This window comes from Lonchura striata, chromosome 6 (assembly GCF_046129695.1).
Source record: "Lonchura striata isolate bLonStr1 chromosome 6, bLonStr1.mat, whole genome shotgun sequence".
Classification (NCBI taxonomy): Eukaryota; Metazoa; Chordata; class Aves; order Passeriformes; family Estrildidae; genus Lonchura; species Lonchura striata.
This window is the reverse complement of record NC_134608.1, coordinates 13,932,719-14,004,807: the sequence shown is the minus strand read 5'-3', so window position 1 is coordinate 14,004,807 and position 72,089 is coordinate 13,932,719. Positions and strand designations below refer to the sequence as shown.

At 37.2% G+C, this 72,089-nt stretch overlaps 1 protein-coding gene across 1 annotated transcript; it reads left to right on the top strand.

Annotated features, from left to right (window-relative positions):
- Positions 1–14,316: 14,316 nt before the first annotated feature.
- On the top strand, positions 14,317–47,693 carry VRK1 (VRK serine/threonine kinase 1). The gene is made up of 13 exons (XM_021549638.3): positions 14,317–14,402; positions 19,589–19,747; positions 21,199–21,254; positions 25,404–25,473; positions 25,854–25,941; positions 27,355–27,463; positions 27,604–27,696; positions 28,705–28,837; positions 30,002–30,122; positions 30,994–31,052; positions 31,895–32,073; positions 35,883–35,976; positions 46,010–47,693. Exons 2-13 carry the CDS (start codon positions 19,594–19,596, stop codon positions 46,090–46,092), a joined length of 1,239 nt encoding a protein of 412 aa, XP_021405313.1. The 5' UTR covers positions 14,317–14,402; positions 19,589–19,593; the 3' UTR covers positions 46,093–47,693.
- The last annotated feature ends 24,396 nt before the right edge of the window (positions 47,694–72,089 follow it).

Below are 72,089 nucleotides of genomic sequence, written 5' to 3'. Positions count from 1 at the left end.
TGGAAATTTTGCAATTCTTTGTATGAGTATGTACTTGACAGTAAGCATTACTGAAAAGATTCTCCTTTTGCTCAGGTGTTACTGCTTTCAGACGAGGTCAGGAATATGTGTGAGAATTTAAAATAATAATAATAAAACACATTCTTAGCCTTTAGAAATTGTCTTCTGCAGAGGCACAGGAGGGCTACCCAGCTGCACAGGCACAGCCTTCAGGGCTGTTTGATCCAGCAGCCTCAACACAGCTCCACCTGCCCTTGCAGTAGGAGGGTGCCTCAGCCCCACTCTCAGATGCTGCAGCCCCAGGGAGCAGTTGCCTGCCCTTGGATCTCCTCCATGCAGCCACTCCTCCCATTGCTGGCACAGCTATCTGCTCTTTGACAGGAGCTCAACAACCCTGTGTAAAATTGTCCTTTCCCATGCTGGAGGGAACATGGACCCCCTGATGTTTCACTTTAGATTGACACAGTCCACAGTTAACATCACCCCAGGATACTGTATGCTACTTCAGTGTAGTTCACTGCAGTACTCAGGGTAATGGTAGGATTACACTGAAATGGGAACAGTGCAGTTATGAAACTTGGACACTGGATCAGTCCTTTTACATTAAGGTATCTATGAATACCTTATATGCTGAATATACAGAATAAGGTGAATTAACATGAAGAGGCAAACTCTGTAAACGGACTCATTCTACGTGCAGCCCACACAAAGAGGTAAATAGGGAGCCTCAAAAAGGGAAAGATGCTGTAGAGGATGAAGGAAGACTGTCCAGTGAGTGGAGCACTATTGCAAAAGGAACAGACACTACTGACTTGAGCTCTGGTCTTAAGGAAACATGGAAGCACCCCGGGCCTTTCATTCCCCATGTATAAATGGAGATGATTTTATCAGTCATCTAATGAAATGGTTCCTGAGTATAATTGAAATAGGGGAGATATGTGTCTAAGATAGATGCATGGACAGATGGTTTACAGTGTCATCCTGCCCACCTGCTGCAGAACACAGCTAAGCCTACTACTACTGTGTTATTTGTGAAGCACAGGAACTGCTGGTCCAAAAACCCCAGTGAAAAATGCAATGACAGCAGTAATGAAGGCAGCTCTCACAGTTGCACAACAGTTTATATTTCCAACTAGCTAACAATTACTTAAAAAAAATGTAGTTATGTTATTTTTTGGCAGATAAAAACTTGAAATCCTGATGTGATCTATACTACTGGTCTCTTCCAAACACTGATTGTCTCAGTAAGAAAGCAGACATCAAGACTCTACATTTTGACATGGAGTACACCTGCTCCATCATCTGGACATTGAACAGACTTGCTTACTTTAGAAAGGGAAACATTGACTAGTGCTCAGTTTGTTTCCAGAATAGAACACTTTTCATTCTTTATGTCATCCTAACATAGCTACAGCCAGATTCTGCAATGATCTATTTGACAGTTGGGAGTCCCATGAAGTCTACAATAGTTCTTACTGACTTACATGTCATAAATTTTACCAGAATGATAGAAGACTCACATTCCTTTTGTGATCAATGAAGCATTTCCTTATTAACCAGGGACAGCAGTCCTACCCTTTCTGAAGTTAGTGAGAAAACATATTGCTTCTTATATATTTTTATAAGGCCTTATTACTGCTTCCAGTGCATCAGTAATGAGTTAAATATTGGTATTAAAATTGTTTACTTTTGTTGGATGATTTGTTGGTTGCTAGAACCTGGAATGTCATTTCTGGCTATTCATTTGTTATTTTTTCTCCTCAAAATTTAGGAAGAGGAATGTTGTTACAGCCTTGAATTTATCACTAAAATCTGATGCACATTGGTGCAATGGAAAGAGGCTGGTTTCATTTAGGCATTCAGAAATTGATATCTAATTAAATTTTGAAATGAAATGTTAAAACTAGTGGGTGACAGACTGTCTGTAGGCGTGTCCCCTGAGGTGCTCCCTATTTTATTTGTTAATGATCTTTCTTCATTGCCCACACTAAGCCAAGCTCTACCAACTACTGTTATAGCACCATTATTTAGCGTTAAAAAAAAAAAATCACACTATATTTAATTAGTTGCTCATTTAAGCCCTCAATGGTTGGTTCTGTCTTGTGTACAGATACTTATCTCTGTCTATTTCAAATACTAAAGTATTGTTTTTCAATCACAAGATTCTGGCATTGACAAAAGTGAGGTGATGTGGGGTAAATTAATGAACTCAAACTAGTATGACAAGAATTTGCAGGTGACCAAAGACTGAGATCTAATTTTAACTATTCTGCTAGGAAAAGCATACATGTGTAAAGAAGTGACTGGAGGGAAGATATGCAGCCTCAACCTGGAATTTTAAACTTTTCCTTTATGGAATGTTTCGTTGCTTCTTTCTTTTTTCCCTATCTCCCTTCTTTATTAAATCAATGTCGAGAGACTACTTCTGTCTGACTTTAAATGAATAGAAATGCTCATTACCTTTATGTCTTTGCAGTTATCACTAAACAGAGATTTTATATTCTTTTGGGGTTTTTTTTTGTGTTTGTTTGCTTGTTGTTGTTTTTTTTTTTGGGGGGGGGAGGAAGGTGTTGCTTTGTTTTGTTCTGGGGTTTTTTTTTGTTTGTTTGTTTTTTGGGGTTTTTTTGTAATCACCGATACATCTCTGATATAGAGAAAGGCACTAGAGAAATGCATTAACAAGTACATGCAGTAGTCTTTTCAGCCTGTGCCACTGGATGGCTCAATGTGTCACAAAAGAAATCTCTGTTAGCAGTATAAGTTAAATTCAGTTATTCAGTTTGTGAAGAAACTACTTCTCAAGGAGGATCTGAATATATTTTGCTAAAGGTATGAAGATTAGAGCAGCCATGATGGTCATGTTATTGCAAACTGTAAAGTTTCCTTTATCTACAATTCTGTAATGCCATTTTCAAAACCTCTTGTAAAAGATGGATACAAATTCTTCTCTGTGGAAAGCAAAAATGGCCTTGGGAATCTGAGTTTGATTTTGATACTGAGGAATCAAGAAGAGTAGGTAAACACTAACTTGGTGGCTCAAATTTTGCCTATTCATGGACTTGGTAAGAAATGTTGTTATGGCTGCCCCTTACCACTGTCTTAAACAGGAACCAAGTTAGGTATATTTTGGAGCATGTGTCTGTGTGTGACATTAAATCATAGAGACACACTTCACAATAGTTCCCTGCTTAGACAAACTCAAAGAGTTTGGTGCTTTTCAGTCTGCAGTACTGACTTTAAAATAGGTAGATAGGGCTATTTTTGTTATTTGCACCCTGTTTTTCTCTAGGAAAAGTACTGAAACAACCAAACCCTTTGCAGCTGCTTGCATAAGTTGGCAATAGTTTTTTTTTTACCAGTCTTGATACAGGTCAATAACTCAAATCCAGCCCAAGATTAGAAAGTAAAACTAAACATGTTTCAGGTCCCTGAATTGTCAAGTCCTGTGTCTTTTGGTTAGTAATGATGTCAGGAAAAAGAAACCAACTCACCCTTTCCTGTCTTCTTCCATGGATCTTGAAAAACATGATGCAACTTGTTAATAATGCAAGTCTTTATTTAAGATATAGTTTGCTGTACTAGCCTGAAATTTCAGCTGCTCTTTGAATGATGATGTATTAAATTGTCTGCATTACAAATACACTTTTGGAACTGCTCTGTCTTTTGTGATAACTGTGTTGGATTCTGAGTCATAAAGGTTATAAAACAGATACAATAGACTATATTCTGCCACAGAGGTGGTGTAGTTCAGCTTGACTGAGTCACTGCTCTGAAGAGAGACAGCACTGATTTTTATGCAGGGTATTGCAAGTCAAGCCTGAAGTGCATTGGCAGAGCTGCATTGTAGCAGGCAAAAAGCTGCTCCTTAACACTCAATTTTACTTATACAACTCACATTTTTCCAGATACTCATCAAATAGCATTCTAAACTACATTTAGATGCAAGTCATCCAGGATCATTTCAAGCAGTGAAAAGGGAACAAGTAAAATTCTGAACCATTATAAATGGTCAACTTGGCAGGTGCCAAGAGTAGCATGTGTGACCACACTAAACAAACTTGGCTGGGAAACTTGAAGTTGGCAAGTATCATCTACCTGCTGCCTTGTCTGCTTCACTTTCCCTCTTTCCTCAGCTGGAAAAATCTTACTTACTAGAACAGTGGAGATCTTTGCAAGAGACATTTTCTTTTTCCTCCTCCTACCCCTGCTAATCCTTTGCTTTACAATCTCTGCTGATTTGAAAAGGTTTTCCAGCTGGCCATGTCTTCTCTTCAGTAACTCCAGTTTTGTTCTCTTTGCCCTCTTCTGTCTGGACTCTCTGCCCTCTTTGTGCTTTGTCTATTTCCCAACAACTTTTGTGGCCAGAACACCAGGTGCAATTCTCTTCTCCTTGCCACCAGACCAAACCCCTCAGCTGCCCACTCCTACCTGCTGTCATCTCTGTCATTCATCTGTTAAATCCCCAGGCTTCTTTTATTCCTAGGCAAATGTCCCTTCTGGTTCTTTCTTGGAACATCTCCTGTGGGTTTTCTGAATATTTCTGTGTGTATATTTCTTGTGATAGTTTTGATTTTTTTGTGTTATTTCCTCTGTTAGTAGGGCACAAGACTATTTCAATGCTATATTTTGTTTATTAGTACCCTGAAAGATTTTGCAGCTCATTATTGATGTGAAACATAAATTTACAATGCATCAAAGGTGAATAAAACACTATTAGATCACACCTCAAATGGTTCATGTTCAATCCAGGATCATATTGCCCTGGTAAAAATGACCACATAAGGGCAGATAGGTTGCTTTGCATTATGCTATCTTGTTAATTTGAAAAAAAAATAACCCTTCATCTAAAAATGGTGTTTTACAAGAAACTTTTCCAATGCTTTATAATAATCTGCATTCCTTACCTTATCCTTAGCTTTCCATTGGGGGAAAAAATAAACTAACAACATTGAGGCTGTGAGTTAAATATGTAATTCTATGAAGAAAATTATCCATATGTCCTTTCAGTCTTTTATGCTTTCCATCTTTTGAATGTTTAGTAACTAAAGATTATTATACATATTAAATTAAAATCTTAATCAGTAATAAAATTTCAAATATTTCTACCCAGTGTATTATACCTGTATTGTGAATTAATTGTTCACAACTGGCTTGCTCTAAAGACCAGGTACAAATGTTCTTCAGAATATTCCTAGGAAACTACACACCTACATATGCATACCTCTTCCTTTCATTCCCCTTTCTGATTCTAGGATGATATAATAGGTATTTTTTATTTCCAGCAGATGCTCTGACAATTCAGAGATGTGAAAAACAACATTTGCAAGAAAAGGTTATGTATCCTATCTGACCAGTTGCATACAGAAATGGCAAACTTCCATGCATATTATTTCCCCTTTCAATTTTCTCATATGAGAAAATTTTGTTGCATCGCATTCTGAACATTCACAAACATAGCCTTTATCTCTTTCATATGACCCAAAAATTGGTCACAAAACAATTACATTTTGAGCTTAATCTAAACAACAGAACAAATATATCAGTGCTGAAGTTGCATATTTAACTGGTTATATAGGACTATATTGATTCTGGTTATATAGGTTATATTGTTTGGGGCTTTTTAGAATTTCTGGAACAGTTGTGTTTGTTTCTTGATGCCCGGGGTGTAAATGCTGAGTGCCATACCATGAGGTCTTGATTAAGAGTGAGAGGCAATGTGGCATCTATGTTGAATAGGTACTCCATGATAGCTCCTACAGGAAGGGAGCTTTTCATCCCCAGACAAGCGCTTGAATAACATTCTACACTAGCAGAAGAGAGAGACACCATGTGCACTTTGGGATAATTTAGCTCTGTCTACATGCAGGGTCAAGCAAACAGCACCAATGATTTCATGTCTGAGCCAGGCAGAACAGTCCCTCTGCTAGGAGGCTGTCTCACACAGAAACAATATAAAACCAAGTAAATAGCAAGCACTCAGGAAACATTTTCAACTTTAAATAAATAACTTAATAGAAAGGGTAAAACACCTCATCAGGCAATCTACTCCTTTCAAAAGTAGTTGTGCCCTCTCAAGTTTTTACAACTAGAATTGCAGGCAAAGCAGGCTCTATTTTGGGGCTCTGCAGATAAATTATGTATTAAAAATATGCTCCTACTTTAATGATCATTCTCAAAAGGCTCTTTGAAAATGAAGGAAAAGCAAAGTTTACTTTGGTCAAGGAGATGGGACACAATTCTAAGAAATATTCAAGTATAGGTTATATAAAATTCATGAAGCTGGAATATTTACTCTTTTACCCATCAATCTTGACCCAGCTAAGTTACTTTCATCAGGAGAGATGGAATGTATTATACTTATAGCCTTTCTAGCAGACAATATAGTATTGACTGTATTGCAGCCAGTGTAGCCACTGTGGTGATGAGATACTGTAGTTTTCACAAGCTTTCATTAAGTTTGCTGTGAAATGCCATGTTCTCATATTAGTCATCCTCTCTGCTTTATGTCTTAGAAGATGTATTTCAAACTGTTTTTGAAGTACATTATTATTCAGCTGTTCACCAAAATAGACCAATATACATTATAATATATTTACAAGGTGGCAGTCTTACAATTCAACAATTTAAAACTTACATTCTATCTGACATACCTACAAAATTGTTTAAAATGGCTGTGCTTACTTTTTGGAGCAAATAGTTCTAAATGAAAAGGTAGATGGCTTAAATTTGATTATTAGCAAGTAAAAGAACATTGGTAGAAATATTGCAGTCAGTATGTTGATATTCCAGGGAGAATGAAAAATGTTTAGTGGATGATTTAGAATACTGTCAATACACAGTGTCATAAAAACTGCTGAACTTGCTTTTTTATTTATATCATTGATGTAGGTTTCATACCATTTAAATATCTTCAAAGCCACATCATTACTGAAAAATTAGCTGCTTCAACAATAGATGGTAAACACTTTCTTCCTAGTATGCTTCAACCAAATACGAGCTACAGGCAGCTGGGGAGGGACAAAGCTTAGCATCTCCTGTCAAAAAGCATCCCATCTTCAGGGAATGTGGAACTCGCCACCTCCACCATGAGATAGGCAAGGTCATCTTGTATATGTGTAGATGGAGTCAGGTTCAAGCATGTGAAGGGAAAGGAGATGGAGGAATAGAAGGAAAAGCCAGAAATTTAACCTATTGTCTGAGTAACAAATCATAAAAAAGAGAGCCCATCAGATTCTACACAATTTTTCTCTGCCCTGGTAATTTCACTGTGGCAGAGGACAAAACTGATTATCATGTTTTCCTAGTTGCTACTACTATATTAATTAATTCAATGCTTTCAGCAGATGTCTGCATGAAAATACGGCAACTCAACTTGAAAAAACAGATCTTAAAAACAGAGGTCTTAGGAGGTGAGATAATACTCAAGTAAAACAGTAGTTCTCTGAATAACAGGGCCAGTGCCTGCGATATGGAAAATAAGCAAATGAGACCCTGAGGACAGAAAGAAGATGGAGAGAAGGAGCAGAGTTACAGTGTGTCTCCTGAAGTCGAGGTTGGAAAAGTGCTGAGATTGTGTGTGAAGCTACATGTGTGTTTCTGCAGCTTCTTGAAGCCTTGCATAACTCTTCAGTGAAAAATGTGTTTGCAATTCTCCCCACCTACCATTGGAAAGTAAGCAATTAATTTATTATCAGACAAGAAGCTTCCTAAGTTATCTATGCACATTTGCATCAAGCTATTCTAATGGAATACCTCTCTACAAATATCCAAACAAGTGACCTTTAAAGAAAAGAGCACTGGTCACACAGAAGACCCTTGCACTAACAGTCCTGCACACTGAAAAGGCAGCCCTGTCTGTGGGACTGCAAACATCCACCATCCTCTCCTGCCTCTGTGCAGCCAGAGGATGCTCTCCTGTCTCCCTTCCATTCATCCTGAGCCTGTGCTGCTGCCAGCACGTGTGACAACCATTGCCAATTGTGACAGTTGTTTTTGTGAAAGGGGACATCTGTCTACATAAAATGATGCTGGGGTCTGCAAACTCATTCACAGAGGACATGAAATAGTCATCAGATGGTAAAAATTACCTTCTTGGTTAAAACACAAACTGCTATCCCAAAAGTGAGAGAGACTCTCTCTGACCAACACTCACCTGAGCCAAGCTGAAGTTTGTAACATATGTGTTCAGGGGAACCGTTGTAATTGTTGACAGATGGATCTCCATCTAAAGAGCCTTCCACCTCTACTTACATCTCTCATGTTTTGAAATACAAACAATAAAAGTTACCTTCTCCACTATACATCAAAAAACAGGAACATGAAATTCTAGAAAAAGGTATCAATATATATTCTAGATGTCTTATCAATGAGCTTTTTACAAATGCCAATGAAACAGCCCATTGGCTTTGTGGCTCTTCATAGATGGGGTTGTCTCAGACGAATATCAACATCAGCCCAAGTCTCTCCTTGGCATCCCCTTTCTCCTCTGATTGTTTCTCTAAATCTTTTGCTGTAAGCCTAAAAGCAAAAAAGTTCACTGTACAATTGGTTCCAATTAAGAAAATTAAAGCTATATATTTGTGAGCAAAAATAAAAATGACACAGACAACATTTAAACATTTAAAGCACAAGAATAGTGAATGGGCAGGCAGTTATATTGATTCTTGACAATCTACATTATGTGACACATTTCCAGGGTAAATGCATTAGCAGTTCAATGTTTCTTTAATTTTTGCACAGAAGCATCATTTTTTTTGTCAGATCACATTTTGTAACACAATATCAATCTTGCTATACCCATGGTCTAGACGGGCTGTAGGGATTCTGCTGTAATTATGTCAAAAAATGAAATATTCCAAAATCTGACTGACAGCTTGATTACAGTAATGCATGTGACTAAATTCAGGGTGTGCTGGTGTAACGAAAGAGGGAATTGTCAGTGGTAATCAACTGTATTTTTGTTAAATTTTGTGGAGCATTTCTTGCTCTTAGGTTGGAGTACATTGAAACCAATGAGACACCTAGTGGTAGCAGTTTTTTAGAGTTTCGTAGTGCCATTAGAGATTGGGGAAAACCAGTTCTTATGCAAATAATGTATTTTGTTACACGTCATGTAAATATGTTGTAGATTAGCATGGTCATGAACACCAACACTATGCAGTACAGTGGCATAACAGGAAGGATTCCATTCTACTCTCAAGTACAGAATAGCAGTTCTGTAAGTACTTTTTCTTCTCCAGACAGATATTTCTGTATAAAAAAAAGCTTGCCAGAAGACAGGCAAGTACGAATTATAATGATTTGCAGCGTTTTGTTTTTAATTTTCATTGTATTACTTCTCATTCCAAGGAAACAGTCAATGACTTCTGCTCCTTTTACTTCCTCAAAGAAAGTTTGTATGAGACAATTAATTCACCAAAAAAACTATTCATATGAATATGGATTAACTTTTGATATTAAAAAAGGATGAAATGTGCTAATTTTCATTAGCTTTTTGTTTTTTTTTTTTTTTTTTCTCTGAACAATGGACTCCTCAGGCAAAAACTGCTGTCTCTAATCTTACAAAAGATTTCAGGTGTTTTAGCATGTAGTTTATAAGTAAAAATATTAACTAAATGATAAATTTTTAGTGCTCCATCTCATGAAACTGATGGATAAATGCAGATATTATTACCTAGATTTGAATAATTCAAGGTGCCACACAGTATAATTGACTCAAAACTGTGTTCCTTCATGGGTCTGCTGATATCTGCTAACCTGAATATTTTGCCTGCACGTCTCTTCCACAAGTTTTCCTGTCCTTTCAAAAGTCTCCCTTACAACTGCAAAATCCATTCCAGGCCAATATTCTTCCCTTGACCCAGATTTTATTCCCTTTTAACAGTCTGTAACCACTGACTTGTCAGAAACCAGGTTATCTATATTTGTTCTATTTTGGGGAGTGAGGAGACAGGATAGAACAACTAACAAGGCTTTTGAATTTATTTGGTATTTACTGACTGTAATATCTTTGAACAAATGCTATGTTTTCCTCTGTATCTGGGTAGCATTCAGTAAACTTTCCTTCTTGGCAAGGTGTAGTTGGTAAAAATATACAAATAAGATGAAATATAATAAAGTGAAAGATGAAAAAATATATAAAGCTGGCATACTCATTTATTTTCTATGAAAATAATTGAAGAGATTGCTAAAGTAAAAAGTACATAGTGATTCTTTCTTTTTCCCAACACACAAATATATTTTCAAAAAGTGTGCAGAAATATGCTACTTTTTCTATTTTTAAGCAAAAGAGTTAATACTGCATTGTTTAAAAATCCGCTGTAGAAAACATATGACAGCTTGGTGACCTTGGAAGTGATAGTGATGTCTTTAAGCAGCGGGAAATATGGAGCTGTAGATAGGGAGTACAAGGCACAGAGCTCTCCCTGTTTGAATAAAAAGAGGGTTTTAAAAAATATAACCTCATTCTTTTGTGCATTTTTCTAGAGTCAAATCACCTTAAGAAATCACTATTTGATCAGGAAGTCCACAGCTAAGTATAAGCTCACCTGATTCAAGAGATTTATATCCTCTGAGCTACAAAGAATAGCAAATAATAAGTTTATAGAATTCTGGTTTCTTATTTAAATAGCATATAGTGACAACACTACTATTTAGCAGAGAAGTGTTTGGAGGTATGCTAATGACCACAAGAAAATTTCAAACCTCCATAATGTGCTTTAATCACCAGCTGGAGATCAAAAGCCACCATGTGATTTTATACAGCATGGGCAGCTTCCAGAACTGCCTTACATGGAAAGAGATCAATGGTAAAATTGGTAGATACAGCAAAGCTTTGCAATAAAAGCGTTTTATGTATCTTGTTCAAAGTATTTAAGTGCCTTTTAGATCACTGATTGAACCATAGACATTATAAAGTGGAACCTTTTAATACCAAAATAAATTTGCAGAGTAAAATTCCATTACAGGAAAAAGCATTGCACTGCAACAGGACAGATAATAATTCTTTCACATGTAATGGAATATAAGAAATGTTTGATGATAAACAGAAGTTCTTTGCATCGTTACAGCTGGATCCTATGCACTGCTGTTTGTGTGCATGTGAGTGAATCTACTGTGTAGGATATACAGTGCCCCCAGATAAAATGCATTTCTACCTATAAATATAACTTTAACTGGGATGGGGGGAGACACTTCACAGTCAAGACAATTCAGTCATTTAAGTCAAGAAAAACTGCCTATGCATATGAGTTTGGACCTTGACCAAAGAAAACATAGAATGCTTTAGAAACTCATAGAAGTCCTTTAATTTGGATTAATTTAATGCACTTCAAACAAGCTCTCATCTTAGAAGCTTCAACTTATTTAAAATTATTTCCTTTAACAGCTTCAAATCATGTGTCTGTTAGCATCACAAAACTACCAGGAAAAAAGTGAAACTTCCAATGGATCTCTCTGTGTAGCTTTTCTTTCACAGTGTTTTCATCAATTCTTCTAATACTTCATCCCCTTTCTATTGAATTATTGGGTACTCTGTAGAGATTGGATGTCTTCTACCCCATATTCCATTCCTCTCTTTAACAAATTAACTATTCTGGGAATGAAAACAGATGATATTTTAAAAGAGCTGCAAGATATAAAAATATTTTTCCTGCCTCAGCATCTTAATTTTGAATTTTAAATGTTTTGAAAAGTACAATTAATGATGTCCTTTTAATTCATAATATAGAATTAAGAGTCAAGCAAACCAGGTCTTACTTTGAGATTTGTTCCTAATTTTTTATACTTCAAGCTAAACAAACTTTACTCAGCACCTCTGTGTCTGATTCTTAATTTGTAATACGGGGTAAATATTTATTTTGCTGAAGTGATTCTTTATTACATTCTTTAGGAAATTGACCTTAACAAAGGCCAATATTTTACCTCCCTTTGGTGAGGAAAACTTAGATGATGTCCTTATCTCATGGGGAACTTTTTAGACAGATATGCATTAACTTCACTGAGTAAATAAATACTGATTCATCAAATTGATTAAGTATTCAAAATAACAGTTTCTTATTCACTGCATTCTGAAGGAATTAAAAAACATAAATTTATATTCCTTCCCAAAAATACAAAAATTAGCTTAAACTTGTAAAGACACCTGGAAAGATTGGCAAAACCAGTTTTGTTCCTATCTACCTTTTAACAGCACTTGGACATAACTGGACGTTGTACTGGTCTCCTAAAATACACACAAGCTCAGAGGTTACTGGGTAAATCAGTTTAAATTCTTTCGAAATGTATATTAATGGATAAACAAGACAACTCTGGAGTGCCACACTGATATTCTTAGAGAATAGTGATTACTCTTTTAAAGCTTAATAAAAGCCCATTAGATGAAAAAAGCCACAGCCTTAATTGAATTTATACAACCACTTTCCTGTGAGGAAAATAGCATGAAATGTGAATGGGAGGACAAAAAGTAAGTTTGCAGTGAATACATTTTTCCCTTAGTGTCAGTATATTCCCACTGCAGGATGATAATGGGGATATGATGGGAAGTATAATTCCTTGTACACCAGAGCAGGTGGTGTGCAGTGGGTGCATGGCAACAAAAGATACTGAATCAAAAACTTGCTCCTTGGAAAGTGATCATACCACTGCTCTTTTTCAGACTATTTATGGACTCTGACCATAAGTTTTTTAGCAAAATCTTCTGTGGTCCAGTAACTCGTGAGTTCTGCAATTTGAAGAAAATACTGAGATGATTTTTTGCTACAGTAACCTTAAGCTCTACTTCCATGTGTGGTCCTCAGCCCCCAGTTAGGACAGCTGAGTGTAGTGCATGTGTACCCTTTTATCAAGTATCCGTGGTGGCACAGTCTCTCCATTCATTTTGGAACTGTTTACTAATTTGTTTTTGTGGTTTTAATGCTTTGTGCATGTCATTGTATGGCATGGTGTTTTAGCAATGTATATGCATTTTTCTTCTCATTTTGCAAAGCAGAAAAATAAAGAAGATTGCAGAAAGAGAACATATATTGGAATTATAAGACATTTAATTCTATAATTTTTCAGAGAACGGAAATGTGAAGAACATAATTTACTTTAGACCTTGAGTACTACATTCTATTAAACTAAAATGTGATTAATATGTAAAAGTGGAATATTTTTATTAAATTTATCATTTAATTTTCCTCTAGCAGCATCTTAAAATGGTTTCATGATCCCAGTAATTCAATACCAGAGTGGATGGTACTGCAAGTGAAATGCTACCATGGGTGGTAGTGTTCTTCACTTAGTTCAAACAAACTTTTGGTCTTTCCTATAACAGGAGTACCCTAGAACATACAGAACAGCTCAGATTCTTGAACATCTCTAGTAGCACTTAGTATTTCAAAAATACAAATCTAGTATTCTTAATGTAACCCAGGTGGTCAAGGAAATCTATTGTCATGATGAACATACCACAGAATGACAGTTCTTTGTTTGAGGCTGTTTAGTACCTCTAAAACTGCAGCATGTGAGGATGGTGGCCATGAAATCATAATGCCCTTTTAATGGTTTGAAACACCCAGTAAATCAACAAAACAAATGCATTGTCCTTTTATTTTCTTGCCTCATCCCCTAAATTCCCTGGTTTGCCAGGGAATAGGAAATCTTTTGTCTTCTGCTCCCCTCTCTGACTTCACAGCTCGGCAGAATCAGGGGTGGATGCGCGGACATTTGTACCTGACTATGAGAGGAGGAGGAATCACCGTCCCTGGCGGAGGTTAAGGAAAGGTTGGACTTAGTGCCCTGGTCTAGTTCACCTGCTGGTGTTCGATCATAGGCTGGATTCGACGATCTTTCCTAACCTAACTGATCCTGTGGTATCAGCTTGAGAAAGGCCTTCCCAAACTTACCACAGCGTAGAAACCAAGGTTTCCTGTAACTCTCAAAACTGTTTCACTGAAAAGAGCTGTGAAGCACCAGAACAGGCTGCCCAAGGCAGTGGTGGAGTCACCACCCCTGGAAATGTTCCACACGCATGGATGTGGATTTCAGGCACGGTTTTGCAGTGAACACGGGTGTTAAAGCTCTTCTCCAACCCAACCGACTGCAGGACCGCAAACAACTTCAGCTCCTGAGCGATCTCGGGCCGCGGTGCCTCTTGGGAAGTGTGGTTCGTGTCGAGCCTCCTGCGGCTACTTTCTACAGCTATGGACTACACTTCCCAGCAGGCATCGCGACAAGGGCGGGACGGAGGCGGCGGGCAGCGCTCGGCGGACCAATGAGCGCGGGCGGTGCTGGGAGGTGGCGGCGGGGCGGGCGGGCCGCCCGGGGCCGCGGGCAGTGCGGGAATTTCGGAGCGGGAGGAAGGAGCGGCCGGGCCGCTGGCGCAGGAGGTGCTTGGAGCCGGCGGCTGCCTCTGGGTGCAGGTGTTTGCTTTTTTTTTTTTTTTTAAGGAGGCGAATTTTAGGGCACTGTTTCGCCGTGCCGAGCATCCCCGGCCCTTGTGGCGGATTGCGGGCGGTTTTCCCCCTTCCGTCGCGGAGGAGGCCGGTGCTACCGCGGGGCCCGCCCGAGCCTTGTTCCTCCCCGGGGGCAGGGAAGGCCCCTTCCTCTTCCCTTCCCCTTCCCTCCCCTTCCCTTCCCTCCCTCTCCCGGCCCAAGCCGTGGCCGGCGGGGGGGAACAGGGGCAGTGGGGCAGCGCTCCCACAGTTTCACCCGTGAGGTCTGGGGACCCGCCGATCCCTGCTGTGGGCTCTAAAGCGGCCTTAGGCAGCGGCCTATGTTGTTTTACTTCCCGTTTTTTTGTTTTTTTTTTTTTTTTTTTTTAGCACTAAAGCTTGGAGGAGGAGGCTGAATAAAAGCTGTGCTCTGTGTCACTTTAGAGGTTCGTCACTTTCGGGACTGTCTCGGTGTGGCAGCACCTTGGCTGGGAGGTGTGCCTAAATTTTGCTTTAAAGTAATTTTTTTTTCATACACACCTACAAATCACAAACAACTGTAATTTTAGGATCAGGGAAGGCCTGGTGTGTAAGAATTGAGCTAAGTTAGTTTCTGTCATTGGTTATGGTTTTTCTTAACTTTCTACTTCTTGCAATTTGACTTCCCTGTGTAAGACTTCAGCAGTTGCAGACAGGGTGAGCTCTGTTGTTCTCTTTGGTTTTCAATTTATGCTTAAGCACTCTAAGAACTGTAGGCTTTTATTAATTTATGGGGAATCCATGGATCCTTTTTATGGCTAAGAAAAATATAAAAGCTGTTGTGAAGCTTCCTGTAACTATTACTGTGTCAAAGGGCTTGTGCTATCATCTGAAGGAATAAGCTGTCCACTAAATTCTTGGGGGTAAATCTCTAAGTGAGGTAGGATTCCTGATGAATTTCAGAGCTGATGATTTTTATACAGTGTGCTAAATTATCAAAAAGCCTTTAAGTGTCTCACTCACATATGTTAGGTATTTGCAGTTGGTGTAGGGGTGAGGTGATTTGGAGTGATATGATTTGGTATCTTACAATGATCACTGTTTTTTATTGCAACAACTGAGTGATGATTAAAATTTTCAGGAGAACCTTAAATAACCTTAAAAGAAACTTTAAGAAAAGTAATGTTTTCTTGAGAAAGCAATTTAAAATTAGTAGCACAGTAGTTCCACTTGTAAATGACTGTTTCCTACCTGTGAACAAGCTGCATTCTGAAATACTATGTTATCTTGGTTTATTCAGCAAAAAAAGGAAAAAAAGGCATTTCCTTGGTCAACTGTGGTGCTGTTGTGGTTACATATTTCTCAGTAATTGTGGCCCACCAATGGCATTTATTTGTCTAAAAATACTTTTTTTCTTTGGGGCAGAACTGTAGTGCTTCCTCTTCTGTGAGTGCCATAAACTGTTCAGTATCTTAATCAGGAACTTAGATTGGAGAGGTTTTCACAGAGAGTCAAGGAATGTTTGATTTATGCAAGAAAGTCTTTGTTCACTGTTCACCTCACTTGGTTTGACAAGTCACCAACACATCAGTTATTTTTTGGGTTGCCCCTCCCATGAAACAGCTCTACAGTTTTCAGGAATCTTTAAGTGTCATATTCTTTCTACCCTACTCATTGAGAAAAAGTTTAGTTTTGTTTTCTCCTTGTCTTAATTTTTTTTTTTTTAGGCAGATGTGGATTTCTTGCTTTGACTAACGACCAATTTAATGGTGCATAGATTTCAGGTCTTGCTGGAGCTACCTGCTCATCTGGGAGCACAGCATGCCTTCACCAGCATGCCTTCTCTGGGTTGACAATGAAAATATGTCCTACTAAGATAAACAACTGTAAAAATTACAGTTTCCAGAGAATAAAAGAGGATGATCAGGAAGCAACCAGTTTGACTTGACACACAGCAGAAATTCCTTCAAAATAAAATTTCTTTCAGAGTTTTGTCTATAATGAATGGCAACAAGACTTGAGAAGTGGCTATTCATATTTATTCTAAGAGGTCAAGTATTGCTTAAGTAGCAATAGTAGCAGGCAACATTTGTAAAGATAACACCACTGATATGCAGACAATTTTACATGTGTAGTGCTATTTCAAGTACAGTGTATTCTGTTTCTTCCAAGATGTTTTATTAGGAAGAAGCCTTTGTAGTACTGAGAGGCTTCTGGAGAGAGTTTAGACAAATAGACTTCTGTTATTCATACTTTTTAGTAGGAAAATCTTTGTTTTGAGCACATTTTAGCAACAGAAACTGCTGCTGTTTACAATCATGCACCTTGAATATTGTTCTTGTCAGGCACCTTAGCTAAGTAGGGTCAGGTCTGACACTTGAATGATAGTACAGTACTTGACATCCATGGCACTGTTTTCAAGGACTTTAGCATGATTGCAGGAACTAATGAATTAAACTTCACAATACCTGTGGATGGAAAATACTTCCTTTGTTGATGAAAAGAAGTCTTGAGAGGAAAGTTTAAGGTTTTTTTTTTTTCTTTTTGGAGGGATGGTGGTGGTGAATTTTTAAAAGTGATTTTAGGGAGAAGTAGATGGCTTTATTCCAGTTCTGCAGTGTAGAGTAGACAGCTCTATGTCATGTTTGTTGGTGCAAAAGTTTTCTGACAAACCCCTTGTGTTTGCTGTATTATGATTTGAAAAGCATATAGAATGATAGAATTTGTAGTAATTTTAATTGCCTTTTTAAATTTTTTTATTGTGTTTTTTTTTCTAGTTCTGTCTTTTCATGTAGAAAATTTCTGTGGTGTCCAAGTGTCTTTGGTGTCAATCAGTAGAAGATATTTGAATGGATTTATCCAAATAAATGTGAAAGCATGTGCAGCCATTGCTTAAATATTTCCTTGGCTAACAGCTTTTTTGCAAGAGATTGAGTGCTTAGTATTGTGCATGCTGCCCATTGCAAGCGATCAGTGTTTGGCACCTATGGCCTACTGATAGTTTGACCAACTTGTAAGTAGGCACAGTGCCATGTTAACAGATGGGTATGAATACAGACAGCCAAGAAACCATGTATGTGTATCCAGTGTATTTGTTAAGGGCAGGGTTCCCAGCTGGGGACATTCAAACTTATGTCCATTTTGAATTTTTGCTTTTATGGATAAAGGGAAGTTGTCATTAACAATTTTTTATTTAAATAAATACCTTCAGGCATACAATTATTGACCATGTTAAACAAAATAAGAAGGGGTGTGGAGGAAGAGGGAAGCATCAGCTCTTCCTTTGATACTCTTGAGGAGCTATTTTAACTAAATTTAATTCCTTTTCAAGCAAGGCTGCTATCGAGAGTCTCACTGTGAATGTCAAAGATGTGCAATGTATCAATAGGTTTGTTTCACAGGCTTGCTAGCCTTATTGTAAGAGAGGCTACAAATTTTTCTTTTGTGGGCAACAATCTGTCCAGCATTCAAGCACTTAAGTGCATTTGTTCAAGTCTTGCCTGAATTATTTGTAATAACTCAGAGGTCAAGGAGGGGAGGTTCTTCAAGCCCTCTGCATAGTTCTTATATTAACAATAAATTGTTTCTTAGCTTGACGACAAGTATGCTTATTTTGGATATATTTTGGTATCCTTTAGATGGCAGTGTGTGTGATCTTGTCACACATCTGAGTCACTGGGCAATGCTGCTGATTTTCACACTATCTTGCCTTATCTGAGTCAGCTTTGGGGCTCTAGACTTCTGGTGTATTTCATTAGCACTTCTAATAGTTTCAGTCTGCCCTTTGTTTTAATCCATTTCCGGATTTAGATGTCCTGTGAAGCTGCTTAAGGGTCTGCAGTGATCTTTCTGGCCTGCTCTTGTAAGTGATATCAACATGTAGGCTTTTCTACTGCTCTGTTCCTTCTGACACTTTGACACCATTGCATTCTCATTGGTTTGGTCTTATCTGAGCTGGCTGGAATTGTCTTTGGTGCTTGAAAGTCTCATTTTTCTCCTGCAGAAAATCTGGAGGAAGGATCTTCCTCCAAGACAGTAAACTATGTATCACCTTGAAGATTAAAAAAAGAAAAGGAAAGACAAAGGGATGTAGAGAGGAGTTTCTTGAAGATGCTGTGGATAATAATGTGGATAAAGCTAGTCTTAAAATTTATGTGTAAGGTGTGTCTTGATAGTAGGGAAGAATGTTACTGTGTAGAAGTGGTATGGAAAAGTAACACAGAATTAAAACATCCTGTTTTGTGATAATGATAAAGCTTGTAAAATGTAGGTATTGATAAATATTAATATCTTCCTGTGATGTATTTCATAGAAGTGTTTTGTTGAAGTTTCTCGTTTAGATATAAGTAATGTATTCAGATGTGATTCCATGACACAAAGATTCTTCTCAAATTAACAAGGACCCTAAAAAAGAAGAACTTTGGCCTGGAATTATGTGCCTTCTTTTCTGTATTTATGCCTGTATTGAGTGACTGTGGTTGTCTGGAGACTGCTTGCTGCCAGAGTCCATTACTCTCTGACTAGGTTCTTTAAGATGTTCCATGTACAAAGGATGTAATATTTAATATCAAATTTACTTCTTTGAAGATACTTGATGCTGTGTGAGTTTTCTGATTTAGGAGAGTGATATAAAATATACTGAAAACAATACAATTGGTAAGTTACACTTGGCAAAATACAGCAATTGCAATACACAGTTCAGTCACAGTACAGATTCTCATTACTGGTCTCTGTAGTATGTGGTTTTTTACACCTGAGAGGAACTCTTCCTATTACCACTGAAGACTTGCAGTTTTTCAGTATGCAAGTTTAACTCTAGGAAAACTGGTAGGCTTTATTTCATGAAGTTACTTTTTTCTAAGTTTAGACCTGTGATTTTTTGAGATTGATAGAATGTGATAGATTCTGAGATCTTTTAGCATGTATTATACAAGGTCTTGTAATAAGTTTCTCTTGTGAAGATTTTTGCTGTCAAATTTTTTTGTGATGCCTGAAAAAATTAGTTGTTTCTCGCATTTAATTCATGCTGATGAAACTGCTTACTGCATTTCTTTTTAAGTATCTTTGTAGTAACAAATTAGAGCTTAAACAACCCATTCTTTTTTGTATTTCTAGCTGGTTTCTATGTAAAATAAGTTGGATCAACATGTAACCTATTTTTTTTTTTAATTTTTCATTCCCTTCATTTTCTCTAGGGAAAATGCCAAATAAGAAAATGGCTGGAAAAAGAGCACCTGCAAAAACAAAACTTGCTGAAATGTTTGGTCTGGGGGAGGTTCTAGCAGATACATCAAGAAAAGAATGGAAATTAGGTGTCCCTGTAGGGCAGGGAGGCTTTGGACGCCTATACCTTGGTAAGTGCAGCTGTCTTTGATGATTCTTTAAAATGGAGAATAGATGTTTATCCCTATTCAAAACAATGAAAAGCTGACCCTAAGTTAGAAATATGAAGTGTATTCACATGATCTTTTCTACTAGAACCTTAATGGTGTTCGAAAAGAATGACAGAAATAAACAAATGGTCACTTAAAACACTAGTTTTATGAGCTTCTAATGATAGTTCATTCTTTTTTTAAAATCAAAATCTTCATTACATTTTAGCCATGGAAAGGAAAGTTAAGTATTTATTTCAATTTGAATTTTCGTCTGGCTGAAAGACTGGATTTTTGCATGATTGTCTTTATAGTTATGAATCCTGAACTGAAGCTGTCAGTGCATATTATCTGGAGGCTACTGATCAGCCAGTACTTGGATTTTTGGCTTTGGTATTGCTTTTATTTTTCATTGCCTTGTGAACTTTTGGTATGCCATATACTTTTTTTTAATGTAACCAATGCTAAAAGCAAGGTGTTGAACTTTACAGTTTAGAGCCTCAGTTCAGGTCTTGTTTTGCAATTCTGTTACAAGAAAAACTTCCTAAAGTGGAATAGTCTTCCATACTTAGTATCTCTTTCACTTGGACAGATGAACAGATAAGAGAGGTCTTGAGACTTTCCTGCTTCATTGCTCCTAGTCATTTTTCAAACAATTCTGAAGCGATAAAAGTTAATGTGATCATTATAATATAGTCTTCCTCATCTTGGGGAAAAGGTTGTGCTGGATTCATACTGAGTTGGAAAACAGGAAAAAAATCTGTCCTGCTTTTAAATTGAACAGACTGCAGCATAAGTGGGTTAAGGAGAAAAAACAGGACCAGTGGGTGGCTTTTTGCCAAAGAAGCTTTCAACTTCTTACTCAGCCTCACTCAGTGAGCTACTAAATTTACTGGAGCTCCAACTCACTCAAATTCCTGCTTTGTTCAAGCCAAAGTTTGCTCTTTGCTTCCCCATCATTTGCACAAAGCTGTGACCCTGACTGTTCCTGCACTTTGTACTTGCCTAATTCATATCTGTATCTTCTGTCACAAATACTAACAACTTAGTAGCAACAGAAGGTCACTTTTGGATACGTGACATGGCAGCATGGAATTTTTTTCTTCTTTATGTTCACAAATGTGTATGTTTATAATAGTCCTAGAAAGCAAAAGAAACACTGTTGGATAGGAAAAAGTTACTGGATAAAAAAAGCCTTCCTTTAATAAACTGTCTGTACTCTTCAAAAAGAAAGGAGTATGCAAGAATGCAATATCTGTATTCAATAGCCTTCATGTATAGAGTGATTCTCTTACCAAAGGCTAAGGTAGTGCTCTATGTTCATGTCAGCACCTAGTTACTTTGTTGTATGTTTGTCAATCCTGAATAACAAGTGAGTGTATGCTGTGACAAGTTTCCTCTCCTACTACTAATAAAAGCTTCCTTTTTAACAGCTGATGTTAATTCTTCAAAGTCGGTTGGCAGTGATGCCCCTTATGTTGCAAAAGTGGTAAGAGAGCATTTGAACCTCTACTTCACAATTTGAAAATACTTGTTCTAGAATAGAATGTGTAATTTAAAACATATTCTGAAAATAATGCAATTGCAAAGTGCTGTGTAAAATTAAAGTGTGGGGATACAGAGTAATGCTGCTGAGAATTGTGACTTCTATGTATGAGGAGCATCCTAATGGCACATCAGTGGAGTTGAAAAGGATCAGATTCTGTTTCATTTGCTTCCTATAAACAACACAAATATCACCAAATGAATGAAATCTGTCTAGCTTTTGGAGAATTTCTGTGATTCAGCAGTGAGTCTCTGTGAACTGTTGCTCACCACTGGATGTTGATAAACTGACAGATGGCTCGTGACTAGAAACAGCAAAACTTTAACTCCTGAGGTCTCCTCAAAGTTCTTTAAATGTTTTTTCATAAACCACATATGTGTTCTAATTTCTGTTGAACTAAAGTAACATTGACATATTTTTAAACCTAATGATTAGAGAGACAAAAAGCATTGTTAATAGTTTATTTTTAGCCAATTGTAGCAAATAATCAAATTCTTATTACTTGAAATTTTCTTAAGGTTTTAGTCAAAAAAATGTTATTTACTTGGATTTGACTATGTCTTTTCCTAAGGTATATAAGTATTTTTTTCTTAAATTTTGCCAGAGTATTGTGTATAGATTTGGTAAGATCTTACAAAATCTTAGTAAAAAAACAAGGGAATATGGGAATAGTCATAGTAGATCCAGGCCCTTCATTTTCTTGGTGGCAATTCTGTTCCTGCAATAAAAGTAAATACCAGAAAATTGTACAGTGTAAAAGATTAGTTTTTCAGTGCAGTTCAGAAATGGACTGTTTTAACGTTTTATTTATTAAGCTGTATGATGATTCTGAAATACCTTGCTGCAGTAGCCAACCACTTTGTGCATATGTTAGTTCTTTTAATATTTGTTCCTGAAACTATAAGGTTAGGTTAAATTAGAGTAAAATACATTTTGTTTAGTATGTGCCTTTAATCTTGGTATTTACATCTGCTGACTAAGGGGAGATTCTAGAATACTGGTTTTGATACTGTCAGACACCCCAAGGTACAGTTTGTGATGACCCTCCCTCCAAAATGTTTTCCTTTGCTGAAAAAAGCAGTGCTTGCTAAGCAAATGTCAGACTGCCACACTTTCAACATCAATCTGCTGCTGCTGCCGCCTTTGGTGTTTGTGAGCAGGAATTCCAGACAGACCAGGAGCCCCAGTTTGCAGTTGTGTGGTGGCCAGCCTGTCCTCTTACGGGTGGGGATGTCCATTGTGTATCTGTTTTAGAGGCAGATAACAGCAGTGGCTTCTAATTACTGGCTCCTGCTGAGTTTGGACTGATCTGGAAGCAGAGGGCCATTTAACTTCCCTGGAAGAATCCAGTTTGACTTGCTGGGAAAACCATCAGATATGCATTGTTTATGCTGTGTGTAATTGCTATCACCCTCTTTTCATGAGTTTGAAACCCATACGTCTTCTTCTCTCCACTTTGGGCTGTTAATATAAGAGTTGTCCCAACTTTTGGATTGCTCCTGTGCTAGATTGACTTTGTTGCAGCATTTTGTATATACCTCCATTGCTAATATCCCAGATGACTATTCACTTTTAATTTGCCTTTCATAATTTTTTCTTTATGGCAATAAAGAGTAGCCCTAGTCTTTGAGCTAGCCTCACAAATGACCCATAACATATTATGCCTCTACAGTATGGTATAACAAAACTACAGATAAGAGCCCATTTTTTGATGCCTGGGTGGATTCTAGTTTTTCCATCAGCTGAAGCAAAGTGGTTAACAGCTTTGAACAATTATTAGTGTTTAACAAAATATGTGCTTCTATAGTAACGTTCTTCAAATTAAGCTATTAAAGCAGGATGGAAATTGGCTTAGTCTTTGACATATCATCATAGTATTGATGTCTGAGCAGTATGAAATGAATCACAGTTTTTATTAAGAAAAGAAATGCTTTTTAACGTGTGGACCTTTCAGATGCCAGGAGAGGATGCAGGGTTTAATTACACTTCATTACATTGCTGACTGAAAAGGATCAGAATTCTTAAAACACTACTTGAAGTTTGTTCGGTCTTGACATGTACTCCATAATCTTTCATTATATTATATTTTTGAATAAGTTTTATAAGTAGTGTATTTAGAATGACCCTGGGCATAAAGCTGTAGAAATTCGTGTTTGCACTCCTTCTTGACTATTATGGCAAATATTGGATGCTGTGTAAGCTTTTTTTAGCATCAAATTTGCATTTATTTATCTGTTGGTAGAATTAATGGTATTGTGGGAAAACACCTTCATAGTCAACATAAAAATCTGGTTTATGGTTAAATCATTTATCCATTCTCCAAGTATGAAAAGATAGTAGATTTTTGTTTTCTTACCAGAGAAAGGTGTACATTTTCAGCACTGAGCCATAAATTTTTGTGGAATAATTTATTTATGGATAAATACTGTAAGAATTTTTAACACCTACTCTTTTTTTTTTTGCTGTATTTTAGTAGGCAAACAACATTGTTGAAATCTATGTAAATTAAATGAGAATCATATATGTGAATTCATATTCTAGTAAATTAGGGTATTGATAGATAATGCTACACAGGATCAAGTGAATAGTTCAAGTAATGTGTGCTTGAGGTAACTGCAACAGAATTAATCTATTTAAACCTTGTCCTCTGCATATATAATCTCTGTTTTGCTAATTTGTTGTTCATTGTGGATGAACAAACTAACTGTGTAAGTAAATGTGCAGGTACCAAAGTTTGCTTGTGTTGATCACACAAAATGTCTGGTCTTTGGTTTTGGTTTTTTTCTGGTTCCTCCTCACAAGGAGAGGCCAGAAAGCTGTCTTGGCTTCCCTGTTTATCAGGGCAGTGCTGCTGGAGAAAGTGAGGTGGAGACAGGCAGCAGCTTTGTAATCAGGTGTGCAGGCCTAGGGGTGGTGCCCAGGCTGGGGGATCTGCTCCCAGTGTGTCCCGTGTCCAGCCGAGCCTCCGAGCCCATGGCCAGGGCTCTGCATTGCTCCACCGAGACTGGACAGCAGCGAGCCTCCCTTAGCTCAGTGCTACACTCTAGCAACTTGCTGGATCACTGCATCTGCATTTAAAAGTTAAAATTAAACCCATTTAAGATTGGTGTGTATCTATTGTCATGTGATTGTATTATTCTTGAGTTTCTTTGCCAGTAATTGCATATGTTTTGTTATTAAGTGTAGGATGCTCCAAAATGGGTATTTTTACAGAGAGAGAAGTAATCTGGATAGATATGAGTAACTAGACAAAAATAAATTGCTTAAGCTCATCTCAAAATCAGTTACTCAAAAATTACAAAAATTGAGATAATTTTTTTTTTTAAAACCTTTTTCTTTACCATTTCCATGTTCTGGAAATGTAGAATCAAGATACTTGCCCAAATGCTGTTCTTGCAGTATTTCAAATCTTTGGTGTTTTTATAGGAATTTCTCTCTTGAACTTTTCTTGTAATACATGGTTGCATGTATTACTATGGAAGCATTACCATGGAACCATGTATTTCTATGGTTCTTGGAAATGGAACTGAAATGTACTAAATACAAGGTATTTCTGAAATGGAAATAGGTGTAGTTCTTATAATTCAGAGAAATTTTGAAATCCTCTGTTATTTTTATTTTGGTCAACTAATGTATGAAGGGAGCAAAATGCCTTATGTTCAATAAGAATTTAACTTTTTAAAAGATTTTTTCATTGAATCATTTCAGGTGTTATTTTAAAATCACTAAAAGCTACTACAACTGATGCAATCCAGCTGTAATCTGGAGAATCTTAGATAACATTGTTTAATGTTTTCTGCTAAACTTCTGCCAATAATTGTTAATATTTCTATACCTTTCAGTTAATTTCTCATTTTTTACTCTTTTGCTGTGGCATAGTGTTTTTTGATACCCTTAATGTCAAGCCATTTACAATAAAAATAGCTTTTAGAGCTAAATTTCTTTTATAATAAGAAGATATTCTAGTGAGTTTGTCAGCATCAGGTAGAGCATTTGAGGGAGGGTATGTTTTTATAGGGCAAATGGTTCAGCTTTTAATAATTATTAGGCATTAACACAGCAGTTTTTAATGAATTTCAAATTGTCTTAAAGGAACCCAGCCAGAATGGACCTCTTTTTACTGAGTTAAAGTTCTACATGCGAGCTGCTAAGCCAGATGAAAGTAAGCAGTCTATTAAAATGTTTTTAATGACCTAAGCCATTTATGAAAATGAGCCTGTAGAAGTAAAGTAAGGTTGAACTTTGAGAATCTCTTCAGGTAATTTTCAAAATAATTTTTAAATTATTGAAATTGAATTCAGATATACAGTAAATTAGAGGGTTTAGGTAAGAAGTTCTTTGTTGTTGGTAGTATTGTTTACATTTAAACTTGAGTTGCATCTTTCCTTACAATGGAGATGTGATCAACTTTCCTGTATACTCTGTATATACATTTCTATGAAATAAGCAGCTCACAGATATGCAGAAACTGTAAGTGATGTGACCACTTTTTTATATAAGTCTCTACTCATGCAAATTCATTAACTTTATTTGTATTTTCAGTTCAGAAGTGGACTAAGTCCCATAAACTGAAATATTTAGGTGTACCAAGATATTGGGGTTCTGGCTTGCATGAAAGGAATGGAAAAAGGTGAATATATCTTTTGTTGACATATATTGGAATTTATTTCATCCACAAACATTATCTCTTTTAGATTAAGTTACTTTACAAGGTGTATTTTCTGCTTATCTTCATGTTGTTAACTTCTGCTAATTTTCATGTGCATGGCAAAGGTGTGTTTAGGGACTGTATAAATAGATAAATTTTGTTTGTATTCTGTTTGTTACTCCTATTTGTGTTTGTTACAGTCTTTGAGATTTCATTTGTTGTGAACAGTTGCTGTAAAACAATGATGCTATTTATTTATATGTGGTTTAGAAGCTTTTTATATTGTAGTTAAAACAAAGTAAATTTCCAATGTACAAGTCCTGAAATAATATGATGCAAGTTTTTCTTGTTGTGTGCACTTAAAGTGTATTTTCACTCACAAATGTTAAGGACTTGGTGCACTGTAGGGATGTAGGATTTTCTGTAGGGATGGAGCTTTTTCTTGGCTTAATCTGTGAGCTGGAATAATTGCTAGTCTCATGTTAAATTTGTTTTAAGTCTAGGGATAGTTTTTTTAGTTCCATGCCAGGAAAGGTTTTTGTTACTTGGTCTTTGATGCTAATGCCTGTTTATGTAATAATCCTTGTTTCCTAGTGGCTGTTCTCTAAACAGCTGTGCTGCAGAGGAATTTTAGCAGTTCTCAGGCAGCTTACAGGTCAGGCTTCTTAGTGTGGCTCACTGCATTGAGTAGTCACTGTGGATGCCTTAGTGTGTCAGAAATATTGGTGTTTCAATAGATTCTCAACTGTAAAACTAACCTAATTATAAAAACAAAATTAATTTTGATAGCAAAGGTAAACATAGCGGGTTTTTTTATCCTGCAAATAAAAGTGACTTTGCATTCAGTGTTTAATGCATGAATTTCTTTAATATAGCCACTATGAACTCTCATGGTTCTAGAACCAGTTTGGCTATAGCAATGAAAATCAGAACACCTCTGGCAAGTGAGAGGTTTTTGTTGTTAACAGTAGGTCAAAAAAAGTTTGCAATAGATTTTAGTAAAGGAACATTGTAAGTGAACACGTTAAATCACTTAGCCATTTATAAAATCTAAGAAATGTATTTTTGTAAGTAGATGATGCTTGGTTTTGCCTATAGTGAGTTACAATAGGGATCCTTTTTTCTGTGAGTACTTGTTATTTTGTTGCATAACTACAGTATAGAGCAATTCTTTTGATGGATGAACATTTGAGCTGCTGATGTGAAAAAGGTAAGAATTGATGTATAGTGTTAAGAAAACACTGTAGTTCAAGTATTCCCACAGTTTCTTTTGAGAGAGACGTAGTCAATCACTAATTAGTACAGTTAACATGCAAATAAAAATCTTTCCCTAAGTATGCTTCAGTAACTTTGCTGGTTTTTTGGCTTTGATTTTTTTTCCCTCCTGGAATTTAGCTATCGATTTATGATAATGGACCGATTTGGCAGAGATCTCCAGAAGATGTATGAAGAGAATGCAAAGCAATTTTCTCATAAAACTGTACTACAATTAGGCCTGAGAATAGTAAGTTTAAAAAATACATTTTGTTTTCTCAATCTGTCTTCCCTGTGTAAATGTCTCATTCAGTCCCACTTTTGTGCCGAGTCCAGGTCCTCTGGTGGGCAGACCTGGGTATTGCATTTACATGAATTTTGTTTTGTTAGCTTGATATTCTGGAATATATCCATGAGCATGAATATGTGCATGGAGACATCAAGGCTTCAAACCTCCTTCTGAGTTACAAGAACCCTAATCAGGTATTTATAATGCAGTTTACTCCTCATGTTTTAAACCTTCTATTTGACAACAATGAAAGTATTTTGAACCTGTGAAATCTAGCAGAAGCTCATTTTAAAGAATGCATATGGTAACATTATTGCTGCTTGACATTTATATCTAGTAAATATTCTATGATTTTTAATGCATTTTTCTGGACAGTTATCAATTGACTATTTGGTCTAAATATTATTCTAGAGAAATTCTCGAGATTAAAAAAAATTGAGTCACAAATAGGTATTTGCAGGTGGAAGCCTAAAATTATGTAGCACACTGGTAAATTATGTTTGCCTGCCTGTATTGTTACCTCTTTGCTTTGTTCAAGAAATCCATCAGATAAGTGTTCTGTTACTTGGAAAAATTGGTCTTTAAAGTGTTGATTGTTCCACTTGATTTATTGAAGTCTTTCTTTTTTCTGCATTTTTAACTCTCTTTACTATTCAAATAATGCATATTAGAGTTTAAAATTATGGATTTGTTCTTGCTCAAATATTTTAGCTTGTGAAAGATGTAAAATAGTAAGTTATTTCAGTTCTCTTAAAGTAACTGTTGTTATTGAGAAGTAGTAGTATACAGTATTGTTCAAATGGGTCAACTGACTTTAAAGAGGGTAGCACAGTGAATGTGTTTATAACTATGGACATTAGTTCTTTTTTTGCTTGTTACTTGTTTTTTTTTTTTTTTTTTTTTTTTTTTTCAAATCTCATTTTACTGGTAATAACTATTGTACTGTACTCGCCTTCTGTAGCAGCAAGAAATGACTTCCAGATCAGACTGCTTTATGGAAAACAATGAAACCTAACTGACACGTTGTTTTCAAATCATGTGTTAAGATTAATAAAGTACTGAGAATCATTCACAGTTGAACAACTTGCAGTTCTTAATACTATCAAAGAAGTTGTGAGAACGATTGGGAGTTGCATTTATTAATTGTGTATTTTTTGAACTTACGGTTCTTTAACCTCGGAATGCTTTGTGGAAATTATTAGGTGTACTTGGTGGATTATGGACTTGCCTACCGATACTGTCCTGACGGAGTTCACAAAGTATATAAGGAAGATCCTAAAAGGTGCCATGATGGAACTATTGAATATACCAGTATTGATGCACACAAGGGTGTGGGTAAGGATGTAAAACTTTGCAATAGGCATTTGCGTATCCTTTTTTTAAATAAAAGACTTTACAAAACTCAGTGCTGCAAATAAACAAACCAGGTTTCTGATTCTAAAAAAAGGTTGTTTTTTTTTGTTTTTTTTTTTTTTTTTATGGGGTATGCTGGCATTTTTATTTTTTTCTAACTTTTATTAATTTTATTTTTAATGTAACTTTAAGAGCTCCTTAATTTATAAAGATAAGAGATTAAGCATATTGCTTTTTATTAACCAAGTAGAAATGGAATAGTGCTTGTGAGATCTTGATAGAAAAATAGGTCCTGGTTTTAGGAGAAAAATAGTTGCTGCTGCTATCAATGTGAAAATATTTTTTATTTTACTCAAAAAATGTAATTTGATTAATTATGCCTATAATCACTGAACATCAAAAAACAAGAAGTGAGAAAAGGTTGAATATGTAAAGGACAGGTTTATGTTTGATTAATCATTGAGGATTTATAATGAATCTCAACTTCATTTACTTCTTAAATTTTGCTTTATTAGCATAGGAGTGTTTTCTGCAAAAATAACAGTTGTTGAAAATAGCTGTACATTACCAAAGACACCTTGATCTGCCAATATATATGCAGGGACCACAGACTACACTAGAAATATGTGGATTGTTTTGGTGTTGTTTTTTTGTTGTTGCTTATTTCTGGCTGAGGTTTTTTTGTGAAGGCTTTGGGTTCTGATCTCATATGGTCCTTTGTTCAGTTTTCAGGCCTCAGTATTATAGAATATTTTTGGGGGAGGTGGGGGTTTCAGCACTTTTACCTTTTCATACACAAAGGGAAGTAAAAACTATTTTGAACTGAAAGTCAATCACTTCACTAACTTGTTCTATTTTTTCCACAACCTGAGTACTTAAAAAGCTTCCCAAACTGGGATGACTGCAGCATGTCATGTCTCTGGATAGGAGAAGTTGATAAAGAGCTTGAAAATGAAGTGATCCCTCTAGATAAAGGAACATTGTTTTTTCCTTCCTAGCTTTCATGCTAAAATAAAGACATAAGTAACAGATACAGTAGTGTTAGCATTGTCTTAACAAATTTATAAATTTTTGCTGTGGTTAAACTGTGTGTACTTTATTAACTAAAGTTATGGTTGGTTTTTTTATATGTACATATATATTTAGCACCATCAAGACGTGGTGATCTGGAGATCTTGGGTTACTGTATGATTCATTGGCTTAGTGGCCATCTACCATGGGAAGATAACTTGAAAGATCCAAATTTTGTCAGAGACTCAAAAATCAGGTGAGAAACTTTGTTTTCATTCTCTTTTGAAAATGAAAATGTCTTTCTATAGAAATGCTTTGTACTTTGAGTATGTTTCCTTTCGGTGAGTAGCTCTTGTTTTGTATACCTCCCATTTTCCTTTTGTGTCTCATGTATCCTTGACATGTAATTAAACTTCACTTGTACTGTTCTGCTGGCTTCTTTTGCGTGTGTGAGATGTTTATTTTTCCACTGCGGTATTGGCACTTTAGAATTGCCATGGTGAAGCCAAAAGCACTCTTAGCAGGATGCAGGTAGCCACCAGTCATGCTTTACAGGAAGAGAAGTGTGGAGCGTGAGTCCCTTTAACACCATGCTCTCATGCATGTGGCAAAATGAAGGTTAAAGGGGAATATTAAATGTCTTTGAGCATCATTCCAGCAAGAGCACTACTGTTACGGGATTTTAAAATTATTTTTCATTTTGTCCTTCAGCCCCAATGTCAATATGCCTTCATCTTCCCTCAGCCCAGATCAGCCTTCTCTTGCCAAATATTTAATATGAAGAGAGCTGTCCCAGTGCAGCAGTTTCTGTCTCATTAACAAATATTTGTAATTTGGCTTCCTTAGGATCAGTATGTGAAAGTTGAAAATGGACCAGCCCTTTTTCTTCAGTCTTCTGCTTGCTTTTGAGAATCAAAACCTGTTTCAGATGGCCCATCTGGTATTCCTCAGGTTCTCAAATGTGCTGCACACCTACAAATGTCTATACTAAGTCATAACAGAGGCTTATACAGTAGTGTTTCTTGTATCTGACAGTGGCCCAAACTGGGTACTTAAATAGTTTATCAGAACAGGACAAGATTGAAAATTCAAAAGAAACAGTGGTTTTGACTAATTTTGTTTTTCAGTTGTAGAGATAATATTTCCATTTTGATGGACAAATGCTTTCCTGGGAAAAATAAACCAGGTAAGAGCAATTTAAAAATACTTATTTACTGAACTTTTTACCTATTTTAATTCTTCCTTTCAATCAGGAACAACAAAGTGGCATGAATTAGATTGTTGCTTAAGATAAGTCTAGACTCTTATTTTGGCTGCAGTTAGTATACTACAGACACACTGTTTCTGGTTAAGCACAGTATTCATTTCATTCAAACATGAGCTGTGTAAATTCATTTTTTGCAACTGAATTTTAGATATGGAAATTTAAGAAGTAGTGCAGTCTTGAAGTATAGATTGTTCCTATTTGGCACAGGTCATTTGCTGAGTACATGATTTATTTTTTTTAAACTGATTCTATTAGAAATACACTTTCCTGGGATCTTACTATTTAGTTATTTTCAGCTATTCCTGGTGATCAGAAGAGTTTTCTCATTCAAGTGTGACTTGTTTGTTTTGTCAGTGGTCTAATGTTTCATGTATTATTTAGTATATGTTTCAGTCTTGAACTGATAGAGTTCTGAGATAACATTGAATTTGCTTTTCCACATTTTTAAATATAGACATAAGAAATTCTGTGTAAATAAGCATTCGTTGGTGAAAATTGGCCTATTAGGGTTTTTTACGACTGACTGTTTTCTTCATTGCAATAAACATGTAAAAAACAGTGATGCTGTCATCACTGGGTAATGAACCTTGGTATAATTTTTTTCTAAAATGTGTAGTAAAGACATAATTATTATGAGTTTATAAATAACCATTTCAAGAATAGCATAAGTAGTGCATGCATAATTTCTGTCTCTTTTGTCGTAAAAATGAATGATTAAAATGTTTTCAAATAGAAATTAATTGGAGGTGCCATTTCTTTAGATGAAATAGTCAAATATATGGAAAAGGTGAAGGTACTCAGTTATGAAGAGAAACCTGTTTATCAGCATTTCCGAGAAATACTTCTGCAAGGTCTCAAGGCCATTGGACAAAAAGATGATGGTGTGCTTGACTTTGGCTTGGCAGAGAATGGAGACGTTCAAAGAAAACCCGTGCAAAAGGTTTTACTTCAAAAATTCATGTTATCTTTTATTGCATTTGGTTGAGTAAGAGTTAGTGATGTTGGAAGTAGGTGTCATAACTTAATACAGTAGCAAATAATTAAATAGTGAAATGTTTAAGTCCTAGTTACTTGCATTATTTTTCTAATTAAACTTAACTAATTGTTAATAAAACTTAATACAGAATGATGTTTATTTATGAGGTACTTTCATAGCAGATAGTACCATAGATAACAAAATTTTTAAACCTAGATATAATGATGTTTGAACATTAATTTGATTAATTTACTTATTTCTTTAAATTGGTAAAACTTCAGATGAACCAAAGTACATGTAAGATTAGTCTAGTTTTTGTTTTGTATTAGTTTCCTTTCCATGACTAGTTCAAAGCTTAGTTTTAAGTATACATCTTTATGCCAAGTGTTTGATTCTGGAATTCACATATTGATTTCTCTGATCTAATATGTTATTTGTGAGTCTTAACTGTATTGGTAGGCTAGGGGTATTTTCTTCCTTGTATTTAAGAAGACTTAAACTCTGGACTTGAATTTCAATTTGAATATAGCATTAAGGACTTTTTAAGCTTTAGGGAAAGTGTATATTAAAGCAGCTTATACCCATAAAAAGGTGGTCACATAATGGGACAGTAATTATCATCTTCTACTTCAAACTGCATTTATTACTTCTTTATTTACGTTTCTTAATAGCAGCTGGGCAGTTTACTGGTTCCTTTAGCATGAACCAGGGAAATGAGAATTATAATGCAGGATAATAATACAAGTATGTTGCTTGCTTACTGACATGATCAGCAGTGTGTTAAAGATGGCAGAAAAGCAGGATTTTTTTCCTGTAGGATTCTAAAGTCTTCTGAAGATGTATGTTCAGCATTTCTTTGATCTTTTTACCCAGTAAATAGTATTTTGGTAAAATCATACAGCTGTGGTCTCTATACTTATATTTTCTGCTGAACTTAGTGTAAAGGTCCCTCCAAAAGTAGAGTTTGATAGTATAAGTTCTGTTCCCGCTGTGGTTTGATATGGCTTGAGACATGTATTTTGGGGAAAAAATAATCTGTCTTTAATGGTTGGCTGGTTTCTTTGCTGAGTAAGTTGGCCTGCTGCAGAGCCAACATCTGTGACCTGTAATGTCCTTGTCCAGCAGAGATGTCTGGTGCACATTTGCAGTGGAATAAAAACTTCAGAAATCTTGGTTTTTTTAGCCTGTATCAGTCAAGACCATTCCCAAAGGGTTGGATAATCCTTTTTCATAGGTACTATACCTCCTGACAATCAAATAAAAGTAAGCCTTTCCATTGGGTTTTTTTTTAATATACTTTGAGAACCATATACATGGTCAGCTTACTCACTTGTCACAAATATGAAGCACTTAGATAAAACAGGGAGTGCTACTGGCCCACTTGAGTGTTTTCAGCTGTCTGTTTCATATTTCAGTGGACTTGATGCTACTTCATGCCAGCTACTGCTAGAGTGGCTAGACAGAAGATTGATGGACATCATAACCTTCTTCCTTTTAATCAAACATCAGGACAGATGACTCTTCCTTCTGTGTTGGGTTTTGTAGGCCTTGCAATATAGGCTAGGGTAGAAGATGACTTAGTGTTTTAAAGATAACCTTCAAATTCCAAACTTAATTAAAACTACTCTCCATAAAGATAATTTGCCATTGATCAATAGCATTTTGCCTCTGAAAGCCAGGATCTTCTATCACGTGCTGAATTTTGTTTGGCATGCTTAATGCCTAATTTGAAAAAGAAAAGCACAGTCTGGTATCCACCCTTGAGAAGGTCTTAACCCACCTATTCTTCATTTCTTTTGGTGCAATCTACCATAATATTTTCTTATCAACAGTGTTACTTGATGTTCTGAAGTTATGGTGTTTCATAGTTAGGAGATAATATGTAGGATCCTCCTGTGTTATCAGCTAATTGAGCCATGGTGGGCATTTATAGGTTACATATAAACATGGTTGTTCTGGAATCACAGTCATTCTCAGTATTGGTATCTGGGTAAAAGTCACAGATGTTTGCTGTATTAAAAGTTAGCATTTTATTTTCTATGTCATGTCTCAAGTTTCCCCAGATGTATGAGTAAATGAAACATATTCCACAGCTGTGCTCAAGGTTTTTCCTTTTTTTTTTTTTTTCCTTTTGGTATAGTAAACATGCTAGTTTGAGAGTGTGGTATTCTGTAGTAGTTCTAGACAAATGAGAAGCTAGCAGTACCATGTATTGAAGGGAGTATTTCAAGCTCTTGACTAAATTATTTAGAGCAAGGACCACATTTTACTGTTGTTCAGTGCTGAAGAGTGTCTGGAAAATATTGGGAGTAAAGTAGCCTGGAAAAATACAGATCTTACTGATTTGTTGTTCCTTCTAATGTTCAGGTTCAGTTGTGCAGGTGTTGCTTTTGTCAGATGAATGCTGCCTGATTTCTACTGCTATGTAATTCACCTGCATCAAGATTAAGAAACCACTTTTTATTAAATAAGCTTGGAAACAAGATAAATGTATTTTGCTTCTGTGTAATATGTATTGAATATCTGTTTTTCTGATGAGCATTTAAAATGTTTCCTAGTACAGTTGGGAGGAATGCATTATCTCTCATATAAAAGCAGTACAGTCCTGAAATAGTCCTCCTTAATTTTGGTCAGAATGAACAAAAGTGTCTGTGTTTATTCCTGCCTAATGCATCACAAATCTGCTGACATGCTAACCTTGGAGTCTTGGCTGGCGGTAATCAGGCCTGTGCACCGGCAGGAAAGATGTACCTAATGCACTCCATCAGTGCAGTTTGCATATGGAAGTTCTCACAGGGGAGCTGCCCTGTGCCAGCTGAGGGTTACCTGCCCACTGCAGTTATTGTATGTAATTATCGAACCAATCTGTTCAGCCCAGCAGGGTTTAGATGGTAATCATGAAGCAACACTTTGGAAAGGAAAGATGCAATGCACTCTCCCCTTCTCCTGTGAGCTGTGTGAAGTTGTAGCCACTTTTAAAGCTGTATTAGTAAAGCTTTAGTCTCACACAATTAAAAAAAAAATAAAGAAAGGAAAGGAAAACTCCTCCAGTGTTCAGTGCTTTTCATGTATGCCTGATGCAGGTCACTTCCATATTTTGCAAAAATCATGGCTTTAAAACAATAATTTTGCATAACTACTTCTGGAATACTTTGCAGTAGCAAGATTAATTATAATACACAGATAATAAGAGTTCTATTCATTTAGAGGTTTTAAGATAATGTACCTTGAATAGAGTTCAGATTTTCCAAATACCTCTCTTTGGAACAGAACCCATGGTTGCTATTTAAAAAAAAAAAAGTCCTGTCAGTGAGTATTAGCTGCTTTTGACCTGTGCAAAGAAAGCTTTAAGAAGCAAGGATCCAAACAAACTTGAATTTAATGTGGTGTAATTATTTTAGAAAACCCAATTAATATGAACTTGGGATAAAATGTTATGTGTTCTTTAAGTTTTTCAGATTGCTCCTTTTGTAGCATTTATTCAGTGTAAGAATAAAAAAATCCAGGTTATGATCACAACACCTCATGTTTTCCTAAATCAAGATTTCAACTGCTAAAGTGATCTGCAGATTGGGGAACTGTTGTTTCAAACTGTGTATGGCTTAGTACCAGTATTCTTGTATTAATACAGGAATGCATTTTTTCTATGACTGGAGACATTTTATAATATATAATATAAAATAAGGAGGTATTTTGTGAGGATATTTTCTGCCTTACATGGTCTTTTCTCCTCTTGAGTTCAACTGCCTTTTTTTTTTTTTTTTCTCCTTCAGAAAAGAAGACAGGCGGCAACTGCAGCCGGTGAGAGCACTGAGGCAAAAATGGAAGATCTAGGAAGTCCAAAGAAAAAGAAAGCTGCTATTTCTAGTAAGTCAAAAGATTGTTCTGACAGTCACATGTACTGGTGTGGCAGGATACCTTGGCTAAAGTCCAGACCCTCACACAGCTACTTGCTCCCCTCCTCAGTGGGACAGAAGGAGAAAATAGGATGAGAAAACCCATTAATTAAGACAAAGATGAAGAAATCTTTTACTATTTACTGTTTTGGGCAAACTAGACTCAACTTGAGGAAAATAAATGTAATATATTGCAAATTTAAAATAAATTTGCATAGCAACAAACATTAAAACACCTTTCCTTCCCCTTCCCCCAAGCTCAACCTAACTACTTCACCTTAAACTCTACCACTCTTCTTGTTCAGTGCAGGGTCCTAGAGGAGAAATGTGCTGTGGTCTCTGCTGCTCCTTCATCCATTTACCCCTCCTCCAGTGTGGGCTCTCTTTTGGGTTGCAGTTGGGGAAAAAAAAAAGTGGCCCATTTTTTTCAGGAAATATCCATTTTTTTCCAGGTTGGGCTCTCACATGAGTTGCAGGGGATATCTCCTCTCTTCCGAGTCCTTCCTGAGTTACAGGGAATATGTGCTCTAGGCCAATCGAATAGCACTTCCGCCTCTGACTTAGGTGTTCTGTCTGCTCTTTCCCACTCTGCTCTCTGCACTGCTACTCCCTTTCTACCTCTCCAGTGATTTTTTTTAATTCTTTCTTAAATCTTTCCACAGAGGTGCCACAAACAAATTTTGCTCAGCTTTGGCCTGCAGTGGGCTTGTTTTGAAGCTTTGGCCTGCAGTGGGTTTGTACTGGAGCCAGCTGGAAAGGGCTGTGTCAGGCACAGGAGAGCAGCTGGCCTCTCCCCACAGAGGCTAGCCCTAAAGCTGACCTCAACTTACCAAACCCCAGCCACATAAAATACCCAATAGAACCTTTAGCAGTTCAAGTGCTTTTGATCTTTTTATATTAACTTTATTTAATAAAGTTAAAATATTTCAACTTTCTATGTAAGAAAGGATTATGCTCCAATTAAGTAGTGCCCAAAGCTGGTGGAATTGCTAGGTGATAAAAATTGGTAGCTGAACCAATTTATTTTCATTTTGCCATCGTTCATTCTCTGCACATTCCCATTTTTGTCCTCCTGTCTTGTCCAGTCCACTATTAGAACATGCTGACTCCTCAGGGTTCCTCTGCACAGAGTGTTAAAGCCAAGGGCTAACAGCTGCAGCTTCCAAATGCAAGCATGTTTAAAGTCAAGGAAAAGATTATCTATAAGGATAGAAAATGCTGAAGCTATTATTTCAATATAATTTGGCATAATTTCAGTGCAGTATGGAAAAAGTCATGGACAGATAAAGTAGGATCATTGAAAATCCAATGTGAGAAATCTTCAATAGATCTATATAGGGAAAGCTGGTGGTGAATATCCAGTTAAACTGCTTTATGGATCCAACCTTGTAGTGCCTTCATGTAAATATGAACTCAATTCAAGTAATAGCAAAGATATTTTTCCTAAAGAATTTTTGATTTATAATTTTAAGTAAAATACCAGATGTTGTCTGTGGTCAAGTAGTCTAAAAATAAAGCAGTAGGACTGAAGTCTACCCTAAAACAAATCTTGTTTAAAAACTGTTTGATGGAGTGTTGCAGGATGGGAAACTGTAAGCTTTCAAAGACAGTAATAATACTGGTGAGTTCTGGATTTACCCTGGTATACTTACTCAAACTGTATGGCACCAAGTACAAGGAGTGAAGCTAATGTTATTCCAGGAGGTGACTCTACTTTGGTCATTTTCAGCTGTTCATATTAGAGAATTTTATTCACTAAGACCAGTGATTATTTTTCTTTTTTGAATGTGTATTTACTTATTGATTACAATTTATTATAAATTCTCTTGTCTGTCAGTAGCTGAAAAAGTATTAATTGGATTATACTTTCTTTCAAAGCAATAGAATGATCTTACATGATGCTGGTGCAGTTTTAGCATTTTAGATATAATTTAACACTTTTAAACAAAATACATAATACAGTTGACTATCTTCTGTGATTTGATACACATGCACAGAGCTTACTTTCTTTTCTTATATTGTACTACCTTTTCCTGGGATTGTGAATTGAAATTCTTATAGAAGGAGATGGAAAATAACTTGAAGAATTGCATCCAGGTGGTAACATCAGCTTTTTGTAAACAATGAGTTTTTTTGAGACTAAGTAAAGGTATTTGGGAGTCTGTGGAGATTTTCAGCATAAGCTTAAACGAGAAAAACTTGCTAGTTCAATAAAGTTACAGATGAAATGGCTCTAATTTTACCTTTTTACACTACTCAGTTTAATGAATACCAAGTAGATGGAGTATATGAAATGCTTTCAGGTGAAATGTGATACATGTACTTATTCATTTGGTTCTCTCCAAATTTGGAATTAAAAACTTTACCAACTATTACATGATTCATAAACCTGTGTTGAAGGAAAGGGCAACTGTTTCACCATCTTTTCTGATTCTGATACTTTTATAGTTTGAAAAGGGCTGATTATTATAGAAATACTTAAAACTCTGTTTCCAAATCTGACTAGTTTTGTGTTACCATGGACTTGTTTCTCCATTAAATGGTTTTCCCTCTGACTTAAAAAAAATCCTGAAGTTCAGTAAAATGGGTATTTTCTTGATATCTCTTAGTTGTACAATTTGAGGTTGAGTTATATAGGAATGCTTTAAAAGTTGTTGAAATTCTATATTATTGGTTTCTAAGGGGCATAAATATGGTGGAATGGTGGTTGCTCTTCAGGTATTCAAAAAACATCTTGTAAGTGTTTCAACAGAAATCAGTAGCATGAAGAGCTGTGCAGCCTCTTGCTGTTCAGCTCATCAGCATTAACCACATCTGACTATGCAGTTTGTCTTGTCCAGTCCAAAAGATTAGTTGTCCCCAAAAGATCCTGATCAGCTGTGTGGCATTTTGAGTACCCTAAGGTGCTCAGTGGCCATAGGAAGTCTGCCAGTATTGAAGTCTTCTGGGGCTGGGGGACCCCCAGACTTGTAGGAGAAGAAAGAATGGCACTGAGAAAGGACAGTCATCTGGAAATTCTTGCTTCTGCTGTCAGCTGTCCTTGGTTGTTCTCCGTGTAAGAGTGGCCACATCAGATGAGGTTGTTAAAGGCCTTCTCCTCCAATCCTGTCAGCCATCAGTGTTTCTGGAGCAGTCAAGTGACTATTTGGAAGCAGAATTTCAGAAAACTCTTGAGAAACAAGCTGTGTTGGACTTCCAAAATAAGTTGCTTGATGTTTGGTGAAATTCTTAAATTATTTTTTATTTATATTAGCATGTTATCATATTTTCCTTTTTTTTTTTTTTCCTGACATAATGAACCCATAGTTTTTTCTGAAAATGGGGAATTTTGCAAGCTATCCTTTATAAAGTAATATGAATGATGTTGAAGTATTATATTAGCCAATCTATCTCCATCAGAAAAAATGCTGTCAGAAGAGATGATTTCTATTTAAATGAGAAGCATTTTTCCCCCCTCTGTAGCGGCTCCATTTTTAATGCTAGCTGCCTTCATGTACAGTAGTAAAATATAGAGGCTTATAAGTGATGATACTGTTAAAACAGAATACCAAACTTTGGCATACACTGTCCATATCCACCAATGCTCATGCAGGGGTGTAGTGCATAATGTGATAGCATTAGCATGCTTATTTTTGATCAATTTGATGGAATAGCCAGATAGACATCCTCAGTGAAAATCTCATAAATGATGGAAAAACAAGGATTTCATGAGAATTTGTGAATAATCCTAAGTTCAAAGCTACAACAGAAATAAAGCAACTACCCCAGTAGGTATTTTTAAATCTCAGGGTTAATGAAGATTGGATTAGAGCAATACAGAATTTCTTTAGAATAGCCTTTTTTATTTTCTGTTCTGAATTTTTGAAGACAGTTCTGGGATTTATTAATTAGGACATACAAATAAAATACTAAAGTACTTTTGGGATTTATTAATTAGGGCATATAAAGAAAACTATTAAAGTAGATATGACAGTGAAAATACTGTATTTTAAAATATACTTTTAAAATAGTCAATACTAATACGGGTGGGAATTTTGCAGGTCTGTATTGCTGGTTAACATCTACTGTGTTAAGGCCTTAACTGGAGTCTTTGGTTATTCTTGCAATATAAATAAAGAACTATTGAACAGCTCCAATATGTAAGCAGTTATACTGATGGATTGATCAGAAGAACATTCTAAAATGGTGGTTTAATATTATTATTTCTTGGTTAATATGTACTTAGCTTTATGTTTCTTTACCTTGCATGGCATTGCATAAATCAGTATCTGGGTTATTGTCTTAAATATTTTTTTCTTTATTCAAGTAAGATTTATTACTTAAAGTCCACTTAGGCACATTTTTGCAAATGCACCTTGTCATGGAACTTTAGGAGAAAGCAAATCGTATCTTTTTTGGGCTTCTTTATGGTGCAGCTTGTTACTTGTCTTTGTACCAATGCCCACATTGCAGGTAGATTTTTTTTTATATCTCTTAATCTTGCGCCCTAAAAATCTTATTTTCTGTGGAACTTGTACTGCACAGTAGTTCTAATTGTGTAATACATCTCTTCCTTCTTGTGGAAGATTTGGTATTGACTATTCTCTGTTACAGACTCGAGGGGAAGTAGATACAAGTTCTAAAACTGTCTATCCATCTCTGTGCTTGGTGACTGAAAGATCTGTCCCTTTCTGTGCTCTTCTTAGCCTTCCCTTACCTGTCTCAGCAATGTTGCAAGTTAAATGTTCTAGTACAAGAGTTATGTGGTCCAATTTTAGAAGTTAAAAACATGTGCTGCAATGTTTTATCTAGAAATTACCGGAAAGATCTGGGTTCTAAGTGGAGAAATAGTGTTTTCAGTGCCCGAAATATTGACAGACTCATTTCTATATTTTGTACTAAGTATATTCAAACACAATATGTCTTTCTATGCTTGCCCCGAGATAGTTTGATGCTTTTCAAAAGCTATTTAAATTAGAAAAGGTATGGTAGGAGGTGCATTCAATGTTAAAGATTTTTAAATATTGTGGATAGGAAGGCTAAAATAGATTTGGTTTACATTTATTTTATCTTTGTGGTTCTTCATGAATAGTAGGGTTTTTTTGGCAATTGGCAAGTTACAAATTCAGTGAGAATTACTTCGAACATGTGCCACTAATCATAATAAAGAAAAAATTAGTGTCCAACATGTAAAGTATGGGAGTGTTACTGTGTACTTCTGTGTGTGCTTGGAACACAGTTCCTTATTTAATCTATATTTATATTTTAGACTTGTTTCTTACAATATTTTCAGATAATTTCTAGCACTTAAACACATTTAAAATGTCAGTAATTTATGTTCCCTTTTTACATTTAACAGGACTTTCTTGTGTTTGCTGCTAATAAAAAGTATTAAAACAAAACATCTTGTAACGAAAATTTTCCATGTGTAAGGTTTTGTATAATGACTTTACATGTAGAACTAAGTAATTTAAGAAAAAAAAGTTATGTCTGCTTTTTTGGTTGTTTTTCTGTGACCTGAAGATGAATTGCAGTATGTTGAACAAGTATTGCAATTCAAACTCAGATATAAAATTTGCAAGTGAAATTTTTCTACAGGAAAGAAAAATTGTACTGCAGTGACTCAGATTTTTACAGAACTAACCTTTTGCAAGATTGCAAGTAATGTTTTGAATTAAACTGCCTTCGTCGTGCAAATTGCGGTGTGGCAAAGAGGAAGGTTATTTTCAGACACATGCTGCATGGGATAAGTGATTTCTGTTTATCTACAATTGTGTTTTGAAATATCTTCAGTGAAGCAATTTTTGCAAATAGAAGTAAACCAGTTTCAGTTTCATCTGGAACAATTTTATATGAAAATTTTTAAAAGAACACTTATATATTTGATGTTATCTGTAAGAAATACACAGGCATAAAGTCATAAATAATAGATTCTTGTGTTCTGATGTTTTTCCTTATGAGAATATGAAAAGTATTTGCTTTATTTATTGCAGGAAAGGGAGTACTTGGCAGAACAGAGTAGCTAAAGCTAAGCTCCATCCCACAATTTCACTGACTTTTCTCTCTCATCCCTACCCCATAGTCATACATTTACCGGAATTCAAGTCCATATTTGCATTCTTCTGGCCTCTCATTTTTTTCCTGAGTTGTATTTCTGAATTCTTGTAGAAAAAGAGCTGCTGTGAAAACAGAAAAAGCCAACTAACCACAACTACTATTTGTCACCCTTGCAATTTTTTCAGCAGCTTCAGAATACTGAAAAGTGCTTGTCTGAGAAGTGTTATTCACCAGGTTTTTTCAGTTATGCAGGGGTTGTCTGGCTGAACTGGGAAAGAGCTTGTCAGAGGGCTCTGCCTTAAAAGAAGGGTCTTCTTAAAAGAAGACTTCATCTTCTTACAGTCTTCTTAAAAGAAGATTTTGTCTTTTATCTTCTTCAAAAGAAAAGTATCTCTTCATTGGCACCATATTCAAATTGCCCAAAGTGATTGGAGAATGTTGCTGTTTAACTCATGAAATGCTGCAGCCTGGCCTAAGTTCCCAATTGATTTTTGCAGCTGGTTGCTTAATGTAGTCTTCAACTTCCAACACTATTTTCTTATTCCTTCCATATGTAAATAGCAAATGTATGGGTTCTATTTTCTTGTTTTCTTTTTCAATCTGATGATTGTAGAACCCTTTTAAGGGCAGTTGAAGAAAAAAGATCTCCTAGAGAGTCATCTAGCAAAATGACTTTATTTGATTATTTATTTATTTGGTTATTTGATACCACCAAAGACAGCTGAAATACACCTGAAACACATTTTACAAGAGAAAAGGGATACTGTGGTCAAAAAGAATTTTGAAGAACTGGCAGTTCTAAGTTTAGCTGCTTTGGAAACCACAAGTATGTATTTATTACTTAAATTAGTAACAAAATTATTCTCAGGAATAATATAGTGCACTGAGATCTGATGCAGTGGCATATGTAAGATTGTAGATTAGGGACAGAATCATTCCTACCTTATCACTTCTCAGGTTATCTGTGGCAATTTCACATATTTATGTTTGGAATAATTTAATACAGGTGTGTAGTTGCCTGTATTAAAGCAACATCAGTCCTAACGCTGTCCTGCTGTGGCATATGGGGTGTCTGCACAGAAATGATGAATAAGCTTCATTCAAGTGGTTGCCAGTTGAGAGCATCTCTTCCAGAGGACTCCATCACATCATCTACCACTCCAGATTTACTGACCTTTGTTTCTTAAGGAGGTAAACATAGAGCAAAATGTGTCTGTAAGGTTGTGCACATGTATGCACAGACCTTAGGTTTGGGGTTCTTTTTGAGAAAGGAAACCTTGTAGTGTCTGATCAATGTACTCCACCACTTCTTTTGATGTTAGGTGTTTTATTCAATGGTCATGACTACAAATTTGATTAAAGAGCTACAATTTCTGGAGCTCTTCAGCCCATTATCTGGAGACTGGCATGTACTTACTTTGTCAAGTGTAGATTCAGCATATGAAAGTGATGTAGTTGGCTCACGTCTAGCATACTTACCTGATGTTTGTTGACAGTCTAAAATCTCTACGTGGCTCTGTGTTCAAATATTCTAACCTATGATGTAACTTGGAAGTCACCTAAATCCTACCTGATTTTATCTGCTCAGTTGCTGTTTTCATGTTTCCAAATGTCTCAGTATCCTCCTTTTTATCAAAGAAGAAAATTTAAACAGGAAAGTAGTGGCTTTGTTTTTACTAAAGGAACTTCTGTAACTTTATAAAAACTTTACTTTTTTTTAACTTGAGCACTTAGTTGTAAGCCTTGTGTGGTTCTAAAACAGTATATGTAGAATTGGAAGATGAGAAGGGACCTCAGGAAGAGATCTGCTCTATACACCAGTCTAATAGATTTATATTGGTATTAATATTGATAGATGCTAATATTTTATCTTAAAACCTGTATGATTATTCTAAAACTACCCTGGTCAACACCACTTGTAGTACTTAACTGTCCTTACTATTACAGAGGATTTAATAAGGGGGAGTATTTTAATATTTTTATTACCTGATATGAATTTCCCTTATGCTTAGTAGTTGTTCTAGCCACTGTGGACATGAAAATCACACTCATTTTATGCAGCAACTTTTTACACATCATATGTCTCCCATTTTTCTTTTTTTTTTACTCTCTTCAGATAAACTAGCTAAATTCAATGTTTTCTTCTTGTTTTTGAACTGGAAGCCACTTTTTCTCCCCATTTTTCTCAGACCTTTTTTGTAGGACAGAGCCCAGAACTATACACAATACTGCTGGGTTTCTTTTGTAAAGCTTTGTTTTACATTGTTCTCTGCCTTGACTCACCCAAGTTTACTGATGATCAGTGACTCCCACTGCTCAAAGGCTGTTGTCTTAAGCAAGCAGCTTCTTTCTTCAGGACTTCCATGAAATTCAGTTTTGCTTTTCTTTACCTGTACACTTGACATGAATTCTGGAATTACATATAGTTTTACAAGCAAGAACTGAAATAGTTAGGCATGCTATCTTCAAGGAGGAATTCAGGATTAAGAAGAACAAAAAAATTAAAATTACATGACCAGGAGATGAAAAATATTTCATTGTTACTGTATATGCAAATGGTAGAAATTTTCATTATGTATATTTTTTTTTTTTTTGTCCAAGTGACTTCAGTTGAATGCAATTCACAGAAATGAGCAGTGATGTTTTGTTTTCTTCCTTTTCCCTGGTAGTAGGCAGGCAAGAATCAAAGTGCAGGGAAATTTTATTATTGCTTTCGGGTATGGTGTCTTTGAACAACCTGCCTGCCAGGTTTTCTAGGAATCTTATTTAGATGGGATTATTCCTTACCTTTGTTAATAAAATATTGTCAAGAGATAGCTTGAATCTGTAGGCACAGTTGCACTGGAAGCTGAGCTCTGATTCAACAGCTGACATAGCCAAACAGAAGTCTTCCTTTCTTTTTCACCCGTGTGCCTTCTACCTCCCCTTGTATAAACTCCATTCAGAATGCTCTGAGATGCCACATTTCACTAAACTGTGAGAATACCAGGTCAAAATTTTGTTGCTAAGTGTCCTAGTTTCAGCTGGGATAGAGTTAATTTTCTTTGTAGTAGCTGGTGAAGTGCTGTGTTTTGGATTCAGTATGAGAGTAATGTAGATAACACAGATGTTTTGGCTGCTGCTGAGCAGTGCTTACCCTAAGTCAAGGACTTTCCAGTTTCCTGTGCTCTGACAATGAGGAGCTTCACAAGAAGCCAGGAGGGAGCACAGCCAGGCCAGCTGATTCAAACTGGCCAGAGGGATATTCCATACCATGGAATGTCATACCCACTACATAAACTGGGGGAGTTGGCTGGGAGGGGCCAGTCACTGCTGGGGGGCAGGCTGGGCATCAGTCAGTGAGTGATGAGCTTTTGTATTGTGTGTCACTTGTGGGTTGGGGTTTTTTTACATGTGTGGTAATTAATATTTCTTTTTACTTTTTTCATTATATTTTACTTTATTGTAATAATTAAACTGTTCCTATTTCAACCCATGGGACTTTATTCCTTTTTCCAATTCTCTTCCACTTCCCACTGGGAAGGGAGGGAGAGTGAGTGAATGAACTCTGCATGGTTACTGTCTGGGGTTAAATTGTGACTCCAGAGCTAGATGAGCTTAGCCAGGTCCAAAAAATAGCTTAATACTGGAAGACATTATAAAACTCAAAGTTGGCACATGGGGAGGAAGGAGGGGTGTAGATTTTGTAGAGGATCTAATTCTTTTGGTGAAGATGAGCTAAAAAAAATGACTCAACTCCATGTGATGATACTCTTGGAGAAGTTGAGCTGAAAAACATGGTTTTTTAGAAGGTCAGTGCCCAGAAATAGTTGTAGATTCTCCTCTGTTCATGGCATATTACCTATCCCCACTTAAAGCTCAATGAATGATATGAGTTCAGCTACCCTTTTACAAACTGAAAGTTTTATCTTGTGACCTGTTTTTGTTATTTTAACACTGTCAGTCTTTCTGTTTTATTTGAATTGCAGATGCAGTTGCTGCCAGAACCGAGAAGATGACCTCACCAAAACCCAAGAAAAGCACAGCAACCAGAAAGAGAGTCCAGAAGTAAATAATATATGGAGCAACAAATTAAGTTGCTCTGAGGCTCATTTCTGATTTTTTTTGTTGTCGTTGGTAGCACTGGAATCTTATTCTTTCCTTTTTAAATGATGAATCCTGTAAAAACATGGATTACTGTTTGTACCTGTTTTTGAAGAATAAATGTTTTATTAAAATATTTGCATAATTTATGTACACGTAAATACTAATGCAAAATTTTGCCAACTTTTGGAGTGGGGATACATTTTTATTCTTTATATACATGAATTCATGTCTTAAAGGCAAACTAAAAAAGAGTGCTTTTTTCCTGTTTTGTAATGTAGAGATAAAGCCTTATTTAATAGTTTCATTATGGATACTGTATAAGAAACAGCAGTGTTGCATCTGATTTCTCACAGTTCTGAGTAAAGTCATATTGGTAGTCACTTAAATGCACACTGAGATGAAGTCTGAAAAAGCAGAAATAGCATTTAAATATATTTCAACTGTTTGAATTAAAAACAGAACATAAGGCAAAAATCATGTCCTTCCATTCTAGTTTGTATAAAATGCATTTAATTCTTTGGAATACAGGTACTGAATTTTAGCCATTTTTTTGCATAGTATTTGTGTTTGTATCACTTTTCCAATTATTCACAATTTCTCTGGAAAGAAAGAGACCAGAATTTCAGACAAAGGGTCCAGGGCAAAGAAATGAGCCAACCAAAAACCAATGTCTATTCTCAACTATCCCCTCAGGTTTTCTTTTTATATTAGTGAAAAGACTAGAATATAATTGTGAATAACTTTGTGCAGGATCTAGTTCCATTGAAATATCTCACAACTACTTCCCACAGCAATAATGATTTACCTTTTTAGTACTTGAGGAACATGTAATCTTACAAATCCTTTTGTACAAGTACTTCCTTGGTTAGCTTTGAGTCCTCTCTTCAGAGTTATAAGTCAAAAAACAGAGTGTTGAATTGCAGTGTGAATTCAACTGGAGTTCAGCACTGCTACTTTTCATATATCTACTGCAACATACACATAATAAGGCATGAACATCATTCTCATCAGGGCAATCAAAAGTTTGGCAAACCAAAAGGAATCCATATGAGCCAGTGAGAGTGTATTCGTGTGGATGTCCAGCTTGCTTGATTGTATAATGTAGCAGCTTATGGGATTAAATAAATATGTTGTAGCATGAAATGTTGAATGAATGAATGAAGAGTTTGTTTTGAAACAAGGGAGTGTGTTGTTTTGAAATAAAACTGGAATACCATATTTAAGAAGTGCTTTCTCATTTCTGTTGACTGTTAGGTTCATTTTCCTGGGTATTTTAAGCATAGCATTCTCCTCATTTGAGATGTAAAAGTAGGATTGCTTAAGCCTCTCTCATGTTTAAAACTCCTCAAATCAAGCTATAATTTTAATGACTTCATTTAATCTTTTTTTTTTGTTCAGAAAGTATGTTATACTGTTCTGAATAGCTATTGTCAGGAAGGCATACTGTATTCTCTTCCTTGTCACATACTCTTAAGTTAATGTCATTCTTTTGTACTTCAGTTGTCTGACATTTTGGTTTTTTTTAGTAACTTATTTACCAGTAAACTTCCTTTGATTACTTTCCAAGTTTCCAAACAGTGTGTTTTCTTTTGACACCACCAAAGCCAAATAGAACAAACAATTATTTCCATATATTTGAAAAGAATGTTTTGAGGCGTGAGTTTCATAAGCCACCCTTACCTCCTTCCACCCCAAAAGTGTCCTGGAAAAAGATGTTCTGACAGGTGTTCTGTGAAGGGAAATGTGCTTTTTATTCAAGGTGAATGTTGTTTCAGGGCTTGTCTCTGCTCAGAAGGCACTGCAAAGCCCCACGCTCCAGCTCGCTGTAACTGCAGTAGTGTTTAAGGCGTGGGACAGGGCAGGAGGAGCGGAGGGAAGGCTGTGATCATACCCGCAGCGCTGCCGTATGGATCACATACAGTGTGTACTTGCACACACGTGTTCTCTCTGCTTTGCAAAGCACTGATGGGCAAATACAGCACTTCATGAGAGGCAGAGGGTGTAGTCAGATTTTGTTGACATCCCCATTTGAAAGTAAAGCCCCTAACACAAAAGAAGCAAACTGCCTTTAGACTGCATTTACTGCTCTTGATGACTCCAGTTGTGTGTAAATATTAGAAAACAGCAGGGTCCTGCATTCCAAGAATCACTTGAGCAGTGCCATGAAGACAAGTGTCCTTACTAGTATTGTAGTCATACTCCCAAGCTCTCCTGCTGTTTCTAATCTGTGCGTGCAGCCGTGAAAAAACTGGACTGACATTTACAGGCACAGCAGGGAGATGCTTGAGAAGGGAATGTTAAAGACTCCGCTACCTATGTTTCAAAGTGGCCACCATACATGATAAATCTTCACAGGAAAACTAGTCAGCACTTCAGCTGATGGTGTAATGAGGATATTGATAATGAAGCACAGAATGCTTCTTTTAGTGCTTGAACGTTTTGCAGACAAATTGTTTATATTTTCTTCTAAACTATCTGGAGAGACAGTCAAATTCAGGATGGGTATAACGTATTTTTTAGATGGTGCTGGTTTGATAATTTTTACAGGATTATTTTCCAATAAGTTTATATAAAATAGTAATTCCCAATATTTGCTGCAGCTAGCATTAAAAAGGGGGTCAGTTGCTTTCCTGAGTAGTTTGACAGACTTTTCTCACTGTTTTGTCCCAGTGAGCTGCCAGATTCGGGATGCCATAATACCAGTAATGCAATTAGGTTTTCTGCACGTTGTCTGGTTGACTTCTCAGTTAAGAGTTTCTTTCCCTTTGGGAATAAGACTAGACAGACTGTCATTTGCTATTACTAATTCTGCTTAGCATTATCACTGGAGCTTTTTTGTAATTAGCTATCTTAGTTGGCTCTTAAATTTTAATAGCCAATTGAAGCTACATTTTAGCCAAGTTCCATATCTAAATTGCATTCAGTCCATTAACAAAGTTGGTTAAAAGGCTATTAAAACAAAAGCCAATATATGGTGGTTAGCACTTAGATCTTTGTAGCACTAGCACTAGCAGCCTCCAATGAATATTCTCAAGAAATGGCACTTCCTCCTAGAAAGGAAGTGCACAAAGAATGACCAAAGTTGTTTTGGGAACAAAGGCTGAATATGCAGAATACTTGTAGAAAAAATAAATAAACTGAAGTGTGTATTTTCTGGAAAAGGTGGAAAGATGGCAGGGGGAGATGTAGAAGGGGGCAATTAATGGTTCTGTTCAGATTTGACAGGTTCTGGAAAAGCCAAATAAATGAAATGATGTTTTTCTCCATTTCAGCTGATCAAAATTATTAGCAAAACCATCTGAAGCACCTTCTGGTGGAATTGTCATCTTGCTGAGTTTAGTTTGTAAAACATCCTGCCAGACATTAAAAAAAAACTGTAAGCATGCCAGTGCATAGGCTGAAAGCACCACTTCTCTAATTGATAGACCCTATAATTTTCTTTTTTACTGAAGATCATGGCTGGATACCTCAGCCTCCCATGTAATTTAATGTAGCATCAGTCTGAATTTTTTATCCCTAGTAGCATTTGTTTAAATTAGCTTTTTCTCCTCTTTTCTTAAGGTGTGGACAGGAGATTAACTGCCTTTGGTTCATCCTGTGACTAATAATGCCTTTCTCAGACTTTTCTGCTTTAAGAAAAAAAAAAACCAAAAAAACAACTTTACTCTTGGGAAGACATCAGATATTAATGCTGCTATGGGTTTAACAGAGAGTCTACCAGTTGCTGATGAGCTGTTTCAAGGATGGTTTGCAGTGCTCTGTATAGGTGATGATAGGTGAGTATCAGTAGCTTCATTGTAGGAGGTGTGAGGCAGACTCCAGATTGTGTCTTAATAACCAGTATATATCTGCTTCTGCCAGCATATGTAGTGGAACATCTAAATTAGAGTTTCCGTAGTATACTAGTTCTGCTGTAAAACAGAACACAGAGCTGGTGCTCTTTGAACAAGAGTCAGATCCCACTGCCTATAGTGGCACTGCAACATCAAACTGACTGGAAAAGCTCTGTGGGAGGAAATACCACTTGCTTTACCTCCCATGTTGTTTTGGGGGTGCTGGACTCTGCAATGATGAGGTACTCAGAGGAAGAAGGGATCTCTTCTTTGTGTTCTTTGTGAGAATTGATTTTAATTTTGTCCTTTTTCAAAGGCAGAGAGAAAGCAGATGTGGTGGGATCAACTTCTTTGAAATGTCCTAGAGTCCTAGTTGGGATCCCAGATAGCTTTGTGCAACTGCATGCTAACTCATAGGCTTTTCAGTTTTCTTCACTGATATTATCAACATTCAGCAGCTGAAGATTTAGAAAGTTGATTCAGTGAATTTGATGCTTCAGTTAAGTTCCTTATCTTTGTGACTGGTACCTCTATAGCACCAGTTTGGGGTTTAGAAACATGCAACAGCTCTAACTGGCTGCTACAATTCGACTACTTTTCTTTACTTGGATGCACCATGTTTTTAAATATGAAATCACAAACAGTATTGCACTGGTATTTCTTTCTGGAGTCTGTGTTTCATCTTATCCTACCAAAACCTGTCTTCCAGACTGTTGCATATCTTGCCCATGTAGTCTTCCATGCCAGATTTTAATGCCCTAGCATTTAGTTTGGCATACAAATACCTGAAATTGTCAAATGGCCCTCAAGTTTCACAGGTTCCTAAGCTGCTATACGTGAAGCTTTTTCTTCCCCATTAAGAATGCTGCAACAAGTCAAAATTGAGGTTTTGCAGTTTCTCAGGAGTACCCAAAAGGGTAAAAGAGTTGTGGAGGAGCTGTCATTTGATAGCAGAAAGATTGGCTCCCATATGTCTTGGAAGGTCAGCTTTCCAACCCTGCAGACCTCAGCTGCGGTGATGGGCTTTTATAAGTATACTCAAAAGAAAAGTGATGAGAACACAGTGAGACAGCTGTGAAGTATAGTAAAAGTGAAAAGAAAATATACACTTTTATGAACTTTCCTGAACTAATTCCTTTCACCAGACCACTCCAGACAGGAAGAAGCTGGCACAGTGGGAACTGCATCTGCAGCTTCTGAGAGAAGAAAAATTCTTCTTGGCAAATGGAGCTAGAAACCCAGAAAATTAAGGATTAATATGTTCATTTATACAGAAGCAGTGAGAACACAATAACATGAAATACAACCAAGGAGGATGCATTTAAAAGACAAAAGAGCCCTGGAAGGGACTGTACTTAGCTTTGTTCAGAATGCAAACTCTAACATGCAGTTCTGGGAACTGGTGAATTGCACAGCTTAATGGTAAAAGAAATTACTTCGTACCACAACTAATACACGATCTGTGCCTTGAAAACCTGAAGGTACTTTCTGCCAGGAGAGGAGTGGAGGACTGGATCTACTTGAAAGTAAGTAACCCAGCTAATTTTGTCTATCTCCTGCTAAACCTGAACAAAAACAGTGTAAGTAATAAATCGAATTCCTTTCTGAAAATAAATATATCTATAAAAAATAATAATGCTTTTATTCTTTCATTCTCACTAAGCTCTCATTGTGGAGTTGTTTCCTTTGGATTGGTGAAGTGGATCTGCAGTAGTAAATGTGCAGTCCCTGACCCACTTCTAACAATACTTGGTGATAGCCACAGCAAAAAAATATACGACAAAGAGCACCACATTTAGAAGACAATGTAGTGCTGAAAATATCTGGGTGTGATGTAACAACTGGTTTCTCTGTCAGTGAGATAGCTGATCATTGGTAATTTGGAGGCTTTGGGCTTTTTAATAGTTGTGGTCAAATGTGGAAGGAGGCAGAATTTGAAATGATCTCTTATCCAGAGCAAGTATCACCTGATAAATCTCTTTGGAGACTAACAACAGTTTTTGCCTTTATTATTCTCATATGTGAGGTGGTTTATGTGTGGCAGTAAGTTGTATCACTGATTGCTTATTTCCCTTCCTCATGGCAAAGCCTTTCTAAAAAGAATTTTGAAATTTGTCATCCATTTCTGGTAAAAGCACTGCCCAAGATCTTCTCTATATCTGACCAGAATATTTTTCTTTCAGTGCATGGAAACTATTCTGTTTTGGGGGTCAGTTCCAGTTGTTTATATTGAAAGCCTGACCTTTCAGAGGTAGTAGCACCCAAAATATTATTTGAAGCAAGTAAGGGCTGCAGGTAACCACTATCTCTGAAAATCAAGTTTATGTTCCTCTGAAGTACATCCTTTGCCTGCTAGGAATATAATGATATTTTTGGCTGTCAAGCACACCACTGAATTATCTTTAAAGATTAGGGGTAGGAGCAAATTTGCAGGAGAGACCCTAACAAGGAATGAGTAATTCAGAAGTGAAATTACATGCTGCAAATCAGTAACTTGAGCTGAACCACAGAAATTGTGCTTGAACTTGACATTCCTTGATTAACTAAGGGTACTGTGTCCAAGGTAATGAGGAGCTGGAGGAGTGAGAAGAAGAAAAGTATTTAAATGTGTATGTGTTTTTGCTTCATTCTTCACAGTTTTTTTTATAATGTCTTTTATAAGCTCTTCCAAGATGTGGTTGTCTTCTTACCCCTCTGCATAATACGTGCTGTACTGGAATGTGAGAAGTTGAGTGTCTGTGATAAAATTAATTTCCTTTTATTATTTTTTTTTCCTTTTTATTTCATGGCAATATGCTTCTTCCTTCTGCCTTTCAAGGGAGTATTTTGATTATTCCACAAGTATTTTAGCTTTATTAGACTAATTATTTAGCCTCATTAGATTAATTATTAGCATTAATGAAATTCATGTTGCCCTGAAGAGCACAGAAAATGAGGGGTGATACGGGAGACCTGGGGCACTGGTTTGCATTGGAGTAGGCCAGGCACAACACTGTGCTTACAGCTGAGGAAATGGAATGGCTGTTCTGGACAGGCTCTCTTGCTCCAGGCTGATGACTCAACATGTGGGTCCTTCTTACAAGCCTGGCTGCCTTGCTGCTTCCCCTTCATCACATCTGCCTGGTAAAAGCAAGACAGAGCCATCTGCCTTGGGTCTTTCCTTCATCTGTCTCTACCAATTACCTATGCATCTGATTTCTTCCCCATTTCAGCACAGACAATGCCATTTGCTGCACTGTTCTAATCAATCACTCTTGTAATGTTCAGAGCCCTGGGACCAGAAGGCTGAGTCCTGCACAGATATTAGGGAATCACTAGATCACTGTGGGTCACCTGAGTTTTGCATCTTGGCAGAGGCTGTAATATTACATGGAGTTTTTAAGGAGACACAAATAGTGCATGAGAGTTTCCTCTCTATTCTCCCCTAAAATCTCTCCTTTTATTTCTTTGTTTTCCACTGTAACAGCTCATATCTTTATAGGTTCTACAGATGTTGTTCTCTCCCATCCATTTCCACTCTACTTCTCTCCTACAGAAGCATCTGATGACTGGTCAGAGAAGCCTACACTGACTGTGTTTCCACATTATCATTTTGCCTTTGACAATCATATCAGTTTTTCTGAAAGACCATCAAACTGGGAATGAAATGTACCAAGGAAATGATTTCTTCTAGAAAACAGTTTTAGCCAATTGATATGATGTTCAGCCACCAGAGTATTCCTTTACTTCATGAGCATGGTAGTTTTTTGTGTATATGGCTCATCTAGGTATGGCTTTTCAGGAGTGTTTGAGTTTCTTAATATATAAATAGTCCCCAAGGGAGAGTCCCTACTTATCACATGAAATCTCAAGTAACTAGATTGAAAGATGGACAAAGAATTTTGTAGGTCATATCACATTCCACTGGGAGTTTTTTTTTTCCCTGAGGAAACCTGCCTCAATGCATGGACTGTCCATATAGGTCAGCAGCAAGCAATGGAATGTCCAACTAAAACTTGCAAGTTATAGTTCTAACTGCAGTACTTCTTCAGACAAGTGCCAGGGGATATTATGTGCCCAACAGAGTAGAACACCAGTCGAGCTGCCAAAACTCTGGTGGCAAAAGGAATGGCATAATTTTCTGTCTTAGGAATGGCTGCCTGTTCAAAAAGTGGAAATTTAAAGGAACAGCATTAATTAAATAAATGACCATAATTAAAAAAAATAATGTCTACTAAGAGATTTCCATTCTTTTGTTTCATTTGTTGCAACCTGAAGATGATATTTTTGTCTGAACTGGTAAATTTCAAACCTTGCCCCAGTAGGTGCATTCCAGTAATGGGCAAGAGCACACCTGTTCTTGTACCACAAGCAGTGACATGTTTCTAGTGCAGGATCTGCTGGCAAGTTACTTAAGCCATCAGCCCACAAAAGACTATCAAAGTTGCATAACTACACACCTTATAACAGAATTTGTGAGCATTGCCAGTTAACTATGTTTGCACAAGCTATGGTGCAGGTGTGGTCTGTTCTTCCTCTCCTTCTGGTGACATCCCTATATCTGAAGGAGACATTCATTAAGAGAAAGGATAGGGAACATCTGATGAGTGGATGGGAAAGAAGAATTTTAGGAAAGCTGCTCCAGAGACAGTTGTCTCCAGGAAATCATAATACCCAGTTCCATGTACACTTGATAACCATCACTTCTGCCTTTGATATACTGTATAACCCAATTCGCTGTCATTTATTGTCACAAGATGCTCTAGAAAGTTTTTCTATTCTGTCATAAGTTCTTCCAGTCCTTATTCCAGGATCTGGATTTCTTGCTTTGTGTTTCTCTGAAGGAATCAAACATATGTGATGACTGCTGATTTTTTGCATTCAATTTTAGTGATAGATTAATCCTGACGATTAATGAAGCACTATCAAATATAATAAAGGAGACTTTTATAAGTCCCATGAGAAGGCCTGAAAAGTTAGAAAAGAAGGTTAGGAAGAAATAATGTCTCTCTGAATTGAACACTTTCTTCCTTTTTGAAAGCCTGGGGTATTTTTGTCTTTGTGGACTATCAACCCAGTCTAAACACTGAAACAAGGTGGGTGAATAAAACTTCAACAGATCTTTGATCATGGAGACTCTGCAGAAATTCAGGGCAAGTCATTGCTGCCTAGTTCTGTTTTCAGAACAAAGGTTTTCAGAGCAGTCAAGTTCAGCAATTACTATTTTTGAAATTTTAACAGATCACTAAGATACATTAATCTTTTTTTTTGCTTTCTCCTCATCAAAGTATTTGATTACCATTTGATGGTTGGAGGACATCACAGTCAGAAACCCTTTGGCTCTCACTGCAGCATCCTTTGCAAAGCAGCAGCAGAGTTCAAGACCTGCCCCAGAATTCATCCTGGTTTCTACCTCCTTTTGAGAGGTTGAGTGGTGTTAAGAGTTGTACATAGCTTACAAAAGGCATACACATAAGGGATACCAAATGGAATTGAACTATTTCTGAAATGTTGAGGAGTACCTCTGAGAATGATTCTTTTAAGAACTAGGGCATATTATTACTCTACAGTTCTTTGCTGAGCCAAAAGAGGACTAGTCAGCGCATTACTTATATAAAACTTGTATTAAGTTTTTCTTCATACTAATGATGAGGATAGCATGTGTAGAAATTTATTTTTACTTTCAGGATTTCTTACTGTTGGTCTATTTTACCAAGGTTAAGATTCAGTCCATTCTCTGTTAGACTTGTTTGTCCTTATAAATGATCCTGACATTATATTGATGGGATAAAATTATGAAAGGGAAGAATCTACAAGCTCAAACTCAGAAAAAGATATTTTTTCTCTCCCTAAGCTATTTTGTCCTTCCTACCCTGCAAAACATAAGCAAGCACTAGAAAAGAAAAATTAATCAACAGCAAAGCCAATTATATAAAGAGAAACATTATTTTTCACCTAGCCTTTTTAGAAGGGTAATTGAAAGAGACAGAAGTCAACTAAATTTAGAACACTAAAACAATGTACAGTACTCTGAGTACTTCAACCTAATGGATCAAATAGAGTTCTTTAAATCCTTCCCATTGCAAATCCAAAGAGAGAATTAAAAGATACTTTATTTTCAGAATTGTTAGTCAGTTAACTGTAAAATAATTTCCAAAGATAAAAAGATGTCCTTAATGCTTTATACTGCGTAGATTCAGGTTGGAATATTTTTGTTCTGCAAAGTTTCCATTGCCAGAATCTCTTTTCTTCCTTGTACAGACATTTAAAATCCACATTCAGATCTGTTAAGTCTTCGAGAATGAGACTCATTTGGTTCATTCCTGTCTTACATGTTTCTATAGATGGGCTTGATATCAATCAGAGAATAAATTCACATTTCAGCTAAGCCAATCCAGTGGGCACCTGGGGTCAGTAGCACAGTCCCGTTTTCTTTTGCTCTTCCCTGGTTATATGTTCCTGCCCCCTTTGTAGTGCTAATATTGTTGCTCATTGCAGTGAACTACCTAAACCTGCTGGGTGCACAACCCTTTGTTAGAATAGGGTTTGGGAATTTTCTTCTTTTGTTTTCTGAAGTAAAGTCTCTTTTTAACTAAGAAATAACTATATTTTCCTGGCTCATAATACTTTAATATCATCCATTACTGGGCTGCATGCAAATCATTAATGTACTGGCCAAAAGTAGCTGTTGAACAGCTCTAAAGACTTGTATTGTCCCAAGAGTTCCACATGCCTTCCTGAGAAATTCCCTTTTACCTTCAAACAGTGGAAAATTAGCTAAGTATCTGATCAGGCCGCATCATATGCCTCTGATGAAAATATCACTGATATTTTCTTACTGGGGATAAGATACAGATACATTCTTATAGAATATATCATGCATTAAGTCACATTAAATCACACATTAAGTCACGTGTCAAAGTCAATTATGAAAAACAAACTTTTGGAGGCAAAGAAGAAATGAAAAATCTACAATTACCTCTATTTTCCAGCATTGCTTCTAGTAGTGGAGCCTCAAGCACCACCAGGCATTGTCACTCAGCCTGGTGCCTGCGTCACATTTTGCTGTCTCCTTGTCACCAATCTAGCAGGTCACAGGGTTAATTCTAGAATGTCCATTTCAAGCTATTAACTTTGTAATCAGAATAAGTGTTGGTTTGGAATGTGATGAAATGGTTTTAGAGTAATTTCCAGGGCTGTCAAGATGCACAGACTAGGCCTGTGACTGCAAGAGACATGCAGTGGAAGCTGAATGATTGGCAGGCACACGGTGGAACCAGTTGCTAGGCTATCCTGTATGGGTTGTTGCATTATCATAAAGCCACGCATATACAATAGGTGGATTTGATTTTTCACAAAATGGATTACCAGTAAGTCTATGAGGCGGTCATGACATTATATTTCACTGTAACACTGAGTGGAAACAAAACACACATCCTTTCTCCCAATAGCAGTGGCCTCTAGAAAGTCTGTGTTAGAAGGATAATGAGAGCCTTCAAAATTTCAGGCGTTCACCTGAAATGTGCATGTCTGAAATTTTGTGTGGTGTAATTATAAAGGGAAGGCATTCTTCCCAGTAGTATATTACCTGTTCGAGAGAAAGCAAAATTACAAAGAATGTGGAGTGTAAAATGAGTCTTGATGTTTTAAATAGTATTGACTAGGCCCCTAAAGAATTTGTGGGCTGCTTGATAAAGCCAAAAGAGACAATAGAGAATTTTCTACATGCTGGATTTGCAGAAACATGTTCTATATTTGATTGTTTCATTGAGTGCAACAACAGAGTATGCTAAACATTTGGGATCAATAATGTTTTTGTACATATTTTTTCCAAAGATGCAAAGTTATTCTAGAAGAATTGAGCATCAGTAGAAAAAGCTCATATCTAGGAACTAGGTAGACTCTTCCCTTCAAAGGGAAACAGGGGACCAGAAACAGTTCAGCTTGCTCAGCATCACATGCTAAGTCAAGTACTAAATTGCATATAAAATTCCCAGACAGCACGTCACTTCATCTTCTGGTGCTTCATACAAGCCATGAAAAGTATTTGTTCTTGATTAATTGTCAAGCTAAATTATTTAGGTCCAATGTTAATGTCCTGTGGAGGCCTTGTGAAGTAAACCAGCCTCAGTCTCTTCAGTCAAGTTTAAGGAGATATCTATCTGCAGTGGAAACTATATAGGTTCTTCTCTAAACTCTTTTATAAGTCCCAAATGAGGAGTAGTGTATGTTCTGGATTGTTTCTCTTGTCCATTGCTTTTAAATATGATGTGTAGCACTGAACCAATCTGGCCAGTCCTGGGCTGGGAATTACATTAATCACCTTAAGATGGCAAATGTATGTGCTGCACCAACCAAGCATTCATGTGGCTGCCAATTTCCCAAAGCCCTTTAGCAGTTAAAATATAATTACCTGTGTGGACACGAGATGGTTGACTGAGTAGGTTATATCATCAACATAATTATAATTTTGTTAATAATCTGCAGGTGTTGTGGAGGGCAGAAGTTAGCACATTTCTGCCTTTTTATCTGAGGGAAACTTCCTAATGCTTCCTGCAGAGAAGTCAGCTTGCTGCTGGGTTCAGTGCCTGTCTCTGTTGCTGACTGGATTAGTCTTCAAGCCTTTCTCACCTGTCTTTAAGAAATAATAAAACTCATAGCCTGCTTCTGAGAAGTTCTTTGCATTTTACAAACACAGAATCCTATGCAAAAGCAAATTCTGATTGCTTAAGTATTTGCAACATCTTGAGTGAACTCTCACACTACTTTCCTGAAACCTTCCACTTCATACAAGTGGGCACACTAAACAGGCATAACTTTGCATTTTGAGGATCTGATATTTTCAAAATGGTGGATACTATTTTTAAAGGAAGATTCTAGTAAAAGTACAAGTATACATCATTAGTAAAAGTACAAGTATATTTTCCTTTTGAAATAATGATTTGCAATTTCTCATTTTTGTAGTAATTCCATTATTACAATCAGGTCATGAGTTTGTAGGAAGAATTCTAAATATATATTCATAAAGGGCATTTTCTCAGAAAGGGAAATTATAATGCACAACCTAGTGGATTAGAGCAGTAAAAGGCTTCTACTGTTTTTACAAGTTTGGGGACAATGTAAGATGTTTTGTAATGCTAGTAAAAATAGCTGTGCTTCACTTTCTGAGGATAATGAAGGGAGACAAACTTGTTCCTCCATCTTCTGAAATTTTGAGGGGGAAATTAATTTGTCAGGGGATGTTTGAAACAGATGCCCAGGTAATGTAAGGAATGCACACAACAGAGTCCAGCATTCCTAGATCCATTTTTGTTGAATACAGCCTCTCCAAGGTGGCAGTCCATGCTTTTTTGTATTGAGTGTAATTAGGTCATTACAGGAATGTATTCTGTCTTCTCAGTACTTGCTGCAGCAGCCCAGAAGGAAGTTGACACTTCACATAACCTTGTATTTTAACAGCTTTATATGCAAAATCTCCACTGCTTGTTGGGTTGCCTGCTGGAATCCAGCTGTGGCCTACCATCAAGAGCTATGTATCAGGTTTCAAGGGCATGTCACAGTGGGGTGGTAAAACCAGTAGAGCCACATATTGGGTTACCGTGTGTGGTAACCCATAGAAAGGGGCAATCATGCAAGGTGAGAATAATTTTTTTCAGAAATAGACTTCTAAGATCCAGTTGCCAGGTACTCACAGACTGGGGTGTAACCCTGTCTATGGTTTTGCTCAAGGGCAGAGCAAAGCTGGGAGCAGGAGGACTCATGAGGAGAAGCCCAGGGAAGTTTCGGGGTGGAATGTGGGGTGAAAGACTGAAACTAAGGATAAATTCTGCATCCAAAAGTAGTAGTGAATTTTCTGGTATTCCATTCTTCAGCTTCTCTATGGGTTTTGCACAGCAAGGCCAGAGTTAAATCATGCAAGGGACCCTCCTGCCTGGCAGAGGAAGACCATCACCATGGCACACAAGGCATGCTGGAAGTTGGAGGGTGGGTCAAGCCTGCAGCTCAGGTTTGTCATCGTGGGCAAAGCAGTGTGGGCTGCAGGAAGGCCAGGGCGTTGTCAGACCTGGGGTGGCACTGAGGGATGACAGCCTGTGTATCCAGTCAAACAGCTATGGGACTCTGCAGGTCCCCAGGAGGAGTGCACTTCCTGGGATCTGGTGATTTGAATGATTACAGTGAAGCTCAGTCAGGAATTTGTGGTTGGAGGAAGATTTTTTTCTTAATACAGAGAAGAAATCCTCTTCATGTGGGATACAGCTTCTACTTACCTCCACCTTCAAGTCCATAAAGATGCTTGAAACTTCCCAGTTTATGCTTCATAAACACACTAGACCTACACAACAGCTCTGGCTGACAGACTGACAAAGCTTTTAAAACTTTATAAAGTTATAAGCATATATAAACTATATATGCATATATATAAGCATATATATAAGCATATATAAACTATATAAACTATATATGTACAATCCAGATTCAAGAAGCATCTGAGAAGGCACGTGATAAACACAAAGTTTTATATAACACGGAAGCTAATGGTTTGCTTTAGAACTGCAGAGCTCTGACCGCAGTGGATTTGGAAAGCTGGCTGGAGTGGCTTAAGGCAGACCTATTTCTGTGCTGGAGAAGTGATTTCCCAGGGATTTGAGGGTGAAGTAGTATTCCCCTGTAGCTAAAAGCGTCTCTCTGTCTCTGACTACCTTATGGAGCCAACTACAGAAAGTGCACAAAATATGCAGCTGTCATCCAGGGTACAACTGGATTCGAGCAGAGTCATTGGATTGTCATTTTCTCCTGCCATGCTAAATCTCTTCAATTTACAATTTCTTTTTCCTTATACTTTCATGTTCTGCAGCTGCTTGTAAACCTGTGAGCTGTATCCAGTTCAAGCTGCCTTCTCCACAAAGACCAGTTACAAAAACATAGCTGTGGCTTTTGTCTGCATCAACACATTTCAGCCATGGGTGCCTCTGTTGTTACTGAACTACTTGCCAGCCTTTCAGCCTTCTGTACCCCATTTCAGACAAGTGGTGTGTTTATTAAAAAAAAAAAAATCTTTGCATATTCAGATTTTATAGCCAGGACTTGCAGCCACCTACAACAACACGTATCTTCAGCCACTCTGTGGCAACAAAGAAGTGAAAAAGGAGCTAGAAACTATTTTCAAAAGAAAAATGTCCTTCAAGGAAGGGAGGTCTCACTGCTCCATCAGAATAAGGAAGGCTCAGTGCTAGGCTTGCCCAAGGCCTGGGGTTGGGCTGCAGTCCCTCTGGATGTCACCACAGGAGCCTCTCGCAGGAATTGCATTTGCCATTATTTGAAGGTTTGTTTTTAAAAGAGTATTTATGGTCTCAGTTAGACTTCTCAGATTCTTGCTTCTCTGTTGCACTACCTCTGAAAGAGTTAATGTGAGAATGAGCTACAAGGCCAGGAGATTGACAGAAAAAGGAACCTGAAGGCTGGGAAGGGCTGTGGTCCATGAGGAGGGGCTGGATCAGTCACTGGGAGCAGCTCCAGAGGCTGGAGTCCCCCGTGGCTCACGGCCCGGCCCTGCTGCTGTCCTTTGGGTGGGTCGGGCTGGATCAGTCACTGGGAGCAGCTCCAGAGGCTGGAGTCCCCCGTGGCTCACGGCCCGGCCCTGCTGCTGTCCTTTGGGTGGGTCGGGCTGGATCAGTCACTGGGAGCAGCTCCAGAGGCTGGAGTCCCCCGTGGCTCACGGCCCGGCCCTGCTGCTGTCCTTTGGGTGGGTCGGGCTGGATCAGTCACTGGGAGCAGCTCCAGAGGCTGGAGTCTCCCGTGGCTCACGGCCCGGCCCTGCTGCTGTCCTTTGGGTGGGTCGGGCTGGATCAGTCACTGGGAGCAGCTCCAGAGGCTGGAGTCTCCCGTGGCTCACGGCCCGGCCCTGCTGCTGCCCTTTGAGTGGGTCGGGCCCGGCGGAGCCCTCGAGGGATGTGGGCTCAGCCGTGGGCGGGCTGAGCGAGTGCCGGGGGAGGGCAGCATTGCTCAGACACAGCCCGGCGCCTTCAGCCTTGTCCCGCACCTATCCATGGAAGGGCTTCTCTGGGAGCCCCGCACACTGCGGACTCATGGAGCTGCTGTCCCTGCTGTCCCTGCTGTCCCGGCTGTCCCTGCTGTCCCTGCTGTCCCGGCTGTCCGGCTGTCCCGGCTGTCCCGGCTGTCCCTGCTGTCCCGGCTGTCCGGCTGTCCCGGCTGTCCCGGCTGTCCCTGCTGTCCCGGCTGTCCCGGCCAGCGCCGGGGACACTGCAGGAGCGCCGGGCTCATGGCGGGGCTGCTCACCTGTCCCTCAGCTGGCCTTCAGCTACTTCGGAGATTTTTTTTTTTTTTTTTCCTTTTGTCTTCGAGTGTCTTCAAAAAATAATTACATGGAGCTGGGGCCATTTGCTCAAGTTACTTTTAATTCCCATGGTGGTTGTAATGAAGTGTGTAGTGCACATCCATTTTACTAAAGTGGTGTATAAGGACACACTTGACTTGCTTTTCCTCTGCAGTTGAGAAAGGACAGATCATTAAGAAAACAGGACTGCTATGTTATTGGTGCCTTCAAACATCCCCCCGCCTGACTCCTTTGGAAGAGATACACACTGAGCCTGAGACATACAGAGGCTTTGGTAAAGGGCTTTAAAATGCCTCCTCCCACCCAGGCTGGTCCTGCTCCCAGCATCATTGCAGGTTTTATCTCAAAGCAGGTAGTGAACAGGAGAAGTGTCCATTAGAGGAAACAAGGGAGAAACACCCTGCACCAGTGAACAAAACCATTTCTGACAATTTCCACTTTGTAGTAATGCTGGCAGGTGCTCTTCCCACAGGCTTCATTTGGGGGTTGGAGATTTGTGTGTTTAGGTGCTGGCTGGTCTGTCTCATGCTGAGTACCCAAGGTGCTGTCAGAGGACAGACATTTTCACATTCAAATCCTCCTTTCCCAGTTCTTGACTTCACAGAAGTTGCAGCACATACACAGATGCATGTTCATTTGTTATTTCCTGAAAAATTGTCTCCTTGGGGCTGCTCTCCATAGAAGTGCTATCCTGTAGTCTCTCACAGAGGAACTGATGACAGGGATTTAAATCAAGCCCTTCCTGTATGTCAAAAGAGTACATAACTCCCCAGCCAGAGTGCATTTTGAAGCTGAGATTACATTGGAGCTTTCAAGCTAGATATATTTTATATAAAGTAATTGCACAGTCTTGTGTTTAGGATATGCACTCAAGTTTCTGTCTTTGATCTAAGAAATGCTTATTTCCCCAAGTAGAACAGTGTCAATAGGAAATAGTATTCATACTTCAAATATTGCTTCAGGGCTGGGGTGATGTCCTGGGAGACTGAAAATGGGGCTATTCTGTTTCAAGTGACCTCCCTAAACATTGAAATTTGTGAATAAAAGTCAGAGGTGAAGAAAGGGAAAGTTGACATCAGCAGCTTTCAAACTATTTAGACTTGCATTTTCACTTAGAAAAACCCCACAAGTTACACAAATAATTATTTTCAATCCAAATAAAATATAAGGGTTTTATTTTTGTCACAGAAAACACAAAAATATTTTTGGGCTAGATAAATTTTATTTTCTTCTATTATTTTAATGAAAAATATTCTTAAATATGCTTGTAGGGGTCTCTGCAGAGATTCATTGAGCAGAAACCTGTTCATACTTTTACAGTGCTTTGGTCACTGGACTTGGCATTGTCTGTCAAAGCTTTGATTAACATGACAAATTAATGATGAATTTTTGTCCATGGTGAATAACCCAACACACTTTGCTAGCATGAAAGGTGATTATATTGTTTTTTTTTCATATCTACAGAAGGATACAAACACCAGGAAAGGATAGTGTTAAATTCCTAATACTGGTTAATAATTTGCCTTTGTATTATCCTGCCATCCTTCATTTCTTCCACCAAGTTTCCCAATGTCAGGACATCCTGGAATGAAAGTATTAGTTTAGAGGTAATTGGGACTGAAGCTCTTGCTTCCAGGATCAGGGACATCACTTTAACATGAAAGTCCACCACTGATAAGGTATTTTTGACTGTTCTGCAATTCAAGGGAACTTTGGGGTCCACCTATGTAAAGGACCAATGTAAACTCTGAATTACCACTAAAAATAAACTTATTTGCTATTTATTATTTTATAGCTGAATATGGTAGCTACTTTAGATTTGTGGAAAGAGAAGAGACCCTTAGTTATCTGTGCAGAGCACTTGCAGACTAAGGAGTCAGCAAGCAATGGTAGGATATTTATAAACATGCAGTGCTCTGCTACATTTTCATAGTAAGGAAAATGCATTCTCCTGTAGGAATTACTGTGCTCTTTGCCCTGTATTAAGCAGATAGTAGCTCAGATTTTAGGGGTCCTTCGTCTCTTAAGGAATATTAGCTAAATCTGCCACTCTGAGTTAAAAAAATACCATTGTTGTATTAAAATATTGGAGTGTTTCACAAAAAAAAACCAAAAACAAAACACCTTTTGAACTCTAGATTATAATTAAGAGATCATATAGAAAAGAGAAAAACAGTTAATTTTGCAGTGAAAGTAAAACACTCACACTTGGACTCCCCAAGGCAGGTTTTACAGTGATGAGGTTTCAGGAGGAATAGTAAGGAGAAAATGATTCCTGTGATGTTTAGACTTGTGATTTGCTGCTTTGTAGTATGACACATAAATTGGTGGACAAAAATGTTTATTTTCTATTTAGCGTTGCTGATGAATCATCCATACTTCTTTGAGAAACTTAAAGTGAACTCCAATCCTGCACTGTTATGTTCAGGAGTCACTGCTGATTTCTTCTCTGCATTCCCCTGTGGCAGCCTCAAATGCCTTTATTTTGCTATGATGCAAGATTGGTATCAGTCTATTTTCTTTCTTTTCTTACTGTATCTCAACTTGAATTGAGCTTTTGGTGGGCTCACCCCATGCTTCCCTTAGTATCACATTTAAGGCGTCCAGATGGGGTGACAGAATGGAATAAGACACCAGCCCTCCATCTGTTAAAAAAAAAGAAGAAAGAAAAAAAAGATATTAAATACAAGGTTTTATTGTTCTTTAAGTAAGAACAGATACAGTCTGTATGTCAAGGCCAAACTATATGCTATTAAATCTATCCTTTGAAGTCTTCCATTGGGCTGACCAAGGACAGATGGCAAACTGTTATCAGTTGATATGGGATAAGGTCAAGTCGAAGTTCAAGACTGAGGGTAACAGAAAGTGTCTCAGTTCAGTTGTGAAATGTATTAGTTTATTTAACGAATACCACATAGTCAGCATCTTTGCTACTGTTCTGCTAGTTTAAGAATTGGGAGATTTATTTACCCAAGGATCTCTACACTCCTTAGAAGTTTAATATGGCAAATATATCTGTTGTAACTTAGATACAGTGAATAGCAATAAAATCTTTATTCTTTTGAAGGAGAAAATAGTTCAGATTTAAGATGTACTAGACTAAGTTTACTGTAATTATTTTTAATTTTTTGCTTTATTTTTACCTGTCTCATATATTTGAATCATTTGCCTTTGTGTTTCTATTTTCTTTGCATATGCACCAACCCCAAAATATTCTCATTGGAGAAACTGATTACTAGTATCAGATATAGGGAAGCCTGTGGCAGCATTTCATTTCTTACACTTTATTTTCACACCCAAATAATGAATGAAGACTACTGACCGTGAAGCTGAAATGCTGCATACATGTCAGGCTGTCTATTCTTCAAATTTGGCAGAGGAAATGAACTCGCCTTAAAAACAATCTAACCAAACATGTTTAGAAACAGCTTTTGCAGAACTGGCTGATGTTTGCCATATGACACATGCAATGGACATTAGACATAATTTGGAAGCAAGCAAAGCAGTTAAGCGTATGCCAGTGAACAAGCTGAGACAAATGAACTTCCAAGATCTGGTCATAATCTTACACAATAATTCTGTGTTAACCTCAGGATTTAAATTTAATAATGTGCATGGTTTATATAAGTTAGGGACTGATGGGACAAGCCTTTGCTAGCAAAACTAGAGCTAAAGATGCTCAAAATAACTTCCTAAAGAACAGCTCTTCTTTATAGCTCTACTTATTTTGGTTTTTTATTTGTCCTCATAACTCCTTTAGAAATTCAGTGAAAAGGAAACTCTTCTCTATAGGTGTGTTCAGGCAGAAAAGAGGAGCAATAGTAATGAACCCTGATAGTGCGAAGTTCTCTACAGTCACAAGAGGAAATGCTGCTATTGAAGCATTGGAATTATTTTTCAGGTATATAAATCATGAAATTAAAACAATCTAAGGTTTTCCTAATACTCTTCAGTGTATTATGAGTACACATTGACTTCTCCATATGACATTTGTTCTTTTATGTACTTATTACATATGTTAATGTGTCATGTGAATAAGTAAATATTGCCAGAAAAACAGGACTTTTGAAGTTGTGACACTTTGTGCTTCATCACTTGACATTCAACAGCTCTTCTTAATTTTTACAGTTGGGATGATGTGTAGCTGACTGTAGCGTTATACTGTGTTAGTAACACATCCAAACTGAAAAAAGAGACAACCCTGGAACTGTTTCTGCTTCACTCTCGTCTCAAAGAGGTTTCTGTTTGAAGACTCTGGACTCAATTCCCATTTAAACAAAATTTTAAGCTTGTCTGGAGGTGCTGGGAAAATCACTTTCATACCATTTTTCCTGTTCCCTGGACTTGACCTGGCTGAAGTTACTGTTGTAACAAGGCTGTCTGCTGCAAGGAATGCTGTAGCTCCTTGAGTACTGCTGAATTTCGGGGCTCAATTTTGTCTGCAAAATCCTTTGCTATGCTCCTTTCTCCCCTTCCTGCCTGCTTTTCTGTGCTGGGCTAGCAACCCCTGGGCAGCGTGACAGGCAGGTTCTGGTAGCAGTGGGGGTACAAGGCACAGCACAGCTTACAGGCCTCCTTCTTTAGAGATCCACAATGTTCTGCACTGTAGTAGTACATAAATGTTTAGCTTCAGGCTTCAGCTATAAGACTGGTAAATCTGGAAAGATCATCTATGCAGACCAGTCTTTTTCTTACCCACTCTCCCTGGTAGCTGTATCCAATTCAGGGAATGGGGATGGAGTGAGTGCAGAAAATAGCCACTAGAAACTTTTTGAGCATTTCTGTGAGCCTTTTCTCACCTCAGTGAAAGCTTTACACAATTACGATAGACTACAGAATTGGAAAACTATAACACCAAGTGGAAAGACTCTAGGATCTACTTTCCAGGCATGTTTTAAAGTCACTTAAAAGAAGCAAAACATTTTCATTTCAGAATGTTGATCTTTTCCATTTTCTTTTTGATTAGCCATTTATAGCACTTACCTTAACTAAAACCCATGTCTGTACTTGCTACTTGAACAGGAAAAAGCCTTCATTATACTTGGCAACATAAAGGAATGTAAATAATCAAAACCAATCTTCACTTGCTCAGTATATTTTGGTATCCAAATGTATTCAAAATATGATAATCTATACACAGTTTGAGGTCCTACATGAAGGTTCCTGCTGTAATTTCATTTTCCTTTTCCCCCTCTATTTTCCTCTCTGCTTATTCTTTTAAGAAAGGATTCACACCTTCCTTGGTTTCAAAATTCCCTGTCTACTGCAGCTTAATTTATTTCAGTCCAATTAGCTCCCTGAGGCTTTGGTTAGTATTCTTGGATTTTTGAGGTAAATAGTGAGCAGATTGCACCTCTAGAAACACTTGGCCTCCCTCATCTAGGTGTTAATGGTTTTTTCTGAGGATCCGCCAGGTCCCACACTCCTGAAGCTGGAAAGTTCTCAGGAGATCCTTCCCCCTACACTTCCGAACCCAAGCTGACTATGCCCCAGATCTGCATATAAACCTATCTGGGCGTGTTTCCTGTATCCACTCTGCCTACAATATTTATCTTGGACATTAATGTGTCTTCTCAAGGGATTTGGACAATTTCTAGAGCCTACTCTCCTTCCTATGATGCAGGGGAAATATTGCCCTTGTAGGGAGAGGGGTGTGCAGGTCACTTACGAGTGTCTCTGGGGCATATCCCCACACTCTGTTGTACTCAGCATGGACTGCTCCTTGTGTGCTTGCTCTGGGATGGGCCTCATGCTAACAGCAATGTCAATATATTGAAGCAGATTAGAGTTCATGGGTGGAGTTAATTGAAAATTAGGCTCTTTTTTGTAATTTTTCTCCATAAATAGCAGCAGCAATTGCATTATTTTGTGAAAAACTAGGTTATTATAAGAATAAATTGTACACTTAAAAAAACCCCAAAAAACCAAAAAAACCCCCAGAAAAACCCTGTTCTGCAATATCCAGGGGCCATGGCTGTCAAGGGCCAACACAGCCATTAAGAAAATCTAAAATTAAAACAGACAAGTTGCCAATGCATAAAACTGCCATCATCATGTTCACTTCCCAGTTTGTTTCAATGACCATCCCATCTGTGAAACATATTTCTGTGGGACAGTTAAGGGTTGCAAGCATAAACCAGCCCATTCCAGTGAATGCTACAACCCAGGTGTCGCTCTTGTTTGAAAAATGCCTGGGTGGCCTCACTGCCAAGGATATAACTACAGATAATACAATCCAGAAATCCCTTTCCAAAGCAGTGAGTAATTGAAATTTATGTACTTGCATAACTCATTTATTGCTGTGAGAGCAACGAATCCAAGGTTGTCAGCTCCAGCCACAGGGGTTGTTCCCTGATCCAAGAGGCCTGTGACTTTATTGTTTGAATGGCAGAGCTGAGGCTGGTGACTGGCACTGCTGTTTAGAGGCTGGAATATATAGCTGGGGACATGCTGGATGAGAGGTAAGGGTACAAACTGCTCTCCTTGGCAGGAAGAAAAATACCTCAGCAGGAGTGATATAAGTGGGTAGGGGTTTGAATCCAAGGCCTGAGGCCAATCTGATAGGCTCTGTTTTCTCAAACGGAAAGTCTCTGATTTGCCTCATTCCTAGCAGTGCAGCAGCACCCACAGATTCTTTTCTGTTTCAAATCCAAACTTCAAGGCTTTCAAGGCTGGTTCTGGTTTTATGCATTATTGTGACTGAGATTTGGGAAGCAAATCTGGGATACACAGAAGAACATCATGCTGGAAAAATTCCTTACATCTTAGAGACCTGTTTTCCCTCTTGCTGCTGTCTTGAATTGAGCTGAGGTCATGACTACCCTAGAACTTGTGGAGAGGCATATCTGATAGCAAAATGGAAAGAGTTTTTTCTATGAAGGGTCCATGAAGCTCTTAAGTGAGGGATGCTATAGAAATACTAAGTATTACTGTGACTAATTAAATTATTTGACACAAAGGTTTGTTTTAACAAGCCTGTGAACTTGTGTGAGGCATCCAAGCAGGGACAATCTCAGCATCTGGACTCTGGAGCTGATGTTTTCTCTCTTCCAAAGCAGTCACCTATTCTTCCATTTTGCTGTCTGTCATGATAGCATTTCCTCTCTTTCAGACAGATGAAGTTCTGTTTAGATTAAGATGCTCCTCATGTTGCATAGATTGGATACCATAAAAGGTACAACATACTATAACCAACTTGCTTACTTCAGTGGTAAAGTCTGAGACTAACACTTCAGTTTTGTAAATATTGAGACATCTGACATGTATCCACAAAGTTGCTGGTGTGTCTACATTTTTTAAAACAAAATGAGACATAGTTTTATAGGAGATTATGGGATGAGACTTCAGTTTTCATGTTTAGAAAAAAATAGTTTTTTTTTCATCTTGAGTGGAAGAAAATCACTGACCACTATTGCTTATGGTGACAATTTTTTCATAAATTAATACCAAGAGGTTTTGCAATCTGAATTGGGGCTATTCTTAGTCCCAAAAGCTCTGTGTGCTCTATAGATGGTGGAGAAATTAAATTTCATGGCAGACTTTTTTAATCAAGGAAAATGGGGCATGAAAAGTTCAGTCAACCTGTCTTGACAGTGGGGGGACCATAACTACTACACGCTTCTCGTTATCTGACTTAACTTTTCTTTTCTGTACAAACAATATCCTACATCTTGCTCTGAATCCTGGGTCAAACAGATCTATAGTGTGAGGATTGCAATAAACCCTATAAGAACATCTTCTCATCTTCCTTCTCTAGTAGTGAGAGACAGAAACCAAGCTGAATATATGACTTCCTATGTCCTTTTAACCACAGGTCTGACCTTCTTCATAAAAGTTTCTCTGTTATGATAGCCTTGTCAGGATTTACTGGTTATGCTTATTATTAATTAAGAGGTACTAAGTTTAAAAGTCATTAGAAATCAAATCACAAAGGATAAGTTAGAAACCTTTCTGTGAACTTTGACATGCCCCTGTATTACATCTAAACCTACACCAACAAGAAGAGACATTAATAAAATCATTATATATTTGAAGAGCAACACCTAGCCCATGTAAAGTTTATGGCTACAAATGAATATGTGTCAGGGAGCACCATCAAGTCCATTAGGCCAAAGATTTCACTGTTGCTATTCATTTAGAGGGGATGTAACTTGTATGTTGCCATGATGGACAGTAACATAAAAAATTTAAAGGAGGGATAAAAGATCCTTTCTCCTTTTTTAACCCGGCCTTATAAACCATATAAACTTCCAGGGAAGTATGAATAAAAATAAAACTTGCTGACATGATTTAGTCATTCATAAATATTTTTTTCTTTTAATCACTGGAAATCTATTCCAGTGCATGTAAAGTCTTAATGAGACCTAGGAACATTATGAGTGCTGGGAGCAATCGCCCTTCAGCCTCATGCCTGCAAACGCTCTCAAGGCATGCATATATCTCATTATGGCCGAACACCCTGTCATGTGTTATTCCTTACTTAGTGACAATTTGTCATTGTCACCCTTGACATGTCACTCTGCTGCAGAAGGATTTGACTTCAGCGTAAAATGTGACAATCAGATGAGAGGATTTTGTAATCTAATCTGAAATATGGGGCTGAGAGAGACTAATTTTATTCAAAAACAATCCTAATATAAGATAAATGGGAAGAAATGTTTTCATTTAAGGATTTTTGTTAAGGTTTTCTTCCTTTGCCTTTTCCCAGCCCCTGCTCCCCCACTTCAATTATTCCTTAGGATAATGCTTTTATTTTTGAAGGATGGAGCCTTATGTTTTAATACCATGCATTTTCAATTAAGTGCATTAAGATCTGTGGATATAACTATTACTTAAACTATAAGTAATGGTTACATGTAAAAATTAGGGAAACATATTGTGCTTTAGATAAATTACATTCAGATTACTTCTTATTATAAATGGGGTAGAAAATGGATTTTTAGCTCTAGCTGGCCAAAGAGCCAGCATTTGTATCTACTTCATTTGTTTAAATATATTTCAAGCCAGATTGAAATCCATATTGCCTGACATTAATTGAGTACTGAAGCATCAGTGTACTCAAGTTTCATAAACCACCGATGAGTGAATTTCTACAGGCTTGATTTAAAAATATACTGTCCCTTTTTATGAAAATTATATTCCATTTATAGTGTAATTCTTAAAGCCCAACATTAAATGGTATAAATCTTAATAAAATTAATGTAAATATGACATTTGCATTGTTGAGTTGACATATTGTTTACAAAGAAAATTATATTCTGTACTTAGTATTTATTAACATCTTCTTCTGTATGATATTGTAGGAAAACTGGTTTTCTTTTGAAAAGCAGAATGGAGATAAGAGTGGGTGGGCTGTGGGATGGACTGTTCCTGAAGGTCACTTACAGGGTTTTGCTTAGGCACCTCATCCTGGACAGGATATTCTGTTCCTGGGCATCTTTTGACAATCAATCCTATCAGGTTGCCCAGTAATTTATTGGCTTTGTGGCACTGACAAATAGTCAATCATTCCAATGATAGCCTATAGGAAGTAAGGTTTGAGCTCATGTTTCCAGAGGTGAAAGTCTAGGGCAATTTAACCCATTTTTTACACTTGTAATTTTCAGAGAAGCAGACATTATTTGAACAAGATTCTGGATTCTGAATTTCACAAAGAAGGTGCAAGGCTATGATTTTTTCTTCAAGTTTCATCAAATTTTTCTGCATAAGATGAATGAATGAATAAGTTACTAACTAACTAACTAAAGATGCCTCATCAAGCAGCTTTTACTGGCTGAACCAAGTGTCCTATGGCCT

Coding starts and splice junctions, on each gene's coding strand:
- VRK1 (XM_021549638.3), top strand. CDS start 19,594: ATGCCAAATAAGAAAATGGCTGGAAAAAGAGCACCTGCAAAAACAAAA. Junction 30,123..30,993: donor GTCAGAGACTCAAAAATCAG/GTGAGAAACTTT, acceptor TTTGTTTTTCAG/TTGTAGAGATAATATTTCCA. Junction 32,074..35,882: donor AAAGAAAACCCGTGCAAAAG/GTTTTACTTCAA, acceptor TTTCTCCTTCAG/AAAAGAAGACAGGCGGCAAC.